Source organism: Lepisma saccharinum, chromosome 18, assembly GCF_977018435.1.
Source record: "Lepisma saccharinum chromosome 18, izLepSacc3.1, whole genome shotgun sequence".
Taxonomy (NCBI): Eukaryota; Metazoa; Arthropoda; class Insecta; order Zygentoma; family Lepismatidae; genus Lepisma; species Lepisma saccharinum.
This window is the reverse complement of record NC_139246.1, coordinates 53,615,247-53,687,335: the sequence shown is the minus strand read 5'-3', so window position 1 is coordinate 53,687,335 and position 72,089 is coordinate 53,615,247. Positions and strand designations below refer to the sequence as shown.

Below are 72,089 nucleotides of genomic sequence, written 5' to 3'. Positions count from 1 at the left end.
TAGAAAGTCAAGCGAACTTTAAGAGTATTAAGGGATATAATTATCCGAGTAGCAAGTCAAGCGAACTTTAAGAAGAAAAAGCGAAGGAAGAATCGAAGTAGCAAGTCAAGCGAACTTTATGAAGAATAACGGTTAGAAGTATCCAAGTAGCAAGTCAAGCGAACTTTAAGAAGAGAAACGGTTAGAAGTATCCAAGTAGCAAGTCAAGCGAACTTTAAGAGTATAAAGGGACATAATTATCCGAGTAGCAAGTGAAGCGAACTTTAAAAAGAAAAAGCGAATTAAGTATCCAAGTAGCAAGTCAAGCGAACTTTAAGAAGAATAACGTATGGAAGTATTCAAGTAGCAAGTCAAGCGAACTTTAAGAAGAGAAACGGTTAGAAGTATCAAAGTAGAAAGTCAAGCGAACTTTAAGAGTATTAAGGGATATAATTATCCGAGTAGCAAGTCAAGCGAACTTTAAGAAGAAAAAGCGAAGGAAGTATCGAAGTAGCAAGTCAAGCGAACTTTATGAATAATAACTATGGAAGTATTCAAGTAGCAAGTCAAGCGAACTTTAAGAAGAGAAACGGTTAGAAGTATCCAAGTAGCAAGTCAAGCGAACTTTAAGAGTATAAAGGGACATAATTATCCGAGTAGCAAGTGAAGCGAACTTTAAAAAGGAAAAGCGAATTAAGTATCCAAGTAGCAAGTCAAGCGAACTTTAAGAAGAATAACGTATGGAAGTATTCAAGTAGCACGTCAAGCGAACTTTAAGAAGAGAAACGGTTAGAAGTATCAAAGTAGAAAGTCAAGCGAACTTTAAGAGTATTAAGGGATATAATTATCCGAGTAGCAAGTCAAACGAACTTTAAGAAGAAAAAGCGAAGGAAGAATCGAAGTAGCAAGTCAAGCGAACTTTATGAAGAATAACGGTTAGAAGTATCCAAGTAGCAAGTCAAGCGAACTTTAAGAAGCGAAACGGTTAGAAGTATCCAATTAGCAAGTCAAGCGAACTTTAAGAGTATAAAGGGACATAATTATCCGAGTAGCAAGTGAAGCGAACTTTAAAAAGAAAAAGCGAATTAAGTATCCAAGTAGCAAGTGAAGCGAACTTTAAAAAGAAAAAGCGAATTAAGTATCCAAGTAGCAAGTCAAGCGAACTTTAAGAAGAATAACGTATGGAAGTATTCAAGTAGCAAGTCAAGCGAACTTTAAGAAGAGAAACGGTTAGAAGTATCAAAGTAGAAAGTCAAGCGAACTTTAAGAGTTATAAGGGATATAATTATCCGAGTAGCAAGTCAAGCGAACTTTAAGAAGAAAAAGCGAAGGAAGTATCGAAGTAGCAAGTCAAGCGAACTTTATGAAGAATAACGTATGGAAGTATTCAAGTAGCAAGTCAAGCGAACTTTAAGAAGAGAAACGGTTAGAAGTATCCAAGTAGCAAGTCAAGCGAACTTTTAGAGTATAAAGGGACATAATTATCCGAGTAGCAAGTGAAGCTAACTTTAAAAAGAAAAAGCGAATTAAGTATCCAAGTAGCAAGTCAAGCGAACTTTAAGAAGAATAACGTATGGAAGTATTCAAGTAGCAAGTCAAGCGAACTTTAAGAAGAGAAACGGTTAGAAGTATCAAAGTAGAAAGTCAAGCGAACTTTAAGAGTATTAAGGGATATAATTATCCGAGTAGCAAGTCAAGCGTACTTTAAGAAGAAAAAGCGAAGGAAGTATCGAAGTAGCAAGTCAAGCGAACTTTATGAAGAATAACTATGGAAGTATTCAAGTAGCAAGTCAAGCGAACTTTAAGAAGAGAAACGGTTAGAAGTATGCAAGTAGCAAGTCAAGCGAAGTTTAAGAGTATAAAGGGATATAATTATCCGAGTAGCAAGTCAAGCGAACTTTAAGAAGCAAAAGCGAAGGAAGTATCCAAGTAGCAAGTCAAGCGAACTTTAAGAAGAATAACGTATGGAAGTATTCAACTAACAAGTCAAGCGAACTTTAAGAAGAGAAACGGTTAGAAGTATCCAAGTAGCAAGTCAAGCGAACTTTAACCAGAGAATAGGATGGAAGAATCTAAGTAGCAAGTCAAGCAAAATTTAGGAAGAGAAAGTGCTGGAATTATCCGAGTAGCAAGACAAGCGAACTTTAAGAGTATAAAGGGAAATGCTTATCCGAGTAGCAAGTCAAGCGAACTTTAAGAAGAAAAAGCGAAGGAAGTATCCAAGTAGCAAGTCAAGCGAACTTTAAGAGTATAAAGTGATATAATTATCCGAGTAGCAAGTCAAGCGAACTTTAAGAAGAAAAAGCGAAGGAAGTATCCAAGTAGCAAGTCAAGCGAACTTTAAGAGTATAAAGTGATATAATTATCCGAGTAGCAAGTCAAGCGAACTTTAAGAAGAAAAAGCGAAGGAAGTATCCAAGTAGCAAGTCAAGCGAACTTTAAGGAGAATAACGTATGGAAGTATTCAAGTAGCAAGTCAAGCGAACTTTAAGAGTATAAAGTGATATAATTATCCGAGTAGCAAGTCAAGCGAACTTTAAGAAGAAAAAGCGAAGGAAGTATTCAAGTAGCAAGTCAAGCGAACTTTAAGAAGAGAAACGGTTAGAAGTATCCAAGTAGCAAGTCAAGCGAACTTTAAGAGTATAAAGTGATATAATTATCCGAGTAGCAAGTCAAGCGAACTTTAAGAAGAAAAAGCGAAGGAAGTATCCAAGTAGCAAGTCAAGCGAACTTTAAGAGTATAAAGTGATATAATTATCCGAGTAGCAAGTCAAGCGAACTTTAAGAAGAAAAAGCGAAGGAAGTATCCGAGCAGCAAGACAAGCGAACTTTAAGAGTATAAAGGGAAATGCTTATCCGAGTAGCAAGTCAAGCGAACTTTAAGAAGAAAAAGCGAAGGAAGTATCCAAGTAGCAAGTCAAGCGAACTTTAAGAAGAATAACGTATGGAAGTATTCAAGTAGCAAGTCAAGCGAACTTTAAGAAGAGAAACGGTTAGAAGTATCCAAGTAGCAAGTCAAGCGAACTTTTAGAGTATAAAGGGACATAATTATCGGAGTAGCAAGTCAAGCGAACTTTAAGAAGAAAAAGCGAATTAAGTATCCAAGTAGCAAGTCAAGCGAACTTTAAGAAGAATAACGTATGGAAGTATTCAAGTAGCAAGTCAAGCGAACTTTAAGAAGAGAAACGGTTAGAAGTATCCAAGTAGCAAGTCAAGCTAACTTTAAGAGTATTAAGGGATATAATTATCCGAGTAGCAAGTCAAGCGAACTTTAAGAAGAAAAAGCGAATTAAGTATCCAAGTAGCAAGTCAAGCGAACTTTAAGAAGAATAACGTATGGAAGTATTCAAGTAGCAAGTCAAGCGAACTTTAAGAAGAGAAACGGTTAGAAGTATGCAAGTAGCAAGTCAAGCGAAGTTTAAGAGTATAAAGGGATATAATTATCCGAGTAGCAAGTCAAGCGAACTTTAAGAAGCAAAAACGAAGGAAGTATCCGAGTAGCAAGTCAAGCGAACTTTAAGAAGAATAACGTATGGAAGTATTCAAATAGCAAGTCAAGCGAACTTTAAGAAGAGAAACGGTTAGAAGTATCCAAGTAGCAAGTCAAGCGAACTTTAACCAGAGAATAGGATGGAAGAATCTAAGTAGCAAGTCAAGCAAAATTTAGGAAGAGAAAGTGCTGGAAGTATCCGAGTAGCAAGACAAGCGAACTTTAAGAGTATAAAGGGAAATGCTTATCCGAGTAGCAAGTCAAGCGAACTTTAAGAAGAAAAAGCGAAGGAAGTATCCAAGTAGCAAGTCAAGCGAACTTTAAGAGTATAAAGTGATATAATTATCCGAGTAGCAAGTCAAGCGAACTTTAAGAAGAAAAAGCGAAGGAAGTATCCAAGTAGCAAGTCAAGCGAACTTTAAGAAGAATGACGTATGGAAGTATTCAAGTAGCAAGTCAAGCGAACTTTAAGAAGAGAAACGGTTAGAAGTATCCAAGTAGCACGTCAAGCGAACTTTAAGAGTATAAAGGGATATAATTATCCGAGTAGCAAGTCAAGCGAACTTTAAAAAGAAAAAGCGAAGGAAGTATCCGAGTAGCAAGACAAGCGAACTTTAAGAGTATAAAGGGAAATGCTTATCCGAGTAGCAAGTCAAGCGAACTTTAAGAAGAAAAAGCGAAGGAAGTATCCAAGTAGCAAGTCAAGCGAACTTTAAGAAGAATAACGTATGGAAGTATTCAAGTAGCAAGTCAAGCGAACTTTAAGAAGAGAAACGGTTAGAAGTATCCAAGTAGCAAGTCAAGCGAACTTTTAGAGTATAAAGGGACATAATTATCCGAGTAGCAAGTCAAGCGAACTTTAAGAAGAATAACGTATGGAAGTATTCAAGTAGCAAGTCAAGCGAACTTTAAGAAGAGAAACGGTTAGAAGTATCCAAGTAGCAAGTCAAGCGAACTTTTAGAGTATAAAGGGACATAATTATCCGAGTAGCAAGTCAAGCGAACTTTAAGAAGAAGAAGCGAATTAAGTATCCAAGTAGCAAGTCAAGCGAACTTTAAGAAGAATAACGTATGGAAGTATTCAAGTAGCAAGTCAAGCGAACTTTAAGAAGAGAAACGGTTAGAAGTATCCAAGTAGCAAGTCAAGCGAACTTTAAGAGTATTAAGGGATATAATTATCCGAGTAGCAAGTCAAGCGAACTTTAAGAAGAAAAAGCGAAGGAAGAATCGAAGTAGCAAGTCAAGCGAACTTTATGAAGAATAACTATGGAAGTATTCAAGTAGCAAGTCAAGCGAACTTTAAGAAGAGAAACGGTTAGAAGTATCCAAGTAGCAAGTCAAGCGACGTTTAAGGGTATAAAGGGATATAATTATCCGAGTAGCAAGTCAAGCGAACTTTAAGAAGAAAAAGCGAAGGAAGTATCCAAGTAGCAAGTCAAGCGAACTTTAAGGAGAATAACGTATGGAAGTATTCAAGTAGCAAGTCAAGCGAACTTTAAGAAGAGAAACGGTTAGAAGTATCCAAGTAGCAAGTCAAGCGACGTTTAAGGGTATAAAGGGATATATTTATCCGAGTAGCAAGTCAAGCGAACTCTAATAAGAAGAAGCGAAGGAAGTATCCAAGTAGCAAGTCAAGCGAACTTTAAGGAGAATAACGTATGGAAGTATTCAAGTAGCAAGTCAAGCGAACTTTAAGAAGAGAAACGGTTAGAAGTATCCAAGTAGCAAGTCAAGCGACGTTTAAGGGTATAAAGGGATATATTTATCCGAGTAGCAAGTCAAGCGAACTTTAAGAAGAAAAAGCGAAGGAAGTATCCAAGTAGCAAGTCAAGCGAACTTTAAGGAGAATAACGTATGGAAGTATTCAAGTAGCAAGTCAAGCGAACTTTAAGAAGAGAAACGGTTAGAAGTATCGAAGTAGCAAGTCAAGCGAACTTTAACCAGAGAATAGGAAGGAAGAATCTAAGTAGCAAGTCAAGCAAAATTTAGGAAGAGAAAGTTTTGGAAGTATCCGAGTAGCAAGACAAGCGAACTTTAAGAAGAGAAAGGGATGGAACTATCTAAGTAGCAGTTCAGACGAACTTAAGAAGAGAAACGGATGAAGGTATCCAAGTACTAAGTCAAGCGAACGTTAAGAAGAAAATGCACGGTTGTGTAGTTATCAAGTAGTATCGGATGCGATATATGAGGCAGGGGAATGCATGCAAGTGAATGAATAGCATTTCAAACAGTCTTGTGCCAAGAAAATGGACAATTCGAAGTTGGATAGGATGGAGGATTGCCTTTAGGCAAATTTTCATGAATTAATTCAAAACATTTGAAGACGAATGCATGACAGATCCAAATTTTCTGTTCAGGTGCGATTTTTAGGCGATATTTTTGATGCATAATGTATGAATTTTCCTAGAAGTCCTTTGTTATTTGTTAACGTTCGAATACTCCTGTTCGATATATACTGGTAAAGAGAACTTGTACATAATCATGTAGTCTTGAAATAATATACTGTTTGATATTTTTCAATAATTGTATGTTAAATATTTGTGAAATTTGCTCTTATTAATGTTTTTTGTTTATTCTTATTATCTATGTCATAATCTAATTAATTATTTTAAAAAACGGAATATTTTAGTTGCAACTTAATCGAACTTTACAATATTGGATTCAATTGCTTTTGCTGTTCACTTCCTATTTAAGATAACTTTTGATATTTCTATAAAGATAGTATTTTTACAATAGGTTTATTTCATTATCTATTTTTTTAAACTACGTTACAGCATGATTTAAGTTTCGTTTACACATTAAATTGAATTTGTTTCTTGAATATTGTGCACTTTTCTTTTACAATTTAAGAAACTATTCAACACTTACAATTTTCTTCAGTACACTGCCATCTTGTGACGAAATTGATAACCACAACCTTATTATATGCATGCGTTTATTTTTCAATAAAGTATATGTAGAGATAAATCATTAGTGAATTTTCTAATGCTAACGTATTGACTATTGAGAAGTTTTATTTTGCATCGACTGGTTCGTAAAGAGTGTCCCAAAATATTGTTTATACTCTTTGAACTTTCACAACAGGAACATTAATAACATCAAGTATGGACTCTTTTTGTGTCGTACAAACAGGGGCGGCGCCAGGGGAGCCGCGAGGGGTTGCTTGCGCACACCTTAATTTTCTTGCGCACCCCTTCAGAACCTCCTACGTTGAACTGAAAACACTAACCTTTAGAGTATCATATTATGTTATGTTGTCATATCCAGCGTCGAATGTTCGGTACTGAAATGAGATCGTTATTATTGTATGCATCAGGAAAGCGCTGAAAGAGATGACGATATACATACTTTCCTGTACTGTCGGCAGCCTCTATAAAGATCCGCCGCCGTTTTTCTAATTTCGTCAGCATTGTTCTTATGAATTTATTCTTCCTTTGTTTCTTCAAGTGGTCTGTTTGTGGTTTTCGATAATTGCCTACGGATTAATGTGAGTTATGTTCTTCTTTCTTCTTCTTTTGCATTGTTAATAAACTGTTTATTTTTTGCTAATTTGTTCTTCCTCACACTGGAGCAAAAATTTCAGATGCTTTCAAGTATCACCAAGTCAGTGACCAAGTCGTGCTCGGATGTAAAACATGGTAAGTGACATGTTGGTTATTTTTGAGTTACAAAGTAAAATGTGCCATCCTTTAATTTTCGAGCGAAATTGCCATGTTATACAATTTGCATTGGACTCGGTGACGCCTTCTGAAATAGGTAAACACAATACGAAAACAGTTTATCTATAGTATAGCTTCTAATAATCTTTTGTTCTTAATGAACTCAGAAATCAACAAAATGTCACTTACGATGTTTTACACCCGAGCACTAAATGTAACATCATGGATCCGGTAGATATTGGTAATAGCGGGGGCGGTATTCCTGTAGCCGAAACCGAGAACACACAGGAGGCAGTAGAAATTAGTAATGTGCAGATTGTCTATGTTTAGAGAGCTAACGCAGATGATAGGTGGTCTTAGTGAAGACGTGCTTCTTCTTTATATCACCAAAGTGATATCACCGGAACTACTTCGGTATAACTTCGCGGTAGTACATCAAGTGTCCAGAAACTCACTTCTCTATCTCACCGCGGTTCTAAGTCAACTGTCTCGCTCTCTCTCAATCATTGTCCTCCTACCTTTACCTTCGATTCCGGGGTTGCCACATATTTTGGCGTCATCCCCTCCTTTGGAATGACCACCGAATCTAATTGGGGACCAATAGACACCCTTGGACCCGTGGTACTGCTAAAAGCGGCCCTGGGGCTGTTGCTCGTCGGGGCCCCAAAGATCTCCTTACTGTCCGGTGCTGCCGTCTAGGGACTCCTCCACGCAAACACGCACACACCGATGAACAAAATCTTCATCTCCACTATTTCATTTTCATGTTTTGTGCAGTTATATGAATTAAATATCACCCCCAAACGCACTGTTTCATTCAACACAAATGTTCCCCCTTTATCAATAAAATAACACAGACATCCTCCATACAATATCAAATAATAAATACATTGTTTCCATTAACAAGCTGAACTACTCCTAAACACAATATTAATACTCTTATACACTGAACTTATGCCGATTGTGATTGAAGGAACGTTTTCAATACGGAATATGAAGTATAATTTAGATATGTAGATGGTAAATTTCTAAGGGGGTTTGCGATCGCTGCTGAGGGCAAGCGAAACGTGGTTGGCAACACTGGCATGGCACCTTTCGGCAAAAACAGACCCCTCCTTGGACGCAAGTGCGGAAAGCAATGAATCAAGGCTTCCCTATACATTTCTGGACAGGAGAAGCGGCAAAACGATGCCCACCGGCGCTTAGGTCAAGGAGAGATCAGGCGTCGGTCCTACGTTGCGACATGTCGTCAGTAACGAAGGATTTAGCCTCCTTTATTAATACAAAAAACAGAATTTGGTTGAAGACCGGGAGAGGCTAGCGCACGATTGGGGTGGAATAACGGTGCATGCCGATATTTAGAAAGAATTCCCCCCGTACTCGTGAAATTGGGAAAAGTGGATTTCGCAATAAAAAGCATTCCTGTAGTCGAACAAGGGTCCCGAAGAACGCGTTCCTCAACCGGCAGAGGGAGCGAGCAACGAGGCAGGCCAATGTAAAACATATCTATATATACACACGTAAAATTTATATTTATATATAGCAGAAAAAAGCTGTACATTACACATGACATGTCGAGTATTTTAAATTTTTTTAACTATGCTTGCCTAACCTAACCTAACCTAACCTAACCTTACGAAAAATGGTTTGTGGGGCTAACGTGAATGGCTTTTGGGGCTAACGTCAATGGTTTGTGGGGCTAACGTGGATGGTTTGTGAGGCTAACGTCAATGGTTTGCGAGGTATTAGCCTAATTTCAAATCCGGGCACGAAAGTAGGTATTTTCCGGTGAAGAAGGTTGAAAGACTGCACAAATCGACAAAACACACTCACAACGCGCGATGAACCAGTACGCTATCGCCATAATGTGTGTTACAGAATCGAAATAGCGAGTAACAGTAAGTACTCGTAAATGTAAGAAATATACATTATTTTCGTTAGAAATTCATTATTTCACCAAAAGAAATGTTCCGCATTCCAGAATAGTACGTTTGCAATGTAAAAAAGTGCGCAATAAATGATTTCTTGGTGTCACCCCTATAGTAAAGTAGTACCCTGTTTTTTTATATATCTAGAGTAAACCATTGCACATCTTTAGTTAACATGTTTTGTTTGATAATGAGATTGGCATTTCTGCGTACCTCTATCAATTACAGTTTGTTGGTAAACTCTAATTGAACTTTGTTGGCCTATAAACAATACATTTTCGAGATAAGATAAATTGGAAACTGTCTTGTGTAGATTTATACATGTACTGTTAGAAATATTCTTACGTAGTTGCACTCCGAATTATGTTTTTTTTTATTTAAATGTTTCAATTTTTGTGTGATTCTTTCATTCTATTATAAAATCTTCTAACAGAATTGTATGTATAGTTGCCAATCGTATACGTGTTACTTTGCAGTATGTTTTAGATGTAGGTTTAAAATCCCTATTTTTTTTCAATTTGAACTTTTGATACAGTCGTTACTTTTATAATATGGTGTTATTTTCGCGAGTTTTAAACGTATACAGAAGTCATTAACGTTACTACCACAAACAAGTATTTCTTCATATATTGGGGAAAGCGACTTTGTGCCCACCCTGTATACGAAGTAATGCTGAAGAGTTCGTAGCCCGACGTAGAAGGAATGATGAAACTTCATTGTTACTATCCATGCTCCCCTCGAAGCCTACTGCACTTTCTGGCCCGGTGCTCCTAATTTTGCAAACTAGCCTACTTTAAAAAAAAATCTCAAATTTGCTCCTCGAACGAATGCTCTGTGGCAGTAAACACCTCCTGATCTGAGGCAAAATGGCGTCCCTTCAGGTGTTTCTTGAGCTGAGGGAACAAAGTAATCCGATGGAGCCAGATCGGGGAGTATGGTGGATGATCAAGACACTGAAAGCCCAGGTCTCGCAATTTCTGCTATGTTGCTGCTGCTCGATGGGCAGGGGATTACTGCCAGAGAGCATTGGTTCGAGGAGCAAACTTCAGAATTGTTTTAAAAATGATTTGCAAAATTAAAGAACTGGCCCTGAAAGTGCATTGACCATTGAGGGGAGTATGTTCAGTAACTATGAAGTTTCATCATTCCAGTGCATTCCTTCTACGTCGGGCGACGAACTTTTCAGCATCCCCTCGTATATAGAGGCTATATTACACACAAGAGGATGGGTGCTCACATGGACATGCAATTGTAAATAAGACTTGAATTTATTTTCAAGGAAATTAAACTTCCTGTAAGAAAAATACATTACCAGTATTATTATACATTTTTTGTTTTACTGCTACTATTATTAACAGAACTAGCCATTACAAAATATTAGAATAATGATAACCGCACATTGACCAGTGTATTCCCTCACACGTATTTTAGTCAACTGTTCACTATTCTCAATTAATGTGATTATTTTTTTACGATTGATTATGCCAGGTTGAGTCAAAAGTTCGTTCGTTTTTCCACGTTGGAAACAGTGAAGCCGGATGAAAAGCCTGGAAATCCAAGTAAACACCTCGAGTTGAGCATGTGACCTGCACGCCACTTGGTACATACAGTCACACACGCACAACGCATTTCGACAAGGCACAGTGCAATTACGGCGGTCCATCATGGAGGTCCACATACTGGCCGTGCGTATCTTGTTACGACATTATTGGAAAAAAGGTGTGAAAGCTGCGAGGCAAATTTGTGTGGTGGAAGGTGAGGACACATTGAACATGAGGACAGCACAGAAATGGTTCAAGCGGTTCTCGTCTGGGGACATGGGTGTGGAAGGCAAACCCCGATGTGTGAGGCCGGGTACCATGGATTCAGATGGCCTGCTACAGCACGTGACAGCTGATGCAAGCGTCAGTACAAGGCAACTGGCACGACAGGTTGGATCGTCCCAAAGCACCGTGGTTCACTCTCTTCAACAAATGGGTTTTGTCTCACGACGGGTTGTTCCCAAACGAGTTGACACTACAACAGGTTGAACGAGGAGTCTCCATCTCTCAACAGTTGCTTAAAAATCCGCGGGACGACAGGTTTTGGCGTCGAATTGTCACAGGTGGCGAAAAGTGGATTTTTCTACGACATTCTACAGATAGTAAGCAGTGGTTGCGGCCACGGCAAGAAGCAATGCCACTTGTTCAAAAGGGACGGTTTGAAAAGAAGGTAATATTGTGCATGTGGTGGAATATCGATTGTCCAGGTTCTGAGAACTCGTACCAGACCGTCTTGGTGTCGATGAGAATCTTTACGTTGTACAACTGCAGCAGGTTCATGATGCTATGCTCTAGAAGTACCCAATATCGATGCGTCGGAAGAGAGCCTTGTTGCAGGTCGATAACGCTCCATGTCACCGGTCACGAAATGTTACCTAGAAACTGCTGGACTTTGAGGTAATTGAGGTGTACAACCCCCGTACATCCCTGATCTAGCTCCATCCGATTACCATTTGTTTCGCTTTCTCCCGCATTTCCTGCAAGGATGACAGCTATATGCTTTGGATGCTGTGGAAACAGGGATGTGAAAGTCTTTGGTCTCGAAACCAGTCGAATGGTATAATCGTGAGATCGTGGCTCTCACGGAACGTTGGCTGAAGATCATACAACAGAATGGCCTATACTTTGCCGAATAAATCTGATGTCACGCCTTGTGTCTCCAGTCTCAATGTCCATGTGCAAAAATAAACAATCCTTTGACTCACCCTGGTAATATTGAGCAACACATTTTTAAATATTTTCTTACCATTTACAATTTTAATCAATCCTTATCTATGAACTACCGATAACATCTATCTAATGAAAGGATTGATATGAGAAAAACGAAATTAGAAACCTTTCATTGCTATAAATTGTCAAATTCCTACTGAAATACATTGTATATTTCATTTATAGTGAACACAGAAACTGAAATGTTCATGAACAATTACGTTAAATCATCGTTGGCTTTATGAACACAGTATAGTACAGTCCCTACCAAAAGTTTAAGATCACCAACTTTTTCATATAAATGAATCCTGACCGAACGTTTTTGGTACAAATATGGAGTGAAATTGTATGGAAGTTATATAGTGTGTGAGGCATATATTGCCGAAAAAAATATTGGTATACGTCTTGTAGTTCTTGAGATACGAAAGTGGAAAATCAAATTTCTTAACTGAAAAATCCAGCATTTTGAAGTACAGATGAATGTGTATACACTTAACCGACGTCGTTATAACAGTACTGAATTTTTTCCAGTATTGTGGAACATGGACGAAGGTTTTGGCTAAAAAAAATCCAAGAAAATGTTCGTGTTTTATTTTTTTTATAAAATTCGCAAAATAAAAAAAAATGCAGCGAAAACTGAGAGGTCTTCAGATAACAATATCTTTCTCAGCGACTGCGCTAGAGTGAACAAATTTTAATAGTAATTAGTTGAAATGTGTGTCAATATGGAGTAAGAAAGACATATCTCGAGTAGCAGCATTGTGCAAGTCCAAACCTGTTTTCGTTACGCTTGATAATAAACAGGCTGTTTGAATCGCAATCTAAGTGATAATGGGGAAAAAATCTGTGCCCGTGGCCGTGAAATGGCAAATAATTGGTATGTACAGATGCAATAGATCTCGTAGAGAAATTGCAGTCGCATTGAATGTGAGTAAAACCTGCGTGGCGAACACAATAAACAAAATTCAAGCAGCAAGGTACAGTGGTTGATAAACCACGCTGCGGCCGCCCCAGGGTAACGTCTGTACGCGAGGAACGAATTATCACGAGAGTGGCAAAGAATAACCCTAAAGCCCCTCTTCCAGCGATAATGAGGGAATTTGAAAATTCCACTAATAAAAGGGTCTCAAAGATGATCACTTCACGTCGTCTGGTGGAATGTAGACTTGCGTCTTACGCTCCTCTGAAAAAGCCATTGCTCAACAATGTACATAACAGAAATCGTGTGAAGTGGTGCAGAAATAAAAGAAACTGGTTCATGGAACATTGGCGTAAGGTCCTTTTCAGTGATGAATCGAGATTCGTGCTGTAAAGCTCTCGAAAAGTGAGAGTTCGGAGGACAGCGACCGAGATACTTCTCCCCGAATGTCTCGTGCAAGCTGTTCAAGGTGGGGGTCAATCAGTCATGATCTGGGGATCAATGTCTGCTGTAAGGCCCGGGATTTTGAGATTCATTCCTGGCTCCATGGATTCACGAGAATACATCGAAACAATGAAAGATAACATGCTCCCGTCCGCCCAGAAGCTCCACAAAGGGAACTTCGTCTTCCAGCAGGACAACGCGACTTGCCACACACACGTCAACAATGGCTTGGATTCAAGCGAGGAAAATCCCATTGTTGCATTGGCCAGCACGAAGTCCGGACTTGAATCGTATGGAATACCATTGGTATTCGTGTATTCAGACGCCAGCCAAGGAATATCCAATAACTTCGTGAACAGATCTCCGAAGTATGGAATGAGATTACGCCCCAAGAATGCCAGAAATTGGTCCGCAGCATGAGAAAACGTGTGCAAATGTGCTTGGAACTTAAAGGTGGACCTATTGACTATTAAAATGTCACACTTCATTCATCTAATTTCAGGAGAAATGTTTGTTTCCAAGTATATTTTCAAAGTTCAGATTTAATGATTTTACAAATTGTACCTTTAGTTGCATCTATTAGTTATACTATAATAATTTAAAGATGAAGAAGAAGACAACAACTTGCACGTTGTCAGGATATATTCTGTTTTGTTGATTTGGAAATATGTCGGTATCGTGAAAGGTGAAAGTAGGGATGGTGTAAAATATTTGCAGTTATTAAAATCGGATGCATGAATAACGACGCCATTGTACACTTCCCTCTACATGGATATCATATTTTTTATCGATCATCAAAACTGTATTTTTGAAAGACAGTAAATGCGTGATATATGCATTCCGAATATAATTATCACATGTATAACTTTCATGCATAACATGTGTGTTAGACATATGCAACGTGAAGCGAAGTAAAATGAGAAAATGCAGATGCAGCATTTTAGCACTAAATTGTGTTCTTCAATTCATCCACATAATAGTAAACAACAGCAAAAGTGATATTAATTGTCTCTCAAATGTGCACGCCCCTTTTCCTTCAAACAATTGCATTTAAGACAAAATGAATTAGGAGAAGTCTTACTTCTCTTTCTGGTGATCTACAATGCATTACAGGAAAAAGGTTACAATGCGAGCGAAGCGAGCAAGATAATTTTTAGATCCAATTTTTTGCAAACTGATAACAGTATTGATATAACAGTGTTCAAATAATTGCATGGGGCTTTCTCTCTTTTACAACTTTTTTTTTCACCTTTCGGCACCCAGGGCTGACTCCCACCGACCCTACCCACTAAAAAAAGCAGGCATTGCGGGCAAAAACGAGCAACAAAATTTTACGAAATGTATTTTTATTCCCATAAAATTTGAAATCGATGGATCGAATTGCCCCTCTGCCCTTGGCTGCCAATGTTTGACCCCAACTAGAATTGACTTCCGTCCAAGATTGGAGGGGGCAATGAATGCCCCCTGTGGTTGCGCCACTGAAATCCATATGGGTTCGTTATAAGTTGACTTTACTTTATTATAAAAAGTTGGAATATTGTTCAATAGGAATATTTGCACCCCGATGATTTTGTTTTCTGTCACTCTTCCGTCCTCACTGAGGATCAGGCAAATATATGAAATATTTTACTTAACGGGCAAGATCTGACATGCCAAAAAAGCCACCAATGTATACTGTAAATTGTTGCTGTTAGATATGTAAATGAATAAACAGGACTGTAAAATTATGCTAATGTTAATTAGTAATTTACCAAAGATTTTGTTTTAAATGTTAAGTCATTCAAATACTCAGAACAAGTGAGGACTTAAATTTTAATTCATTATAGTTCATAATGAAATAAAGACAAGCTACTAGGTTATATTTTGAAGTTATATCTTACATCCTTAAATTGTATTGTGTTTATATTAATTTCATATTTCATGTAAATTATACTGCACTATATTAGTATCACTTTATATTTTGTTTTGTACGTGGTGAAACATTGAGTGTAAAGATAATATTTGCACATTGTAAATATTCGACATTTTTTATTCATATTGCATTCCTTGTAGTAACTGTGCTTTCTGTTGTGTTCATTTACAATGTACTTTAGCGTTCACATATTTCATGTTTATCAGAAAATACCTATATAGAACACTGTAATTGGATATTCGCGTGTTGTATTCAAACATATAAAGAAATTATTAAATGATAAAAATTAGAATATGCAAGACATAAAAAGTTATTGGTTAAAAAGAAAAACCTTTACATATTTTTTATGAACCTAAAATAGTTTAGAATAACATTATTCGTAGATTGTAAATAACACACCAGAGTTCAGCGAAATCTTAATTGTATTGCTAAATACATAAACTCAAATCACATGTACATAATTATAAACGAAGATCATTCAGTTTAATATGTTATAGCTAATGCATTTCTTGAATTTACTTGCATTCTACTCTTCATTATTTTGATTAGTTTAGAGTTTATTAATATGTTTAGTTCTTGTACATGGTTTGTAACTAAATTGTCTAACTAAATAGTTTTCCTATTTATAATTTCATAATTCATTGTCTTTCTTGAGATGAAACTAGTGATGTAAATATTCAAGTTGTAAGATAATTTAAACGACGAAAATCAAATTTCGAAGAGTTTAATGTTCTTGCAAAATAAACACGACGCTGGAAGAAAATAATTTTCTTAAGCATTAGAAACAACATACCTAAATCACACAATTCTCCTTCCTATCTATAAGTGCTTTGGAGAACCCATCGACCACCTTCGGTATGTCCAAGTCTTGACATTCCTCCTTCTCAATATCAAGGACAGCCAAATGGGACATAATGTTTCGAGCAAATGTTTCGAAAGATTTCAAACACGAAAAGATTCTTTCACACGCTGCACTGGAAACTAGGATTGTTACTGAGATTACAGATGTAAACCTCGTGAAATGCCGATTTACACTTTGCTGGCAAATCAACGAAATCCATTAAGTGGACTACTTTCGTTCCATCTTCGTAACGCTGAAGATTTTGGGGCAAAATCTGTATTTCGGCTTTCAGGGTAATGATATCACAGGAATACAAATTTGAAATGAGTACAGTTATCTCATATTTCAAGAGATATTCTGACCTTGGTACACCTCTCACTCTACCACTCATAACACTAGATACGTTTGTGCTAGACAAATGCACATGGAGTTCTTGAAAAGAAGTTCTCTAATACAGTAAAACCTCGTTATTCCGGACTAATGGGGGGATAAGTTGACATGTTTAACGAAAGTCCGGATTAACTGAAATAGCCTAAAAGAACAGTACAGAGTGCATTAAAACTCCGTTTATAGCAACAAAACAAGTTTATTATGGCGTATTTATAGAGCATAGGCCTAACTACACTATACAGTACACTACAAAGTCTGCGGGAAACAGAATTTCATCAGTGGTTGACTGCCTTTTTCTTGGGAAGTTCTCTTGTTGACTTCTAGTTACATTTAAAACCTTGCATTCTGCTTCATTATTTTTTTGGGCCTTTTGTCCGTCCGGATTAAGCAAAGTCTGGCATGTCAGGGTCGGGATTAACGAGGTTTTACTGTATATGCAAAGAGTGAACCTGCATCTAATGGTTATTGAGCGGTGAATCCTGAAAAGCGTTATTTTACCTGCTTGCAATACAAATATAATATCAATGAACAACGACACCTCTCGCAATGCCTTTCGTTCCATCATTGCGAATACTTTCGCCTCTTCCACTTCCTGGTTTATTTTGTTGAGAATGAGTGTGAACATTACGCATATTAATTTGTTTTGAATCGAATTGTGAGTATAATTTGTATTTGAAGGTCCAAGACCAATACATTTCAAAATAATATCGTCGCATTTAGAAATTAGCTTCAAGAGTTCCAAGAAATTTCCTCTGTTATGGCTTACCTCAGACTCATCATCGTCTCAAAAGCAAGTCCCTGAATAGTACGATAAGGCGACAACTGATATGTGGTGTCAGTTTCCTTGACACTTTTCAATGTATTTTACTAATTAAATTGCTACAGACGATACATTATTAGAATATCGTGCTTGTACTTCAGATGATGACTTGTGGTCCTCATAATTTCCATGATGACATTAACCCTATTTTCCAGTTCTTAAAACTCATTAAAATTAAGGTTAATCGCGACAATTACAGGACATACACGAATTAGAAATCACCTATGTCCAGGTCCGCGCTGGAATCTTGAGCGAAAGTCAAACACACACATATATATTAAAACAAAGTTATTTTATGTTAATCAAATTTCTAAATATGAAAAGTGGCATCATGTAGAATACTCCACTTAGAAAAGATGAAAAATGCCATACTCTTAGAATTGAAGACGCTTGTTATTCGATATTTTATTAACGTCAGTTTGGGGGCGGTAGGGGGTGCGAAGTATCTGAGTGGGGCCGCTCGCCCCCTTGAACCCCCTGTGGCGTCGTCACTGCATAAGCTTCCACTAAACATGCAAATGCATTGTTGCCGCGAAGGGGCTCAGGCCCGCTTTAGACGAGAGCATTTCCTTTAACATTTTTGCTGGCATAAATGCTATGTAAATGCTTCCAAAAATCTTGTAGCAGATGGTACTTTGCACGAAAGCATTTCATGTAAAATTTCGGCAAGCTTTGCTTTTTGTGTCTAATTTGCGAAGATGGGGATGAGTGCGGGCCATATGGCACGAATGGGAGAGGAAAGAGGAGTTTACAGGATTCTTGTTTGGAAACCTGATGGTAAGAAACCTGTAGGAAGGCCAAGACGAAGATGGAGGGACAACGTTGAGATAGACCTAAAGGAAATGGGTAGGAATGGAAAAGAGTATATAGATCTTGCTCAAGATAGGGACAGATGGAAGGCCTGTGTTGCTGCAGCCATGAACCTTCGGGTTTAAGAAGGCTAGAGAGTTAGTTAGTTAGTTAGTTAGGGAATGAGTGCGAGCTAAAGTCTCTATCACATGGAACTGGATTTCTAGTAGGAATGCCCTAGTTGACGCTGAACTGAGTTTCTAGGTAGAAATCATGGCCGCGTGGCTGACTGCTTGACTGGTTTGAAGGAATAGGACATGTTCTAATTGCTACTTGCTTTCCTCGACTGGATTCTGTGGAACAGCCAATCAGAGCGAAGTTTCGCCATGTCAAGATAATCTGTGAGTGTGCAAAGAAGCGTTTATGTATGTGGTTTTCGAGTTTTACTCCAGCAATGTATAACGTATACAGCACGAAAGGCACGTCAAGTTACACCATCTATGCTGAGTGTACGGTGTTTACATTTGAAACAACTAAAATATTCTTCCACACGTGTACAGTAAACGTTGTAAAATATGTATTTTAGCTGCGCCATTGTTTTGTACCTAATAACTTTTTATATGAAACGTTATTCCTTTCGGTTGAATAGTTATCGGCTTTTAAAAATGTGAAGTGATACATTGTTTACATCTCACGCGGCCGCCATTACAACATCACTCGTATGGGAACAAAAGTCTATCGACAAGTACGCTGATAAGTATCGTGTGAGGCGAAAACTAGCAAATGGGTAGCCAGTCCAGTGCCAACTAGGGCATACCTACTGGATATCCAGTTCCTTGTGATGAGGGCTTAATACTCAGGATTTCAGTCTGTTTTAAATTTTAAGAAGAAGGAAATTCCAGAAGCCTTGTTTCCAATGTATTTTGCATTATTTTATGTTTGTGTAAATACGTATATTAATATGAACTATTATTATACTTAATACAACGCCTTATTTCACTAGATGGTAATCTCGTCGCTGTAGTAATCAGATTCAAAAAAATAAAGACAATATCAGGTTAACGAAAGTAAAGCATTCTGTTTCGTGAAAATTTCCATATTGAACCCTGGCCTTAACATAACAGAAATAGGAATAAAAAAAAGAATTAAGGTTTAGACCATACTGATACAGACTGTTCGTTCACCCTTCCTTGTTACTTTGGGGTCCAACACAAGTTCCATATACATTTACGAGAAATGCTGTACCCTCCTGGGAAGCAGATGATGATAAGATCAAAGGCAGGACTTAAGAGAAAGTGATTCACCCAAACGTGACAATGAAGGCATGTAACTGCTTGGTGATCAACGCCATGTGGGAATAAAACAAACCGTTCATTGCCAGTTCTTGCTCGCAAGAACGTGGAGCCGGCTGCCGTGGCAGACTGGTTGGCACATCGAGCTACGACGCCAGAGATCCGGGTGCGAATCCTAACCTGGGCATGGATGTTTGTGAGTGTCCATTCATCAATTTAATCACATCACATCCCCAGTTTCGCAAATTAGCCAAAAGTGGCACAAAAAGAGAAGTAAAATAAAGAAAATCAATGAATCAATGAAAACTCACCTTCACTGTGTCTTTCTCCTTCCGAGATAGAAAGAGTGCTACATTAATACAGTTGGCAACACTTGTTACTAGCTAGTCAGTGAAAATGCACTGCGTAAAAGAAGCAACCATTACGTCATGCTATATTGCCAAATTAACGTCCCTGTCGAACCCTGTGAACCGTGAAGTGTAGCGCTATTCTATTGTTTTCAATTATCTTTGCGTGAGTTTGTCCAGGAACGGAATGACTATTGGCAACATTGGCGAAGGTGCGCGATCAGGGTAGAAGAAGAAGGGAGACGAAACAAAAATTGGGATTTGCGCCGCGTCAGAGACTGCTGTGTCGGCCTCTACAGCTATTTTTTTTTTTTTTTTACACTCCCGGCTCTTGTATTTACATTCTATTGCTTCCGTATGTTTCATTAACAACCAAGATCGACTCCAAGATCTTGCACGTTCAACCTTCGGTCATATCCTTGCAGTAGATTGATGCATAGTTCTGAGCAGCAGTGGGAAAATACTTATTGGTTAGGACTAGTATTGAGCGACATATCACAAGACCGATCATTTCAAGTTATCTGCAGCAATAACAATGTTGACAAATCAAGCAGAAGCAAATAATGTGTCTTGAAATGTATCAATTGTATAATTATTTGTAATTAATAGTGAAAAATAAGTAAATACTTCCATTACATATCTGTTATAAGATAACCAAGACTTCTACGTACTGCTGATGTTACTTTTTCGTACGTGAGGTTTGCTAAACTGCCCCGCCTTATTGTCACATGTTGCAGATTTGTACTTTGAAATTTTCGAGAGTGGGCGATTTTTTCGCTAAGGGGTGTACGTAGTACAGTAGAATCTCTACTCCTAGTTCCACACGACAGATCTTGGGAAGAAACACTTGCAGTTAGAAAGAAATTAATGTTCAGTTATTGATTTGGAGCATTAAACAGAAACTATTAACCGAAAACTTAGCTTAAAACGAACTACAAATCCTTTCACTTTACAATATTTCTGTGGTCTTTTTGTTTGCTTTGCTGTGCTCAACACATTACGAAATTTGGTTTTACATGCACATTTTTTAGTATGTAAGCGTCATGGCAAGGGTCCCTAAAGGATTTATCATCCCCCTCCCCCACGCACTGCGGGGTTTCGCTGTTTATAGATCCGGCACTGGGTATATTTAATTTAATAAGTTCACTTTACTTAGGCAAAACTATGCTTTGATCAAACAGCTTTTGATTCTTCAGAACTGGTAAAACAAATTACAAAACATTAACAATTTTTCAATAGAGATAACAAATTCAAAACGTTCATTGTTATTTAATAAATGGTTAATGGCCATTTTCACTTCAGCATACTATTAATGGACATGATTTAGAACAATGATGAGAACATCTGTATCAACTGAATGTAGTCTCATATTCAGTACTGGATCTACAAGCCGAAAAACCCCGCAGTGCGGGGGTTCCGGGTACAAGTAAGGCTTTAGGGGGCCCTCAGCCATTGACATAGTAGAGGCTTCGTATATGTGTATGTAAAAATTAACGTAATTACTCAGGGTACAGAAACGAATACATAAATATATACAGGTAAAGATAAAGTTCTCTGCGTGTATAGCATCGTGCCATTAAGGCTTATTTAGGGTTTGTACATAACCACGTGCCACGTGGGGGTGGTGCCCCGCATATTTTCGATGTAGGACATCTTGGAGGTGATGTGATCAGCACCACGCTCGCTGTCTTTACCCCCCACAGGTATGTATGTGTATACATACATACATACGTACATATATACATATATAGTATATACTATATATATATATATAATGTGTGTGTGTGTGTGTGTGTGTGTGTATGTATGTATGAAGGTAGGTAGGTAATATTTTGAAGGGGTGCGCAAGATTTGTAGATCCGGCACTGCTCATATTCAACTAGAACTGTTTAATTTTGAACTCCCTGGTTGATGTCTAACTTGAAATCAAAAATACGTTTCATTTAACATTTGATAATAACTGCAGATACCAATAATGAAAGTAATTTTAGAGAATAACAATACTTGAGTTGAACGTTCAACAATCAGAGACTGTAGCTACTCAACTACACAGAAAATTCGATTGAACGCTGAGGTGCAGAATTTCGGTTCTACTTTCACATAAGGTAACCATTTAAATTTATTTATAATTCCAGCCACTGAAGATTCTTCGATATCGGTCGGAGTACATGCGAGTGACTTCGAACGTAAAACAGTAGGCTTTTGTTCGACAGTTGATATTTGTGTCTATTCTCTATTCGTTCTTGCACTACGCCTAATTTTGTTAGTGAAGTAACTTGAGAAGGTCGGGTACCTTATTCTACACCCTCGAATTTTCAATTTTTTTCTTTCATTATGAAGATTATGTGATCCTAATTGTGAATAAAAAAAATTGGAGCGCGGAAAGAAGTATTTACGACTGTATAGCCTATTAAAGTTGAGATTTTGTCGTTTGAAATTGTTGAGTCCAATTTCCCACCGATTTCGGGCTCCGCCCCTGGGGTAATTGACTTACCGCCCCCTACCGCGGCCCCGCCTTTATCTATAAGCGTCCCTTTTAAAGGCATGTTAGAAATTGGCCGGTGTCACATGCCCCCAACACTATTCCTCACTTTTTTCCCCATTGACACATGAAGATACCAAAAATGAAGGCTAAAATTAAACCTAAGAAGGTAACTTACCTCTTTTTACCAAGAATCATTGCTACTTACCTCATATGCATACCGGAACATTTTTCAAGCTGGAGATCACTTTTTTCCCATGAAAAAAGCGTTATTTTTAACATTATAATCATTTATTGGTCGTTGCTAATTCGGCAGGCAAATCTTGACTCACGTTGTCTGTCGTCAGCTGATGTGCAGTATCGTCAGCTGATGTGCAGTGTTTCCAAACTTATGAACCGATAAATGCCGCACAAACTATTCACAAAAGGTTTTTAAGCGAAAATTGAGGCTAGACTCTACTTTACGTCCTTATCTGCCGATTGCTTCTTTGCGTTCGCATTGCGCGATCGTGGTACGGCACCCGGCATCTCTTCGTCTTCGGGTAAGTACCTTTTTCTTTTTACACTTTCTGTTCACGATAGCCCCACTATCCATTCACGGGGTCGAGGTATGCCTACGAGGTTAGGTTAGGCCTGTTAGGTTAGGTTCCATTAGCACTCATTTCACCCCTAAATATGTGCTTCATCATCTAAAAAATTCCTCAGTACGTTCAATTACGCATATCCGGACAACATCGGTTTTTCTCGATTCACTGTTTCAGGAATTTTTTTCTAGCTTTGGGATTTACGTTGTTGAATTCCTTATAAAATAAGCTTTCCAACGATATATGACACGTATTCCTTAGGAAAAGAACGTAAACTAGAGTGTTACCTTAAATTGGAAAAAAAAAACCGCTCACACGTCATCTTGTAAAACTACCGCGTGGTTGCTACACTGACAGGGGGTTACATGTTCGAACGCACAAAACATTTGATTCACGTAGTCGACGGTAATGGCGGCACGAGCTATCGTACAACGGAGATGCATGAATGACGAAAAATACCTTACTTACAGGCCAAATAAGTTGCACGATTCGAAAAAACAATTTCCCCGGCATCTGAAAGTCCACAAGAACGCAATTCCGTAAGTACTTTCTCGTCTTTTCTCCTGTAAATTTTAAGAAATCCGTCTCCGGCTTATACTATCGTTACCCAAATGTTCCCATTGCACAAGTCAATCATAAGAAGAAAAAGAAAAAAATCAGACGTGCGCCTGTGACATGAATCGATGATCCGAAATCTTCAGACTTGCGCCTGTGACATGAATCCATCATTCGCCATCATAGAAGTTCTGAAAAACATTTTTGACGTTACGCAAGAAATTTTAATTTCATAAAAAACGTAAGTTTCGTAGCACGTAGAACTAAAAAATTAACTTCCGCGCTATTTGCAAACACTGTTTGTTATGAGGAACTAAATATTTTCACGAAAATATTTGAAATGTGCCCGAAATCGAGGGTGTAGAAAGGGGTACTGGAGCCGCTTGAGAGTTTCCGGATGTTAACATTCTCCTGACTTCAAAATGTTTTACCTCAAAATGCGTTTAACGCTCTCTCTTTAGATTCAAGCTAAACACAAATATGAACAACTGTCTAACTATGAATATCTTCCAATTTAGGTGTAGTACTTGATGAACAGATCTACTAGCACAGAAGGAGCTCACATCTCTTCGAAGTTGCCAGAGATATTCGTATTGTACGGGCAGTGTGTTTACTCTTTTTGTTTAACTAGTCTACTGCATTTCACCATCCTTGCATATATGTATTTTTTTTTCTAGTTAGGGTTGTTTTAGCCCCACCAAATATTCCTTAGCAAGCCACTATATTTCACCTATCTGTAATATATAATGCATGGCCTTCAATTAATAATAATATAGGTGTATATTATAACATAAAAAATAACACTAATGTATGAAATGAACAAAACGAGACTAATATGTTAATAACGGTATATTTTCCCAACAATTATTAATTTACAAACCGACATAGGCTCTGAACTGTGCAGGCGTTACTGCAAATGCATGTTCATATGAATAAGAAAGCAATTCTTAAAGTTTTCAGAATTTCAAATTTGACTTCAATATCGGTGAATGGTCGGTATTCAAATAATATTGGTTGATTGAATCCAAATAGCACGATTGTGTATGTGATCGTGTGAAGCGAAATCCTAAGAGAAAGCATAGGCTTGGAAATACCATATTGAGTCGAAACTTTTTATGTTGATTAAGGGAAGGGGTGTTGTCTTAAAGGTTTATTATCTCCTATGTTCGGGGTAACTAAATAAAAATTAAAAGGGAGTTTTGCTTAATAGAAGTTTGACATTAAGAAGTAAGGATCGATCTTTGTTGGATAGGTTCTTGACTTACATACAGACTGAAAAACAGGTACTGAGTTCGAACATTTGAATCCTTGACTTCACGAACTCATATAAAGCCAACCCGATTTGGCGGTTTATCTTTTTTTTCTGTAGCACCACTCCCGAAAAGCACGTGTGCATAAAAGTGGACAAATGTGGTCGCACTCTTTCATTCCCCGTAGCTTCTACTCCCTCTAATGCCACTGGCCAACTAGTTCTGATCGAGTGGGGAGGAGATGCGTTTCGAGCTGTCGCTCGTTACTCATGAACCTAGCCGAAGCTCCACCCTCCCTCCCCGGTGCTATAGTAGGCTAGGATGACCGCGGAGAGTAAGAATTACTCGACTCTACAACACTTATACCCTTCGCGGATGTCCTATTGCTCGATGAGTGTTGATGTCGATATACTGTGTAGCTACAGTTTTTTTTTACTTACATAATTCAATCTAGTTCTTTGTTCGCTTTTATGCACACATATGTTAATTGGGATTGGACCTGCAGGTTATAGTGTTATCAGAAGAACAAGCGTCGATGGCAGGATTCGAACCATGGTGACCTGATTACAAGAGCTATTTACAGTAATTCAGTCTAAATTCATTTTTTGCAAATTGTATATGTACAGTCACTGACATTTCTGAGTTGTAAATATGCTATTGAAAGTCTGTCGTATCCTTACAACCCAGAAGTGTACGTGACTGTACGTACAGTTTGTGTTATCAGGGAAATAAGGAACCTAAACATTTCCTAATAATTTGTGCCTCCTGGTTCTAAATAGTTACTTGATACGTGTTCGGGAAGTTGAAAAGTCACATGCGTATACCCTCTGCTATACGTATATCCACAGTACTTTCAGTCTACCCGTGAAATTTAACAACATATTCATCTTGGTCTCCGTATGCCGACACAGTCCCTAAATGCTCATGCATTACAGATAGTACCTGCCAGCCTCCGGGGCAGAGTTAACCACACATCGCGCTCCGACGCCAGGGGTCTCAGGTTCGTATTCCGGACGGAGCATTGTGGTTTGTGAGTGTCCACTCATCAATTTAATCATATCATCACTCATCCCCATCTTCGCGATTAGCCGAAAGTGGCAGAAAAGCAAAGTAAAATAAATCAATTCCATAGTACCTGTAAGTGTATAGGTGCTGTTGCTTGCCTCTGCTTTAAATCTCAAATTTAAAAACTGTGTGTTTTCTTAATCAGTAGGATTCTCCTCGCCATTTTGATGACAAGTCCGCATTGATTGAGGGGTACCCTACTTTCTGCCATTGCATTTCATTCCTCCTTAGAGCTGCTTTTGCTCGTCTCAACATCAATTTACTTTCAATACCAAATATCAGTATTTTACCGCACATTTGGAACATAATTAGCAGGTTCTTCTTTCACGGCTAAAGGTCAACGTAGCAGTTAATGTCATTACCTTGTAAACAAGATTTCCCGAGTTCGATGCCCCCTAAATAGAGGAAGTTATCGTTGTTATGATAGCAAGTAAAACTGTAGCACCATTCCCGAAAAGCACAAGCGCATACAACTGGATGGATGTGGCCATACTCTTTCAGGCCCCGTAACTTCTATTTCCCCTAAACTAGTTCTGATCGAGTGGGGAGGAGATGCGTTTCGAGCTGTCGCTCGTTACGAATGACCCTAGCCGAAGCTCCACCCTCCCTCCCCGGTGCTATAGTAGGCTAGGATGACCGCGGAGAGTAAGAATTACTCGACTCTACAACACTTATACCCTTCGCGGATGTCCTATTGCTCGATGAGTGTTGCTGTCGCTATACTGTGTAGCTACAGTCTCTTTTTTTTATTATTATTATTTTCTTCCGTAGTTCAATGTAGTTCTTTATGCACAAATATGGTAATCAGGACTGGACCTAGAGGCTAAAGTGTTATCATTACCACAAGCTCCACCTGCAAGATTAGAAACAACAAGATCTGAAATGATAAACCATATTTGAGTTTCAGTTCTAGTCTGCAAGTAATAAAACTGAACGTTACCAACAAATTCGTATTTTTGTTTCTAAGTTATTGTTAGATATGTAATCGAAAGGTCGAAGATTATTCGAACTCCGAAGCAAGTTGTCCTTCGTAGGTCTTCTTTCTGAAGGACGTTGATATTCTTATCTTTTTACTGACAGATAATGTATATCGCCTGGTATTTTTCTTATTAAGTCGCCTTTTCGCCACTTTTGGCTAATTTCGACGATGAGAATGAGCAATGAGCACATGATATCGACAAAGGGACGCCACAGATAATACTCAGCCAGGGACTCTAACCCGAGATCTTTGTTGGCGAGATCGAAACAGATGTTGGCGACGGAGTGTATCGAACTGACTGCAAGTTCGAAAGTATTTTGTTGCAAATTAATGTTGTTTCTATTTGGAGTGTACAAGAAACCTATTGCCTCTGCATAAGTAAACAATCGTTGATGTTGGTATAACGTGACGGGTATTGCGATCTGTCACGTGGCGCGGCGCAAGAATTTTACCCGCTGGGGTGATTCGAAAAAAAATAATATTTTCCACGACGTAATTACGCTGTTACTGCACATGTTATAGTTGTTATAATTTCAGTATCCTGGTTCGATTTCTTGTTTTTTAAAAATAATAAGTACTTTACAAGGAATATACTTTTCCGCACTTAACAATTTCATACAATGTCATTGAAACACTAATTTTTCCCAAAGAAAACTTACTTACTTTTTTTTCTTTAAGAAATTGAGGTTGATGGATATATCGGGATCGAGGACTTTCCCTTATTATCCTATTATAATTTACAAGAATGTAGGCATTCTAGCTTTAACTTATTTATCCTTTCTTTACGTGCACAATGTTTTTATCTTCATTTTCGACTTCACGAATTCGTAAGTAACAATGTAACAACTTACTCTTTGCAGCAGAGAAAGTGCTATAGCCTGTAGCGCTGTATGTTGTAAAACATAAGCCTGGAAGCTACAGAAACTGAATTATTATTATTATTAATATTATTATTCTTGCGTCTTAGAAACATCTACCGTGGTCTGATATCTTTCATTTCAATAATAAAAATAATTACTTAATATCAGATAGGATATCCCGCATATTCAGCGTGTACTACGAAATGAACAGATTTCTTCCACAGGACTAAAAGTTAATGTAGCAGTTCCTGCAATAACCTTGTAAACAGGAGTTCCCGAGTTCGATGCCGCTAAATGAGGGAAATTCTCGATTTTATAATGTCAAGTAAAACTGTAGCACTACTCCCGAAAAGCACATGTGCATTAAGGTGGACAAAAGTGGCCATACACTTTCAGGGCCCGTAGCTTCTACTCCTTCTAATGTCACGAGCCAACTAATTCTGCTCGAATGGGGAGGAGATCAGTTACGCACGACCCTAGCCGAAGTTCCACCCTCCCTCCGCGGTGCGATAGTAGGCTTGGGTGACCGCGGAGAGTAAAAATTAGTCGGCTCTAAAACACTTATAACACTTCCCGGAGGTCCTATTGCTCGATGAGTGTTGCTGTCGCTTTACGATGTCACTGTGTAGCTACAGTCTTTCTTTTTTAAGTCCGTAATTTAATGAATTTCTTTGTTCTTTTTATGTGCACGTATGTTAATTTGGATTGGACCTGCAGGTTAAACTGTTATCGGAAGAACAAGCGCCGGTCACATGATTCGAACCCTGGAAACCTGATTACAAGAGCAAGAGCAAGTCTACAGCAATTCAGTAGAAATTTAATTCTTGCAAATTACATAATTTCAACTTTGCTCTTTTCCTTAATCTTTAGTGTACAATTCTTCATTTTGGGTCTGTCAAGTATTTTGTAGGTTAGATTAAGTGATGTTCAATGTGCTTTTATGTAACATGAGTTGTATTTGAAAATATTAAATCTTTGCAGACTCAAAACGAAGGTTCAAGATTCATGCTTTAAGTGTGGATCTCGTTGTACGTAGTGCAATCGACATTCGTGTCGAATGTATTCGTAATCGATATATTTAATCGATTGCAGTTGGTTCTCCGGCCCAAGGTCGTAAGGTGTAAATGACCTTGCGTCCCTCTCCAACCGAAAAAAATAGGCCCCTACAGATGGTAGAGACTTTGACGCAGTTGTGGGGCTTTAAACAGACATCTACCTGCACCAACAAGTCTAAAGCTGTCTTCTCTGGTGAGGGCGAAACTCTTTTATATGTTTTATAGGCACACATCGACGAACCGTTTTCGTGCAAGGGCAAACTTCTTGAAGCAGAGATCTACACTACAGCTACCAGAAGTTAGATAACGAGTAATAAAGACAGCTTATAGTGGTGGTGTCAGCAAAACTGAAAATGATTTCATCTGCTTGTAATGGTAAACTTGCTTTTGTTGTAAAATGTATGATTCCTTTCCTTGTAACATTCAAATCAATTCCATACTTAGTAGAGTGCTCACCAATATAGTAAAAATATTTCGTACAACTGGGAATGTTCTAATGTTTTAACTGTGAGAGAATTTGATTAGAATATTCATTTTAAACTTTTCGGCATGATGACTACTAGCAAAAATAACACAGTGTATGCATAATACAAATAGGTTCATTCTTCTTGTTATAAACATTAAATGTTAAACTGACAAAACATCAGTTTCTTTAAGTTTTGGTTTACGCCTCTGTGCACATCTATAATTTACTGCCTCTAAATTTGAGGACACATATATTTTTATAACTTTAAAGCATAACGTTTCTTCATGTAAAAAAAGAACATCAACAAGAACAAGGAGAAATAAAATTTCAAGATATAAACAAATAACAAACTTTATATTTACGAACGTCTGGTTTCATAGATTGGAAAAAAAATATCTGTGTAATGGTTTGTGCAAACATTTTGCCTTAAAAGTCCATGATTAGATATGAGCATTTCCTTATTTACGTTCAAAATATTTTAAATAAAATCCACAGAAACAGATTTACGAGTCCTTGCAATACGTATGTTACTGATGTATTATAATTCTTTATGATGGTTTCGCAGTTCATCAAAACTTTAAGATGTACATAAATGATATTTATATGGACGAGACAACATTTTTTTGTTGCGTTAAACTTATATTTACAAGATCCTTATTTTTAGTCAAGTCTAGATCTTCAAATTTACCAGTTTCTGAAAAATCAAACATTCCCTTTAGATCAATTGTTGTCTCTCAGGACCACACAGGTCGGCTTATCTGGTAGGTCTATTAGTTCATAAAAATTTATAGTTCTGGTAGTTTGTGAGATAATGATAGTTGACGCCTTTGAACACTCTATATATAACCACGTAGAACGCCCACCGTCATATTGATTGTCTTCGAAACGTGTTCCCATTTATGCGACTAGTTGTTCTATGTCACGAGGGAAGAAAACATGGCGATCTCATAAGCTAGTATCCTTTCTTTGCTATATAGAATAAAAAGAAATGTGATTCAGTCACATTCACTCATTCAGTGTTGTAATTTGATGTCTTATTAAGTGTTTCTTCTCTGCATTAGTAGCTGTCAGGTGATGTCTCGAACAATTTATCTAGTGTTGTATGTTCGCGTTCGGTGCTTGGAAGTACAAATCGAAGTCCATTTTTATCGATTAGTATCATTTTTATAATATCTATAGACTTCACTTAAATGTATTTGTACAAAATTTGATTATGGTAATTAAACGTTGTGGCAATAGTTTATGAGTTTGTTTACTCTTACAGAATTTCATACCACTGTATAACAGTATTATATGTGTATGTATGTATGTGTGTGTGTGTGTGGGGGGGGGTGATGGTGTGTGTGATGGTGTGTTGGTGGGTGTAATATCAGAAACTTCTAGACCGACAAATTAATTTATGAATTTGAACTTATACATATGTTTAAGCATTTGCAATGAAACTGTACTTATGCTGACGGACAACGGATTTGTCAGAAAAGAAATGTTTGAAATTGAATTCTTCATATCGGGCCCGTCATTGAAGCTTCCGCTTGGAGAAAAATCTTCTATTTCATTTGTTCCATCATTATGACAATCACCACCGTACTGCAAGCAGAAAATTGTTAATAAAGCAACAATACATATGTGTAATATATGTAATGCTGAAATCAGCAAAATATGACTACATAAATTGGTTTCAGACGACATCCATAATTCGATGTCAATTGAAATGATCGGTAAGTCCCCCGGTAGATACTCTATGAATATATAATTAATAAACAGGGTGATTCAAAAGTCCCCCAACACCCCTATAAAATGTAAAGAAATAAGGTTGGGTACAAATGGTCATGATAGAAACAGGTTAGACCTACGGGAAATCATATTGATGTGTGCCAAGCGGACGCCCGCCATACTGGTGGCCGCCATATTGAATCGAACTCAATTTTTTTAATGGGGAAGGGGGTGATATCATATATCAAATCAGGCTACAATTTCACGAGAAATGCAATGGTTAAGGTTTTTCCAAAATATTAATAAGGAAAAAGTTATGTCTGCAGAATTGTAACAAATGTTACATTTTCCAGGTGTGAGAAAACAGTGGCAGAATGCTCCTAATGTGTGAGAAACGCATCGAGATTGTTGTGCTGTCTGGTTAGAGAAGTTCGCATGCCATTGCAAACGATTTTAATCAACGGTATCCCCATTCCGAGAAACAGGATCAGTCAACGACAGGCGACGATCAGGTCGTCCCAGAACTTCCACCTACGAAGAAACAGCCACAGCAGACCTCGCTTCATTTGCAAAGTCCCCAAACCGTAGCTCGTCAATGTCAAGGTTTTTCGTTCCAAAAGAAGGGTCACGCTATAATTGGTCGAGACACCATTCACAATATTCAGTTCGGCGATCCGGATCTTCCTCACTGAGATGATGTTGAAGCTGATGTTATAGGGGTGCCCATTTATGCGCTTGCAAGATCCGAACGATTGATGGTAGACTACCACCACATTCCTGTGATAATCGGCGTGCTCTACGGTTTGGGGACTTTGCAAATGAAGTCAGAACTGCTGTGGCTGATCCTGCCTTCCGGAACGCTTGTAGTGCAACTGTCACATACGTCACTGGATCTCGTTTGGGGTGCCGTTAATTAAAATAATTTGTAATAGCAAGTGAACTTCTCTTCCCAGATAGCAGTACAATCTCGATGCGTTTTCTCACATCTGGAAAATGGGACATTCCTTACAATCATGCAGACATAAATTTTTCTTGATTGAAGATAGGTTGATAGATACCTTTATTATTATAAAACCTATAATTATATATAATTCCCCTGTTCTATGGAACATGCTTTGATGACACAAAGGGAGGTGCGGAGAGAGAGTCCTACAGTTCATGATCTCGGCTTTTGGTGATGTGATCGACATCAAGCTCCGGTCGACTATATCCCAATAGGTTGACTCCAGTCACTTATTTGATTACACACTGGTTAAAGTAACATATTTGCAGGGACATAAATGGAAACATTCCCACGTGAGATCAGCCATCCAGGGAATAAAACAGGTTCTTCCGTGTCAGATACGATACCAACTGAACCACGAGGGTCGACATTCAATCCCCACCCCCTTATATTAACTGCAGAATTATATATTCACTTGCACCACCACCAAAGCTCCATCACATTTATTTTACTTCTCAACTGTAGTCCGTGTTGAAATATTAATAAATTAATTTTACCTTATTTGTTCGTAACATATCTCTGACGTTGCCTACTTCATTTCTCAGCTGATTGGCCCGTCTTGACAAGGATTGCTATGTCTGACTGTAAGTCAATTAACTGCTGTTGGTGATTTAAAGATCTGAAAATTTACAAGTTAAGGCGTAATCATGTAAAATGTTTATTTTAGTGGCCTAATTGCACAGTCAGGATATTTTAAGCATTTTTGTGTTCGTAACACATAACAGCAAGAAAGTAATTATTGGTGTCACACAAAAACACACACACACACACACATATATATGTGTATATATATATATATATATATATATATATATATACACCGGGTGATCCGTTTGAGATGTTGAGATGTCAGAAAAGTAACCCTTTATACACAAGGGGTTAATGTACGTATCTCCGACTAGCTTGTTGTAATATAAGCAGAAAGGATGTAAGTTTCGACTGATTGGAGGCTTACTGACTTCAGCTGCGTGGCGGCAGTATCATGCATGTATTACTTTAAAATTCCGCATCCCATACGACATACTATGTGCGCTGTTGTTGCGAGATCATCACCTTTGTTATCATGAACATAAGCGCCGCCATGTGGCTGAAGTCTCTAAACCTCCTCTCATTGAAACTTACATCCTTTCTGCTTATATTGCAACAAGCTACTCGGCGATAAGTACATTAACCTCTTGTGTATAAAGGTTTAATTTTCTGACATTTCAAACGGATCACCCGGTATATTTATATATATAATATTCAATCATTTCTCCATGTAGTAAAAGTCCGTGACAACAATTCCAGGAGACTGTACAGGGATCAAGGTATTTCCTTTTATAATGAAATGTTCTAGGGTTTAATTGTAATGCAATTAATATAATAATAATAACAATAATAATGTAGGAGGCTAATTCTAATTTTGCAATATCATTCATTGTTTAGAAAAACTTATTGCGAATCATAAGCTACTTTCTCTTACAATTGAACTTAAACTTTCCACAATAGGTAATGATTTGTGTGTTACTTATTGTTGCCATGGAAATACTATGTAAATTAATATGAAGCAACACGGACAGAGTTTTCCAGATGTTATCATTTGTCCACTGAGGATATTCTTTATCCCAACGGTGCAAATTGCGGAAATCAAGTTCTCTCTACAAATCAATCCTCTATGAATAGGTAAATGGAGGATAATTGAGAATTCTCAACTAGAACTAATACTGTATATCGTGCAGCAGGTTGTAAGAGCTTGCAAATCAAAACTTATTCCATTACGTTTTTTTTACTTACTTTTTTCCACTAGATTATCTCAATACTTTTAATTAATATATGTTCCAGGAAATCCTTCAAATGTTGTATCTGTCTCGCCCATTTGCAGACAACGTCAACTTTTAATTTAATTTAAATATCTGATATGAAGATATGCATTATCTCCATTGCTCTTTAATTTTGCCTTAGAATATGCTGTTAGGAAGGTAAAAGAAACTAACGAAGGACTAAAATTAAATGGTGTGACTCAGTTCTTATCATATGCAGATGATGTAGACTTATTGGGGGATGATATAAATACAATTAAGAATAATGCTAGAATAGTTTTCAAAACTTCTAAAGAGATAGGTTTGGAAGTTAACAAAGATAAAACTAAATATATGCTTACAGGCCGAAACCAAGTGTTAGGTAATAATCACAATCTAATTATTGATAACAACTAGTTTGAACCAATTTCCAAATTCAAATACTTAGGAGTAATATTAACAAGTGAAAATTATATTAAAGAGGAAATAAAACGTAGGCTTAATTCAGGAAATGCATGTTACTTCTCTCTTCATAAACTTTTGTCTTCTCGTTTAATATCTAAGAAACTAAAAGTTAAAATATACAATACAGTAATTTTGCCTGTAGTATTATATGGATGTGAAACTTGGTCCCTTACATTGAAAGAGGAACATAAATTGAGAGTATTTGAAAATAAGATCCTTAGGAAAATATTTGGACCTAAAAGGGACGAGGAGACAGGTGAGTGGAGAAGGTTACATAATTTAGAACTACATAATTTGTATTCATGTCTAGATATTATTAGAATAATTAGATCAAGATGACTTAGGTGGGCAGGCTATGTGGCACGAAGGGGAGAGGAAAGAGGAGTTTACAGGATTCTTGTTGGGAAACCTGATGGTAAGAGACCTGTAGGAAGGCCAAGACGAAGATGGAGGGACAACATTGAGATAGACCTAAAGGAAATCGGTAGAGATGGAAGAGAGTATATAGATCTTGCTCAAGTTAGGGACAGATGGAAGGCCTGTGTTGCTGCAGCCATGAACCTTCGGGTTTAAGAAGGCTAGAGAGTTAGTTAGTTAGTTATCTGATATGGAAACCAATTTTCACTCTGTGCGTTTTACTGACATGGGTTAAAACGGACAGTCGTGTATGGAGTACTTTTTCCAAATAATTAAATATATTTTAAGACATGATTGGCAATATTCGAAGCCAGTAGTTAGAATTTGTTGCGCATAGACATATATTTAAAATAAGAAATTGATACAGAAGGTTTGAGGGATATTGTAAAATAATGTGTTTAGGATATCTATCTACGCTACTCTTACCCTACATTGTATTATACGTATCGTCTGGTCTTACGGCGGACGGCCTACATGCTGGCAAGGGAAGTGGGGAGCGAGGAATAAGCAGCAGGCCAACCAGACAACACATTTTAGAAGGAGAAATGTCAGCCTATTTGATTGGATACAACAGAGTTAGAAGCCAAGAGGAAAGGATAAAGGATTTAAACATTTCTGTAGGTTCTCGCATCTAGAAGTTGACCCGCATACGTGAGTATACAACGAAAGGTATGTCGTGGTATATTGGGATATTATAAACATTCGACTGTGTAATTATAATTTGTTTCTATTTCAGCAAAATATAATTCGAGACAATTGTTTGAGCCTCTTCCGACAGCCTTGTGGTTAAGGTTGTCGCCTTGTAATCAAGGATTCCCGGGTTGGATCTCGGTGGAAGCTCTGTGTTTTTTTTTATCTTAACACCTTACTGCAAAGGAAGAAAGTGCTGGTACATTGCAAATAGAAGAAAAATAGTTCCATTCATTCTTTTGACCATTTTATTAGAATTTGGTTGTGTTTTTCTTTACCCCTCTCACCATTCTCGAACTATCAGCGCCGACCTCCGCGACGGAGTGGTTAGCACATTGTGCTACGACGCCAGGGGTCCCGGATTCAAATCCCGTGCTGGGCATGGGTGCTCATTGTGAGTGTCCCTTCAGTCTCATCATGTCATAACTTATCTTCATGTTCGCGATTAGCCAAAAGTGGCAGAAGAGCAAAGTAAAATCAATCAATGAATTGAACTCTCAGCAGTGAGAACTGCCTCTTCTCCTCATAGGAAGAGACCCACTCATTTCGGATTTATTAAGAGGGAATGCATATATTTATTTCCTCTCCAGCTCTGTTACGTAGATATATCGGGACTTTTCCCCTACTGCAATAGTAGAGCAAGTTAACATCAGCACTTCTAGTTTCTTTGTGGTAAGGTGAGTGTGGCTGCCCTTTCTCACCTCTTCAAAAAGTCTCCGATTACGTAAAGAAAAGCTCATTTCATTAATTACCTTGCGTCTTTCTTAAATAGGTTCGTACAGAAACTCGTCATGAGAAGTAAGGACTTATATACTGCAAAGTAATGCTTTCACAATATTATATTAAAAGTCATATTTGTAATAAGGCCAGTAAGTATGTAGCAATGATGATCGAAACATATGATTGATTACTTTTTTAAAAATTCTGAGAGTATTGAGCATTTGAAGTAAATTTAATAATCTGCCACCTAGTGCTAACAATTGAAATAAGGCTGCAACTCTAACATCAGGTAGTTTTTTTCCATAGTAAGCAACTTATTTATATATATTAATAACTAGTGAAGTATTATAAAAACAATCGTATAATGCGAGCCTGTCAGTACTAGATATATAAAATAATGGCGAATATGATTCCCAGTTGTAAGAAGATTTACTTCAGAATTTTAAAGTCTGGATTCATGTGATGTCTTTGTCCCTCATTCGTATTGCATAAAAAAGTATTTAATCAAAGCCTCTTGAGAATTGCTTTCCAGAAATTGAACTTGCTTGTGGAAAAGCATTCTAATGAAGGAATGAAAGAAGTCTCACTAACACAAACTATGCCAAACTATTCCACCAAAGTAAAAAGAAAGAAGTACGTACTAGAAAAATAGATGAATTGACACCTTAATTTCAAGCAGTTCCATTTTTATTTGATTTTTTTTATTTAGCGTCGCTTTTCGGTCACTTTTGGCCAATCGTGATTATGAGAATGACTGATGTTATCATGCATTTGATGAAGGAACACTCATAATGAACATTAATACCCAGGCCGGGATTCGAACCCGGGACCTCTGGCGTTATAGCACGCTGTGATAACCACTTCGGCAATTCTAAAGTTATCTGAATAGACACTGCATTGAGAGTTCTGTCTAGTTTACAAGGTACAAATATTGTAATCTTTGTCGACATGTTATTGTTTGATTGTTAGTTTTAATTACATGGATTGCTAATTGTTATTTTCTAAATTTACTTCCGAAGTAACACTCGCCGAACAGAGAGAGATGGAGATAGTTGGGAAGGAGCGTAGAACCACAATCTGAGAAGACAGGAGAAGATAGGGAAGAGAGGAGAAAAGAGAAGATGTGAGAAGCTAACGAAGAGAGAAGAAAATATCACATTTAGAGTCATGTTGAGAGAGACTGGAATCAGTAAAGAAATAAAATTTTGGAATTTTGAAATTCTACTTTTATTTCCAAGTGTTTGCAGTAGCTACCTAGAAAATCATCAAAGTGAATGACGACCTTCAAATTCCTACCATCAACCTTTGTAGACTTGGCGTCTTAGTAGTTGCACAGTAGATACCACTTTTTCAAGCGATAGCGGAACTAGCTTACTATTTTAAAAAGTATTAAAATTTTCGTCTACAGCACCACAAGTATGAACTAAAATCCTGAAATGGGTGTTACAATTATTCACTGACGACTACAGAGAAATATAGATGTAGTGCAAAATAAATAGAGAGAGAGGATCATAAAATATTAGGGTGATTTATGGTAGTACGAGAAAGGGTAAGCTGAGAAACATTACACTACAGAGAAGAAAATTCACGGAGTTGGGGAGAGACGGTACAGAGAGAGAAAGAGAGAGAGGGGGGGAGGGAGAATAAAGGGAGAGACAGAAACATACAGAGAGAAAAGGTAGAGACAGAAATAGAGAGAAAGGGTAGGAAAGAGAATGAAAAAGAAGACAGAGAGAGAGAGAGAGAGAGAGAAGGGAAACACATAGAGAAGGAGAGAGAACTATATACCGGGGATAGTAAAAGAGAAGCAAAAGAGAGAGAATAGAGTGATTAGAAAGAAGGGAGTGGAGGGTGAGTGAGGGAAGGCAGAGAGAGAGAGATAAACGGCAGGAATAGAGAAAGGAAGGATATAAAAGGGATGGAGAGATAAAGAAAAGGAAGAGAGAGTGAGAAAGGAGACAGAGGGAGATTTCTTGCGGTAAGGGTTAAATGTTTCGTGCGGGGGAAAATGTTTTGACATCCGTTTCTAATTTTCGTGATACTCTTGCGTAAAATGTTACGATCTCTTCGCAGGCCATCGATTTATGCCTTCCACTTCAACTTAACCATTACTAGAGCATTACAGAATATCTTAACATTATTTCTGCTGGTGATGGCATGGATTGAAATGGATTGAAATATCAGGCGAATTTTGACGTATCCTTCTTACTGTTTTAACACATTTGAGTACGTTTTTAGTTCTCTTTTTGATTGATTGATTGATTTGGTGTTTTAAGTCCACTTTATGCTCAGTAAGGCTAATCGGGACTGGACCTACAGTTTGAAGTGGGACCCGAACCACTATGTGCCTCCACCAGGTATCGAACCCGGGATATCTTGATTAGAAAGCGACAACGGGGATGTTATTGGCATCAAACTAATAATACAGTACTAATATTTTAAAATTGCCTCCGAAATGAAATTAAGTAAATTAAGTGTAATTTGGTGCAATTAACTATCGTTCTAAGATGAGATTATCGGAAACAATCAAATAATATCACTATAGCATGCAATAACTTACATTTACAACGAACTAACGAGTTGAGTCTAGGGTTGCTATAAGTGAAAATTCGGGACGCCTCTGGCCGGAAGCCTATTGGGGAGTGGAGGAAAGGGAGCCTCAATCCGACAATGTAGTATGTATGTACACTCACCGGCAATAAAAATTGAACACCTAGACCCTGAATACTCGCTGTTATGTGTGTTGCCTAACTCTACGGCGGCGGTAGAAGTTGCCATTGAAATGTTGATATTAGAATCCACTTTTCGCCGTAGAATTAGGCAACACACATAACGCCTTGCAGGGAAAAGAGTATTTTAGGATCTAATATTATTATTGCCGCTGACTGTACATCGTAATTATTATGCACTATACACTGAAACTGCCGTAGGATTTATAAAGTATTTCAGAAACTATTTTCAAGGACACTGAAGAAAATGGAACCACTTACTTGTAGCCGAATTTTAGACGACACCAAAAGCAAAAGTAACCAAATTTCAAGACTTAAAAATAAATGTTGGTGTGAAACTCGATAACTCTTGTATTATTGAGAAGGATAGTTCAATGTACGCTTAGATTGCATTGGTAAATTAGCATTTTTAAATATAGTAATTCACAGTCACTCTTAAATCATTACTCTCAATAGACGAGTTAATGAATTGCATTTTCTTAGAAGAGAAAGAAGATAACGTTTGTTACTTGGACACAGTAACATTTCTTCCTATAGTGTATGAATTTGTTTTGTTTAATGTAATTTAGATGGCAGGGTTTTAATGTTTTGAAATATTGTCGGATACACGAGGGGACAAAAATGGAAGTTATTGGTTTCATTGTAGTAATATTACGTGTTAGTTGTTTTCATGAAAAGTGCACAAGATCCAGTGAAACAGAGAGACATCTTCGAACACTCTAACAATTCTCCAAATATCAAAACCTCAATGGTGTTCTTAACCTTGTTAAGGTGTTCGTGTCCACTTTGACCCATGTGAAATTTATTTTTGTCGGAAATCTTGTAATATATAAAAATAGATGTGTGTGTGTGTGTGTGTATATATATATATATATATATATATATATATATATATATATATATATATATATATATATATATAGGGCCATAGGGCCTACTGGGGGGTGGGGCCTCCCCGATGTCTCTCTTTTCAGCCACCATATATATATATATATATATATATATATACATACATATAATCAATTCCAAGTGGAGGCATGTGGTGGTTCGGATCCCACTTTAAACTGTAGGTCCAGTCCCGATTAATCTTACTGTGCATAAAGTAGACTTGAAACTTTTGATGTCCTCTGTACCCTTCTGTGGGCCGTGGGCGCCATTAAGATGACACTCTGTATACACACACACATGCATACACCTATACAACTATACAGTATTCAGACATTCAAGAAGAAAATCAAATTTATATGATTAGTAATTTTTGGGGGGTAGTCATGATAAATTGCAGTTGTGTGTATCATAAATACTCTGGGAACTGAATCATTACATTAATTACCTTTCCCTTAACTATGCAAGAGTTGTTAATTCTTTGAGGACGATCATGTCCATTTTCAACTATAGTTTGTTGGCAAGGAAAATTGATTTTTTGATTGCTGTTATAAGCCTTCCCAGCAACGTGTGCTGCTTCGACACCCCCCACCCCCCATCCACCCCTAAGCGCCGTCTTGCTCCAGAGAATGACGGGCAGACTGTTCGTAGATGCCTAGAAATCAGCATCTGGTTGCATTGCTTGCTTGTGGCTACGGTGAGTACAGCCTGATATTAAATAATATTTTTTTGAAACAGGAATACAGACAGGATAAATCAAGAAACAATTTATTAGTTTGCGCATGTAAACTTTTAATACATCAGCACAATGGATCACAGTACGTTCATGAAGCAAATTAGCTAAATTGTCTTCAGTGATAGGCAAATCCTCCAAGTTCTTGATGGTCGTACGTCACGTGAGCATGTGCCTTTGGGTGCAGAGTGGGTCCGTGCTTCTTCACCACTGCGTTGAAGCCGTTGTGGCCGTCAGCAGCGTACTGCACGGTCCTCACGCTACCGTCGGGCTCCACCAGGCTGTACTGGCCCTTGACGACGTCACCATGACGCACCTCGTGCTGGCTCTTGATGTCGCCCGTGTGGGGGTCATGGACGGAGTACTCGAATTCATATTTGGGTGGCGCCTGGAGGGAATTTAAGCTCAAATTAATGTGATGTTTGCAGTTGTTATGTAGCTCGATGCAAAGACTTGAGAGTCAAACCACAGACAAGTTAGCAGATTACATTAATGTAGCAGCTTTCTCTCCGCAAGAAGTTCTTACTGTCACCGCTCTGAGGCGCCACTGGCACTTCTTGGCGCCTCCTATCGGTGGCTGTCTCAACTTCTTGAGGGCATTGACTTTTGGTGAAGATGGTTTGCTACCTGGGGTAAATATCCGCATATTAACTTGTCTGTGGTCAAACTCTTTTTCAGATACTAGGAGGGTCAAATCATTCATAATTTTTCATACTTATTTGTAATATTGTAACGATATTTTTATGAACATACAAGCATATAACTATTTACAATAATTACAGAAGGAAATCATATTCTCGCGGGCTATCTACCAGGTGATTCTGTTCATCATTCGTAGCCAGGAAAGCTTCAAGTCTTACTACAAAAGGAAAACAGTCTCAATCTCAAAGATCTAGAACATGGAATATAACAAAAAAATGTCAGAACACTCACCGTAAGCAGAGTGGTAACTTCGTTGCCTTGTGGTCAAGGGGTCTCTGTTCGATACTCGATTCAAGCTCATAGTTCATGGGATCGCACTTAAAATGTAGGTCCAGTGCACTTCACACTGAGCCATGCATTACACTATCTTAACATAAAGTGAGTGAAACGTTTGACAAATATACGTATTGTAAGATAGGAGGAAACTGGGAGTAGTCAAATGTTCGTATCCCACGTCAATTTCCATAATTAGCGGTAATTGATACAGTCCCATGTTAAATCTTTGGTATAGGTACTTGCCACAGGAGACGCTACTGTACATACTGAAGCACTCACTTAAAGAATTGATATTAGTGCAGTTTCAAAGATATTGGTCAATGAACACTGGGGTTTGATAGATGTGTTCCTTGAATTTTCTGTTTTAGTTCTTGCATGAAGTGGATATTGTAAGATTAATTATTCACGGGACAGGAAAAACTTAATTTGTTTTTGTTTTTTATCTAGTAGATTTCTACACGTAGAGTTGCACAAGTTTAAAAATGACGAAAATGGTGCTGTGAGGTTCACTTGATCAGCGTCGCACCCTTGAGGTACTTTACACGTTATTTATACTATTAGAAGCTAAAGTATAATAACTCGGAAATTTTTCATTTCGTATTGTGTGTTCCATTCCCTTTTGTCTCTGAGCTTAACCAGCTCTTGGAAGTGAAAAATGTTAGCTGCATGATGTTTGGTGGAGCATTGGGGTTAGCTTGCTTTTTTTTAATACAAATGTGATGTTGAAATGTTTAGGGAAGGTAAGCGCAGAGATGTTGTCGAAATATCTAAATCCTCATCAGAACAATGCAGTTATAATCTTTGTGAACTGCTCCAGATGCATATATCGAAGTTCTTAATACGAAAGATGAAAGGAACCCTTGATTACAAGGCAGCTACGTTACCACTGCTCCATCGGTAAGGTCCAAACCAGTTATTTGAAGCAATAACTCTTATGAAACGCAAAAATCACAGAAATATTAAACTTTAATTGAAGGACTAAGGAGCATTCCAGTATTTCTCTTAATTTGTCTGAACACTCCATTTCACTTGATGAATTAAAATGCACCCTATCACAATCAACGCTAAACCAAGCATTAACCGCACGGCTATATCAATTGATGATTTAAAGTGTATAAATTAAATATGATGCATTTTCTCTTCTATTCTTTGAAATAATTACAGTATGAGCTAATATTTTGCCACCTAATATAGAAATACGAAGCTGAAGCATACTGCACATTCCACATGAAGATTTATGTTTCAAGGTTTGACTTCAATGGCTTGGGGAATGTGCTTCTAGTTAATATATTTAATTATATATTTTTTAATACAATGTTGTATTCATTGTCGGTTTTCTTTACTTACATAGTGCTCTACCTCCTTAGCGTGTATAGGTGCAGTTATGATCGGCAAGCCATAATGATGAATTGGATACGCTGATGCAAACGCTACTGCTACAATCAGAAGAGCGAATTCCTGAAAAAAAAGGAAATTCCATTATTTACATTTCGATGCTGGTAAATGCAATCGGAAGTTAAGCAGGAGAATCTCTTTTGCAAGGCCTGTTTGATTTCTACTCTCCTCGTTCACTTCGCAACCAACTGAATCGTGCACAGAAGAGTAGAGCTCTCAATATTCAGAAATAGTGTAATCTCACACTCCTCTGTTTTAAAGCCAGTATTCGAAGTAAGGGGAGATTCTGGGAGATATCTTCCCAGCCAGAAAAAAAATCGCAAAAATGTTGCCCCAGCTGTTTCATTGTCACTCTGTTAAACCATAGCAGCGTTCACCCAGCTAACCCCAATGCTCCACCAAACATCATGCAGTTAACATTTTTCACTTCCAAGAGTTGGTTAAGATAGCACTAAAGATGTACATCAGAGACAAAAGGGAGTGGAACACACACTACGAAATGAAAAATTTTCGAGTTATTATACTTTACCTTCCAATAGTACAAATAACGTGTAAAGTATCTAAGTGAAAGTGAACATACCTTCTTACTAAGAGTTACTAAGCCTAAAATTAAAGGTTGCTAAGCAAATGGGCAGAAAGGACTTTAATTCGCGATGTAAAACACCAATATTATTGACATTCAAAAACCACTACATGTGAAAAGTTTGTTTTAAATTTCACATTGTGTACAGTCAAAGACATTTCTGGGTTGTAACAATTCCATTGAAATTTAATGGGAGTGTTACAACCCAGAAGTGTTCGTGACTGTACATGTAAGGTATTAGGGCTGGAATTTCAGATTAAATTGGAATTTGCACTACGGTGTGGCTGACATAAATCAAAGCCAAAACCCCTCGTTAGAAGGTGCCAGATTGAACACTATCGTTACCACTACCCATCATTGCGAACCCCCCAAAACATAAGGTAAATTGTAAGTTGGAATGGTAGATACACCATTAGGCTATAGGCGATCCCAAGTTAAGAGTTCGGTATGGGGTCTTATTGGCATTTGCTTTTGAAGTCACTTCTCCCAAATAAGAGTGCTTTTGTCAGAAGGAAAAGTGGTTTAAGTGGTTTAAGTCTAATGTTATCATTTTCTACCTTTCTCTCAAAATGTAGATCATGCTAGAAAGACGTGCTCATTCCTGGTGTTTTTGTGTTTACTGCGATTTTGGGGGGCTGAATATAACAGCCTGCTAGCTGTTGCCACTCGCTCGCTGGGAAGGTGAAAGATTCGTGAATGTCCAGGCAAAGGTTATTCAATAGACTTCCCGTGAGTATCAGGTGCTTTATTGTACCGTGTGCGTTCTTTTTCATGACGCTGAAACGAGGCAATAGACTGTTTAGCAATATTCTAAGTACGCAAATCTTTCTGATTATTACCATTTCGTCATATAAGATTGTCACCATGAGCCACCTTAGGGAATTCCAGTAACTATTGTTTTTGCTTTGTTTTGAATTTTATTTAAAATTTCGTCACGCACTCTGGCCGTGCGGTCTAAGGCGTCAAGTTCGAGTCTACTGAAGGAAGAGTAACAACTTTTCCCCTGAGATTTCGGCCTGCGTATGCTACCGGTGGCCACCCACCATAGTGAGGAACTTGGGAAGCTACGAATGAGTAGCGTAACTTGGTCATGGAAACCTACAACAACGACTGGCGGTTCGTCGTGCTGACCACACGTCACACCGTAACTGGTTTGATGATCTCCCACCTTTGCAGGTTGAAGTGAGGCCGTCACTCGGTAGGCAGGCCCTGGCTCTCAGGGGCTGTTGCGCCACGGGTTATTTATAATTTGAATGTTATATGATCTGTTCACAACTACATCCTTCTAATGGATGATGAAAAACTATAACAGGATAAATGTAATTTCCTTCTACAGTCTAATACACACAGAAATGCATCAAGTCAGAAGTGATATTTTGGTTTCTCACAAACGATCGTGTTTGATCTGATGCATTTTAATGCATCCCACGGAATAGCAGCTGGGAAAGTGCTATTTGCTGATTTTTTGTGAGAATTTAGATGCATGAAATTGCAGTTTTCCAACTCTAATATATTACTGGAGTAAAAAAATACAGTAAAACTTCGTTAATCAGGACTAAGGGGCGGGGATAAGTTAACCGGATTAACGAAAGTCCGGATTAACTGAAATAACCTAAAAGAACAGTAGAAAGTGCATTAAAACTCTGTTTATAGCAACAAAACACGTTTATTATGGTGTTTTAAAGGTCATAGGCTTAAATACACTATACAGTACAGTACCAAGCCTGCGGGAAACAGAATTTCATCAGTGGTTGACTGCCTATTCTTTGGGAAGTTCTCTTGTTGACTTCTAGCCACATATACAACCTTTCATTCTGCTTCCTTTTTTTTTGTATTTTGCCTTTTGCCTTTTGCCTTTTGCCTTTTGCTAGTCCAGATTTAAAAACTCCCGTCTTATCGGGGTACGGATTAACGAGGTTTTACTGTATATACATTTGTGCCAAATTACACAGTTTGAGTTCATACATATTTTTCTGTTTGGAAGGAGCAAAAGTGAAACCCAAATATCGACAAGAACTGTCTGATTCAATAACACTTAATCTTCGGACGTAACACGGACCTCATTAGCTAATCCGCAACAACTCACCTCTGGAACCACTTTGGTTTTTGTAGTCATGAGTAAACGTCGGAAATGTGGGAAAGTCTTCCTGGAGCGGAAGAGAACGTGTGTGTCAGTCAAATCCTTTGAAAGTAGGCCGTCAACACAAGATGTCGCTCGTACCGTACTCAGGCACGGTGACGACCGTATGCTTTGGTTATGGTAGGTGATTCAAGAGGAAAGTAAATGAGCATCCATTGTAGAGTAGATGTGTGGCATACCATCAGGCCCGGGTCTTAGGGTGGCCCTGAGTGGGCCATCGAGAGGACTGGGCGTTGGGCCATGGCGGCCAAGATAGACCTTAAGGAGGAACAGACTTACTGACTAACTTTTAACTACAGAAATGCATGCATCACTGACAGTTATTGAAAGTATTTAAAATTAATATCCGAAGAGTGATTGTCAATTTTTGGCTAATCACGAAAGGTAAGATAAGCCCAAGCTTCGAACCCGGGACCCTTGGCATCGTAGCCCTCTGAGCTAGCCTGACGGTAACAGCTACCAAAAAATTGGCATGTTTCGTTCTAAAACGTTTACAAAAAATATTAGTAACTATGTACTTGCCTTACATATTTCAATTTACACAATGTTCGTTTGTTTTGAATTGTTGTTTTAAGTTCACTTCATGCACAGATTGGCTGATCGGGACTGAACCTACAGTTTAAAGTGGGATCTGAACCACTATGCAATGTGCCTCCACCGGGTATTGTGCCCGGTACCTCTTGATTACCTTAACACTACGCCATGGGAGAGGCCAATTTACACAATGATTTTGTAAGAAAATAATATTTATTTACAGCATGAAATTCAGTCGCAACAAAATTGAGACTAAAAAATAAAAAATTTCCTGAGGCCATCAGGCATGTGAAAATTCTCAGGTGGTAAATTCCTTTTATCTTACATGGTTTAAACAAATTCAATCAGTTGCGGTCATGATATGTTCAAATATTGAATTCTAAACAAAAGTTGTGTATTATTTTTTTGTATCTACGTGTGTAAGTGAGTATGTGTGTGGGGGGCGTGTTTATGGCGGGGTACATATGTGTGGTGGGGTTAAAAAAAAGGTAAAGCTCTCCCCTGTGCTTAGAACCACGCGAAGAAGGCGTATAGGCGGTGTGGGGGTAACACCCCACACTTTCGTGATCCGGTCGTGAGTGGGAGTGATGTGATCAGCATCACGCCCCTGACCGCCTTTACCCCCCCGGGTTTCCCCCAGGTACCCATGTTATTCGACGCTGGGTGTGTGGTGGGGTGCGTATTCAAATATACAAAAATATGGATTGTTGATTGTGACCAATGACACTCTCCAAACACCATCCCTGTCAAACGTCACCCTCTTCGTTGAAAAAATGAACATTATCATAAACGATTATAATATTCGTATCAGTGGGTTATTAAAGATCTAGTGATGAAATATATATTCTGTAGTTCCCACCTACCTTATTTAGCAATAACAAAATCCTGAAAATAATTCTACTGCTATTCATGTAAAAATAACATGATTAGTTATTTTCTCGCTGTTCCTTGGCCGAAAGGCGACTCAGCTTTAGTGGACTAAAATCATAAATACTTTACTTGCACGTTGCTAAGTTTTGTTGAAGCGCTGTAAGTTTACCACTAAGAAAAATATTAGCTGATATTTCTACCATATCTTGCTTAACCGAAACACATCAAATGAGTGGATACTCGTACGGACCACACAAGATACCCACACCTTTCCTTGTATCTAAATGGAAAACAAATTACTATGGTAATCCTGTACGTAACAATTCTAAACAATTAGTAAAAGCTTATTTTAAGACAATGTTAAATGTTCCTATGCGGATGACGCCGCCATATTCACTAAAGGTCTTTTCTACTGTTACGGCGGCCGATCCTAATGCTGGCAAGGGAAGTGGGGAGCAGGGAAGCTACCACGTAGTACTTATTCCTGCCGCGTCGTAACTCTCGGCGCCACTGCTGTTGTCTGCGGCGTAATGCCCACTCCCCACTTCTCTTGACAGAACTAGGACCGGCCGCCGTAAGAGTGGAAAAGACCTATAACAGCACAAACTTCAAAACGGCATGGTTCAAAATGCAATAATATTTAGGGGAATTTCCAACCTGTTCAGAAAAGTGAAAGATAATAGTAAATCCTACGAAAAGTGCTATGCTGTCTATACTGTTCACAAAGAAAAGAAAACGTCGTGCACTAAATTACGACTTGGAGGACATAACATCCCACAACAACAGAAGGCAACGTACTTGCGATTATTGCTGGATGAAAGTTGAACTTTTAGTGAATATGCACAATCTAGCTTACAAAGAGATTATGATTTGCTTTATTTTACTTCGCTTCTTGTACCACTTTTGGCTAATGTACGAAGATAAGGATGAGTGATGATATGATGAAATTGATGAATGGACACTCACAAACATCCATGCCCAGTCCAGGATTCGAACCCGGGGAAGGCGCTTACTAAGAGAATAAGCTTCTAGGAAAACTTTATCCACTACTTAAAAATACCGCACTGATTATGAAAAACAGTTTAACATTATTTAATGTGCATGTCTGGACATGCTCACATAGCATGCGTAGCGTGGCAACACAATGCATCATCTTAGCAGAAATCATTACACCTGAGAACAAAGCAATGAGAATAATATCTTGCGCAGACAGATATGACTCAAACATCCAAGTTAAAAAAAAAATGGATATTGAAACAATATATGACTTCATGCGAAGATAAAAACGGGATCCTAGGAGAAGGGTTTATATAAAAATATTTAAAAAACGGATGTATGCAACAAAAGCATGTACGAAGAGTCAATCAGCGTCGCAGTTGGTCATCAAATCAGAAGGCGTGAAATATAAGTGCATAATTATCAATGTATTACACTATGATCAGGTAGCCTAGTTCAGGCCTAGTCTAGTTCTAGTCAATTGCCTAGTTTGTAGGACAGTTGTGTGAAATGGAAAATCGTTATTAAACGGTTATCTGTGCTGTGACAAAACAAACAGGACGTGAGAAAAGGCTACAATAACAAAATAAGAAAGCAGGCAATCTTGTTGCGGAAACATCCAAAAATTCAAAACCGCCAAGATCGCGTATCGGATCTATATGTTAGTTCGTTCGCTACACTTTTCATTTTGCTGCACGCTTTAGTTGTTTCGGCGCTACATGTTCATGTACACGACTTGAGCCATTCAAAGTACCAAGTATCATGCTTATAAAATACCTAACAAGTAGAAAAACTAGGCAAGACAAACAAAACTGGAAACTCTCCACACACAAACTGGAGTGAGCTAGTTTTGTGATGTACTGTATGTATTTGTGTCACCAAGAAACTCTATGATAGATACATTTAGAGTTGATTTCATTTTTATTTAGCGTCACTTTTCTGTCTCTTCTGGCTAATCGCAACGATGAATGATGATATGAAGAAATTGGCGAAGGGAGACAAAGAATACCCATGCCCAGGCAACGATTCGAACCCGGAACCCCTGGCGTCGTAGCGCGGGTGTGCTAACCACTCCACCACAGATGTTCGCAGCTGATTATATATATATGTGTGTGTATATATATATATATATATATATATACACACACACCGGGTTTCCCAGAAGTCTTTTTCCGATTACAAACTTTATTCATATCCGCTATATGCAATGTCGAGATGTGAAAGTGGTGGCAATATGTTTGAAAACTAACCAAGTTTATTTGTTGCAGGTTTCAGTAATGTGTAGGGACATTGAATTTTCGCGATGCGCGAAATTGCGAAATGTAAAAAAAAAGATTCAATTTTGAACATTCTACACGTAACTACACCCCCAATGATGAAATATGCATGAGTTTTATTCGCGAAGTAATGCGAAATGTGTGCTTTTCCACGAAATGAACGCTTTTTCGCGAAATAACCGTCAAATATCATCAAATTAAGTAGAAAACACTAAAAAACCGGCAATCGAGGTTGCGCGCGCAAACTGTCGATTTGTAACGAAACTTTTGCCTCAAGTTTCCTACCACTACCAGCTGAAGAACGTTTTATCTTCGATCACATGAGGAAGACGCTGCAAATTGGGATTTCCCATGCACATAATCTCAGTTCGAAAACTTCGCTCCCTGTCAAGCTGCATTCTTTTCTTCCCCCGAATGTCTACCCAACTTCCAGTTTCATTGAACTTGGTAGCTGTAGCAGCGATAAAATTAGTCTGTTCACGCACATCAAGGGAAACAATAGTGTCATTTGTGGTCAGTCATGAATGAATTTTGTTTATCATCATGTGATTTTTAACATGTGTTTGTGTATGTGCAGAAGTGATTATTTTATTTGTTGGACAGCAAGGATATCCTTTAAATACATACAATGAATAAATCACTTGAGATATGCAATTTAGAAATGAAGTGATTTTGTGTTGATGGTTTCTTTTTGGTTGGACAACTAAGTACTTGTGCATGTGTACAGTATATAAAAATGAAGTAGTTTATAAATTTATAGGTCTTTGTATGTTGTTTCTTCTCATAATGAAAAAGTGTGTGCATTTTTTTTTCACCGCTGGTATATACCGCTTATCTAACATTTTATTTACCGCTCTCCTCAGTTTTTATTTACCATAAATTTGTGTCCCTAGTAATGTGGCTGTAGTGTAGCAGTGTCAGTGCCAAGGAATCCGAAATTAATGCTCTTGACATCGGGTGGCATCTTTCCATACAATGTTTCTTGGACTTGACAGGATTTGGGAATGAAGATAAATTCCATTTTTTAAATACCAACTTATTGATGGCAGATATTCTAGACGAAAGAATTCTGTACATTTTAAAGTTCCTCTGCACTGTTATTGGTGACCTGGTCTCGTGATACCAGAGGACATGCTGAGCTCTTTCCTGATTTGTGAATATTTCCGGTTTTCTGGGGACTGACACTGCTACACTACAGCCACGTTACTCAAACCTGCAAGAAAAAAATCTTTGTTAGTTTTCCAACATTTTGGCACCACTTTCAGATCTCTACCTTGCATATAGCGGATATGAATAAAGTTTGTAATCAGGGAAAGACTTCTGGGACACCCGGTATATATATATATATATATATATATATATATATATATATATATATATATACTGGTACCAAATATAATTCTGCAATTTACAAATTTGAAGAGAACAAATTTCTAAATTTGCACATTACGTCGTGGGTTTTAAATGACACTACACGAAACAATGGAGGTGAATTGGCGTTTTCGGAGAGTTTCGTCAGAGTGACCTCAAATAACTTCGCTCACCTTCTGAAAATCCATGTCTGTTTTCCTTCACCGTCTGCAAGAGATTGATTTCAATTCTGCAAAAGGCAGTCCTTATATAATGAGACAATTTCTATCCCGGCGTCTCCCAGGATGTCTCCGTGCAGTACGGAAGGAGGAGATGCTTCAGAGAAAGCCGACAAAGACTTTCCAGGAAGGAAGACTCCAGCATCCTCAGCTGCAACAGAGAGCAAGGAACAGGAGTTCTGGTATTGTTTACGCAAACAATGGCACAGGAGGAGACCTTTAATCTGCACATGTTGAAAAAATTCGAAGGAATGCCGGCGTTTCGTTAACTTAAGTAGAATCTTATCTTGATATGCCTATCTATGGGAAGGATACACGAGGCGTGTGCGAACTGCGGGAAGATTTTTTTACTTCACGCACCAAGTGCACCCGGGACTAAGCAGTTGTGTAATCTTACTCAATGCAACTGTGTTATGCAAATTAGCTCAGGGAGAAGGGCATTTTGATCCTCCCTTCCCCACCGCCCAAAAGGAGCAAATGTTCCCTGTATTCTGATGATATGTTTTCATTTGAAAGTACTCATGGTGATAGCAACAAAAGCTGAGCTATTTGCGTTGCTACTTATTTTGTTTTTGAAATTCAAAATAAAGTGCGATACATCAACAGCGTCACCAAGTGTACTTGATATCAAAACTTACAGAAATCTTTTTTTTAAATCAAAGCTATTATTTTACAGGGTGGCTCAATAAGTCACTTAACACCCTCAGTACAAGGCCACTGCGGCATGGAATTTGAAATTGGCGATGACCAATCGTTATCTGGCCAAGGGGGAACCACATTGACGCCACCCACACGGTCGGCGGCCATCTTGATGTCCGCCATCTTGAATTCAACTTCAGAATTTTAAATGGGAAGGGGGTCGTGCGACATATCAAAATGGGCTAGAATTTCACGAGGAATGCAATGGTGAAGGTTTTTTTTAAGTATCTTTAACCAGTAAAAGGTTATGACTGAATTCTTGTACCAAATTGCTCCTTTTCGAGGTGTTAGAAAAATGCCTTAAAATTTGTTTAGCGCTTCGGTAATGCATCGAGATCAAAGTGACGTCTATGGAGAGACGTTCGCATGCCATTGCACATTATTTTAATCGGATACATCCATGAAGAGCTGTGCATTATGAATGGTTGTCGCGAACAATTTACAGTGTGACGCTTCCATTGAATTAAAAGTCCTTCACAGTGACAAGGCTAATGTTTATGTTCATAAGGAAGTTTATAAACAGAATATGTGACCCTTGTCATCTGATAACTAACTTTGGACAAAAACTGGTTCATAACGTTCCCATAAGTGTTCTGGTGTTCTTCCCTATTGAAAAAACTCTGTAAAAAGTACCTTCTTCCATAAGCAAGGATGAAAAAAACTGTTTATTTAACAAATCCAAGTAGCCCTAAGCATTTAAGGTTCCGTTGATGGAAAATTGACTAACCAATCGTGTTCCACACAGCACGCCACACCATTAACTTACCAGCACTAACCATTCAGCTTTGATCTGTCGAAAATGGGTTATCAGATAAAAATCATCGAATATTCTGACTCGGGAGACAAGAGCTCAGGGAATTTTCCAACGAGGCTCAAATTAAAAATAAAAATCAGTTCTGTAGTGGGATTTGCCTAAGTTAAAAATCCATGACGTGAAGTCTACTGGTCACAGTGAAATTGTCTTAAGAGAAATAGAGAATAATAAATAAATGAACGATGTACAATAAGAATTTGAGTGTGAAAGAGGGACAGAAAAAGGAAAGAAAAGGAGAGATGCTCGAGAGAGACAATAAATAAAATAATCAGGAGAGAGAGAGAGAGAGAGAGAGAGAGAGAGAGATGGAGATGTTAGATGTTTCTTTTTCTTAAATTCAGTAGCTGAAACTGCACTAAATTCTCTGTCGGTTGCTGTTCAAAATGCAGATGCCAATAGCGAAAAGTTTACAGTTCGCCATAATACAAGTAAATGCGTTTATCAATTTTGTTCAATGCCAAATCTGGATGATCTCTCTTCCATATCTAGCCGCTATAAAAATTTCAAACTTAAAGTTCTAAATTTACGGTAGTTGAAATGATAATTACAATATAGATAATTTTCATCTCTTCAACACATCTCTCCAAAACCACTCACTATACTATCAAGTTATTCTACCAAATTGTACTAAATAGGTTCAAAAATTATCTGCCCCTATCTGCTTGAACTACAAAAAATATAGTCTTACATAACAATGTAGGAATAATTTTTAAACAGACAATAGTACATTCATATTGTTGTCACCATTGAAAGCACTGAAATCAACCAATAATATAGTTCGTTGTAATTTTACATATTACTCTATCCTAAAAGGGCAAAGCTAAAGACAATGGCATGGAATGAAAACCTTGGTAGTACCAACCATAAAAGAAAGTGTGTAATACCAGTTTGTGTATTGATTTTCAAGCCGTTGGCCATCACTTGGAGGAAATGCAACTGTCATTTTTTTCGACGAAAAGTTACAGTTAATTATATATTTGTGTGGAATTGCCCGTTACACAGTCCCAATCATACATCATAAACTTGTACTGACGTTCTGACACAAGGAAAGTCAAATCAAGTATGTAAGAAACGGGGCACACTGAATGTACTATAATAATATTATTAAAATTTGTAATATGTTTGCTATCACCCTTCTAAAATATTGGAAAATCCTGCGTAGAGACATATTACTTTATTTTACATTAAGCATAATAGAGAATTCAAAACCAACATAGTTTCAACAAAGGAAGATCTACAGAATCAGCAATATTCAATTATTTAAAACACATGAGATAGATGTTGGATAATCAGGAGGATTTATAAAATTTGAACCTTAAGCTATCCTTTGTATTGGGCTCTACCGACATTATTATTATTATTATTATTATTATTATTATTATTATTATTATTATTATTACTAACAGTTTTGTTATCGTCGAACTTCGCTTCCACTAATTGCATGCTGTGTACTAATAGTTTTTGGTTTATAAATTCTCCATTTTTAAATATATTTATGCTACCATTTTTGTCGTATTTGTTGCATTTTCAACTTTTCTCTCTACACGTATTACATTTCGTATAAATTAATTGCTTTTATTATTTGTTTTCCTACCGTCTCTCGGCCTTATTTGCAGTTATTTTACGTATTCATATAGTTATCGCATGAAGGAGGAAAGCACTAACAGCCTGTGTGTATGTGTTCCCCAAGGTATGGGGAGAGTCATTAAGCGTAGGTAAATTCTGTTGAGTATAAAGCAAATGGACACTCACAAAGAAAACCCATAATGGAAAATTTTTAAAACCATAAAGCTGGTTATTTCCGATAAGAATGTGTTAAAAAATTACAAAGTACTTCTGCAGTCTCCTGCAATCAATGACAGCATCTGGTTGAGAGGGGTTGGCGTTTGTAGAGGTGGGGCTGGCCTCAACACTATAAGATATAATGGGCGTAGACAAATAAACTTTTGGGAGGTCCGCTGTAATTGATCCTATACTTACCAGAATCAAACACATAGGCAGATTTCTGGGAGAGTAAATAGACGGGAGTAGTAGAGGGGTTCACCTTTGTTTTATACCACAATCATTAAGGAACCATCGTTCCATAACGTAAAGAGGATCAAAATATTCCTCTATAAAACTAACATGGAAATTAATAACAAAACATTAATGCTATTGTAACTAAATAATAATAATAATAAAAATAATAAAATAGATGCCCATTACTTTTGGTATGGTCCTCGTATAATGCCGGTCTGTAACTCTGCTATCTTCTTGTAGACAGTGCTATGTTTCATTTGTTTCATTTGTTTCCGACTTATATAGTACCTACACACAGAATATCACTCAACAATTTTCACTAACAGAAGACATGTCTATATTATCGGCGGAATGTTACGCTATCTTTAAAGCGTTACAACTTGCCCTGCAGTTACGTCTCGATCACTCTTTAATTCTCACGGACGCATTGAGTGTACCCCGATGGCGCAGTGGTAGCGTCCTCGCCTTGTAATCAAGGGGTCCCGCGTTCGATACCCGCTGGAGGCACATAGTGGTTCGGATCTCACATTAAACTGTAGGTCCAATCCCGATTAGCCTTACTGTGCATAAAGTGGACTTAAAACACCAACTCAATCAATCAAAGCATTGAGAGTACTTCAAGCGCTATCACGAGCAGGCAGCATACAAGTTAACGGTATTTCGCTATGTTATTCTTCGTATCATGCTACAACTTCAACAACAAGGTCTGTCCGCAACCTTCACATATATCTGAGCACACAGTGATCTAAATAAATATCACGATCGAGTGGACGCAATGGTTAAACAGGCGAGAAAGAGAGAACACGTAACTCATTGCGCCTTCCGTACACTGACCTACTCCCACGGGTCAAAATCAAATTAGAAGAACAATGGGACGATTAAAGCACCCTACAAATCCAACATATCAAACCTATAAGCACAGACAAAGGTAATAGCCTATTACCTTTGTCTGTGCTATAAGTGGCATGCACAAGTCGGATACAAACGTCCTTGGTTTCAAAACACGTTACCCCGATGTAACTGCTAAAGAGATAGGTTTGGAAGTTAAGAAAGAGAAAAATAAATATATGCTTACAGGCCGAAACCAAGTGTTAGGTAATAATCAAAATCTAATTATTGATAACAACTCGTTTGAACCACTTTCCAAATCCAAATACTTAGGAGTATTAACAAGTGAAAAGTATATTAAAGAGAAAATAAAAAGTAGGCTTAATTCAGGAAATGCATGTTACTTCTCTCTTCATAAACTTTTATCTTCTCGTTTAATATCTAATAAACTAAAAGTTAAAATATACAAAACAGTAATTTTGCCTGTAGCATTATATGGATGTGAAACTTGGTCCCTTACATTGAAAGGGGAACATAAATTGATAGTATTTGAAAATAAGATCCTGAGAAAAATATTTGGACCTAAAAGGGATGAGGAGACAGGTGAGTGGAGAAGGTTACATAATTTAGAACTACATAATTTGTATTCATGTCTAGATTTTATTAAAATAATTAAATGAAGAAGACTTAGGTGGGCAGGCCATGTGGCACGAATGGGAGAGGAAAGAGGAGTTTACAGGATTCTTGTTGGGAAACCTGATGGTAAGAGACCTGTAGGAAGACCAAGACGAAGATGAAGGGACAACGTTGAGATAGACTTAAAGGAAATCGATAGGGATGGAAAAGAGTAATCAGATCTTGCTCAGGGTAGGGACAGATGGAAGGCCATAGCATTAATATAAAATATATAATATTACTTCATTGCAGTGAAATGATATGTCTCTATGTAAAAGTTTACGATTACGTAACTGGACCGTATGTCTCACTTCCATCTTGAATCGTGTTTAGCAGGCCAAGATCATTCAGAAAATGTTAAAACATTAACATAAACAAAATATTGTTACGTAGTGTAATTTTTGCAAACATGTGCCTTTCAAATAAGAGCTACGATATTTTTACCTAGCATCTACATGCTTTGGCGTAGCTACATATCGCTAGGTACTGGGCAAGATTAGAATGTGAGGCCCCAATCAGTTCTTTAAATTTGAAATCTCAATGTGAAATGATACAAGGTCTTCAGGGATATGTCAGAAAGTATTATCAAATTTAAATATTAATAGCAACTCTTAACTAGAATTTATAACCAGATGAAAACAGAACGTTGTAATATTATTGCCCACAAAAAATAGCCTTTTCCATCTATTTTTCTCTCTTCTGTTTATTACATTTCTTGTATAAGCCCCGTGGGAAGCGAGGCCCCGGGCGGTCGCCCACTTCCCCCACCCCTTGCTACGCCTATGCATGAGTACTTAATCCAATGTCAGTAGTATTGACGATGGAAATATTTAAGCATTTGGCCATTTCAAATATCAAGTTTTGTATCATTCGAAATGTTATCTCTTCCATTAATTTCAAAGAAATGTTAAACTATATGAACTACATAAACGCAAAACAATAACACGAAATCTGAAGTACGTCACATTTGAGAACGAATTCAAAGCAGACATGGTGTTTGAAACTATTTTTACAGTTGCTAAACAAAAATCTGTTTTTAAAATCCCAACCTTTACGCTCATTTTAATTCACCCACCTGCCGACAGATGGTGTAACTTACAGTTTACTTGAATCAGAGACGTGCAGTACTCTGCCACCTGTCGCAGCTTTAGAAGACCAGCTAATGATGTTAAAAGGAATGTCCGTAATACAGAATTGTTGATTCAAGTATACTTTGTGCACAAATTTGCTAATCGGGACTGGACCTACAGCTTAAAGTGGGATCCGAACCACTGTGCCTCCACCGGGTATCTCGGTACCCCTTGATCACAAGTCGATGACGTTACCACTAAGCCATCGGGGAGGCCTAGGAAGATCTGTAATGTATACTATACTGTCCAAAAGCCTCCATCTTATTTCAACTTCATTTACAAGCTATTTTATGATAGAGATGAATGAGTTAAAAAATATTTTGTAACATTTGCATGAATAGCAGGGCACGTTTTTTTGTGTGAGTGTACGTTAAGATGTTTCAAGAGATATTTTTTCGCATTTTAAAATAAAGTTAACGAGTTGCAGATTAACGAGGCTCTGGCGTCTGGTCTCATAGCCTATGTAACCTTCTGTGGTGCAGTGGCGGCGCCAGAATTAATCATCTAGGAATGCTGACGGGGTGTGGAATGAAATTTTAGGGTGTGCCATGTTGAAAACAAAGTAAAAGTTAAGAACACATGTAAGCTTTAGCCACTGCACCAAATACCAATCGCTTTTTAGTAGTATTGTTGCCTTGGCGACAACAACGACATGTACAGGGAAGTAAATGCGGCTTAGAAAAAGGGCTTAGAGAAAATGGCTTAGAAAAAACTGATTTGTTTTAATTTACAAAGCACGTTTGGTTAAACTCGTTTGGTAACTGTAAACAAAACAGTAGCATTTATAACATTTGGTAATTTTTGAACAAATTATTTATTAAATAACTATAAGCAAAATGCGGGCGATTACGAAGAGGCATTTTTTAAATAATACTGGTGAATAACGTAACCCTGCATTTTGGGGAAAAAGTTCGGATGATTTCAAACCAATAGGTTATTCTGAAAGTATTTTGAGAGCTCATCACGGAAATGACATCCACTTTTTCCCATCACGTCAGCATTTTTCAGAATTTCGCAATCACAAATTCTCATATTCGCCATTCCATTACACTTATTACAGAACACAACCAAGGGAAATTTCGGCTGTTGACAAGCCAATAGGTGACTCTGGAAGTATCTTGAATGGCGATCAGGCACATGACATCCATTTTCCCCCATCGCGTCAGGATTTTTCACAATCAAAATTCTCATATTCACCATTCCATTACACCTATCACAAAACGCAACAAGATAAATTTAAGCAAGGGAAATTTCGGCTGTTGACAAACCAATAGATGACTCTGGAAGTATCTTGAATGCCGATCACGCACATGACATCCATTTTCCCCATCACGTGAGGATTTTTCACAATCAAAAGTCTCGTATTCGCCATTCCATTACACCTATTACAGAACACAACAAGATACATTTAAGCAAGGGAAATATCGGCTGTTGACAAGCCAATAGGTGACTCTGGAAGTATTTTGAATGCTGATCACGCACATGACATCCATTTTCCCCCATCACGTGAGGATTTTTCACAATCAAAATTCTCATATTCACCATTCCATTACACCTATTACAGAACGCAACAAGATAAATTTAAGCAAGGGAAATTTCGGCTGTTTACAAACCAATAAGTGACTCTGGAAGTATCTTGAATGCTGATCACGCACATGGCATCCATTTTCCCCCCATCACGTCAGGATTTTTCACAATTTTACAATCAAAATTCTCATATTCGCCATTCCATTACACCTATTACAGAACACAACAAAATTACTTTAATCAAGTGTAATTTCGGCTGTTTACAAACCAATAGATGATTCTTGAAGTATTTTGAATGCTGATGACGTATATGAAAAACTTCTTCCCATCACGTCAAGATTTTTCCCTAGATCAATTTTTTCTCCACGTCATATTAAACCTACTACATTATATTAAATTTTATACGTTCTGTGGAAAAAAAATATTATGAGGGATTTCGAAAATAAAACTTACGTAATCAAAGTTTGCAATTTTTGTGTCAGTGTTTCTTGTGAAGATAGAAGGTAGATTAAATGCTTACTATTCTATGTGCATTTATAGTTCAACATTTGAGGATTTGTATTGGAGGAAACCAATATTTTATCAGCATCAAAACAGAGCCATCTATTGAGGAAATGATGGAACTACACATTTTATTGTGTAATTAAGGCAGTTAATATATTGCTCTTTTCCGAAAAAAAAAACTAAATGTGGTGGGTAAAAATTCATTTCATTTGTGGAATCAACTTACTGAAATTATTCAAAAACAACAATCATCTGCGAGTCATACAAACCCATGCAAGTCGGTGTAATTATTTGTTTGTAACCCATTTAAAGAAATGTTTGGTTGTCAGAAACATTTTTTTTATATTTCAAACTTTTTTCTCTCTGAAGAGTTAACAGTATTTTCGGCCGAAAATAGGTTTTGAAAGAGGGGTGTTCAAGGGAGAGTGAAAAAAAATAAGGGGTGTTCAAGCTCCTGTGTGTGGGGCTCGAGTTGTGTCCTGTCCATGCGCGTTTGTGATTGAATTTGTTTCATTCTCATCGTCGTGATTAACCAAAGTTGCAGAAAAGCATTGTAAAATAACCGAGTCAATATATCAAGCTAATAAGTTGCGTTATGCGATATTGGCATAAGTAAATTAAGAACTCGAAATTATTTTTTTCACCTGGCGAAAACCTATAATATCACCTTGCCTAGTCTTTGAATCATAACGAAGGTTGGCTGTATGTGATACAGTCCGGCTGCCTTAGTCGAAACCATGGACAGATGTGCGCATGCGTCAACTGGACTGGTTCAGTGTCAAAATAGGGATGACGGCAGAAATTACAGACTAAAAACGATGAACTTTTGTTTGAAGCCGTGCATAGTCCTGGGGATAGAAAAATGACCGAGATACACATTACAGCTTGTTAAGTTTTCATTTTTGTGAAGAAATTACTTGTTCTCACTTGTGGAGTGTAATATGTAGAGTTATATACTTCTTAGTAAATTTAAAAATTGCAATCTTGTGTGGTGCAATGGCTCACAATATTCAAAATAGTTGTTACAAGTAGAAATATGAAGGTATGCTCGCCATGATAGTATCCCCCTCTCTACGAAATGTTTGGCTTAAAGTTGACCCATATAAAAAGGCTTACGTTTCCGATCTGGTATCTGGAGGTCTGTGGCAGCAATTACATTTTTGGAAGGTAAGTGTTCCCAGGGGGTGCTCGTTGCTATGTGAAGTACGTATGCATTACGTCATCTGGGAGGATCGGGTTTGACGGTGCTCGTTGCTATGTGCAGTAAGTTTGGTGCGGGGTACATTTAGCTACTAGCACGTCGCAAAAATCGGAACAAGCAGGTTATTGATTTTGTCGCATTAGATATATTTTTATTGTATTATTTCTCTTGAAATGAGATTGTTTTGTTCATTCCACCTATAATCATGCCTAATTGTGCAGTAGCAAGCTGTGAGAATTATAACCATAAAACTAAAGGAAGTGATATAAAATATAGATTTCCAGCTGATAATCGTGTAAGTAAACAGTGGATTCGTGCTTGTGATCGAGAACATAATATTAATATTAAAAATGCGAGAGTGTGCAGTGCCCATTTTTGTAAAGAAGACTATGTGCGAGATCTAAGAGCAGAACTTCTGTGTTTGCCAACAAAGAAAGTACTGAAGCCAACTGCAGTGCCATCACTAAAATTACACCATATTACTTCAGTGCAAAATAATAGAGAATGTGGTGTAGCAAATTCTCCTGAACCTTCCTCTTCAAAACATGAATCATTTTTAGGATGTGCTGATAAAGACTGTGGAGATGTACGCTACGAAAGGTGTGAAATAAGGAAACGTTCCTTAAATAAGCTAAATACTATGTCGCCAAAGAAAAATAGACTTAGGTACAGAAACTGCTATCAATGTTTCGTTGTTGGAAAACACTATTCATCGCTTACAGAAGAACAACACACGCTTACATAAAGAAATTAATAAGTTAAAGATTAAGAACAAGCTCTTGCAACTTGCTTTAACCAAAAAAACGAAACAAGTTCAAAATCTTCAACATAACCTAACCAACAATGTAACAAGAAAACTCACGAATATCTTGGGGAAAGTGTTCAGTGACACTCAAAAACAATACTTAGTACACGGTAAAACGAAATCTCTATGGACTAAAGATGATATAAGCAAAGCGTTGACTCTTCGAGCCGTTTCAAAAAAATGTTACGTTTATTTGAGAAATACAGTTGGTATACCTTTACCTGGACTTTCTACGTTAAGAAGATGGGTGTCGAATTCATTTCGTTGCCGGCCAGGTATATTAGGTGATGTTTTGCAATTGATGAAATATGTGTGAACTCTCTCTAATTGTAAAACACATTACACTAATAATTTGTTTAAAAGTTTGTTTTATTTAAGTGCGTATTAATTATGTTCGGGTCTCTGAGTTCCATATTTTCGGAAATTTTACGTACAGGAGGATGAGGAAGTAGAGTGTAAGATTGGCATTTCGTGCTACAAAGTTTGTGTTGTAAATAAAACCCCAAACCTTGAAAACGCAAGTCCAGTTTGTAATTTCCATAAAATGTTAATTTTCGATATCAAAGTGAGGTTGTACAAGTTACCGTGCTGATAAGTTACAGTTGTGTGAAATCGTTTTGCGTATTAAAAGCTATAATACGTGTACGTGCAAGCGAAGAGCGAAAGTGTACAAATACGAATGCAACACCCTTAATTAGCCGAACCTACTCGAAACTGGATGCTAAGAACACCAACCTAATTTACCTAACCTACTAATTCAAGCGTACAGGAAGGGATTTACGAACACACAGAAAATTTAGCTCATTGATAATATTAAGCAAAGCCATAGCGAGATGCAAAGGACAACACGGTAAGCTCACGTATAGTCAGGAGAATGTTGCCACTATTACTGCATTTTTTGTTTTCAATTCCATATAATTTATATTCCTTTGCGGTGGACAAGCCAGGTAATGGTAAAAATCAAACAGTAATAATGCCTTTGAGGATAGGGCGTGAGATGTAGAAATTTCATGAAGTCCCTAACATGACAACGGCAATCTACTTCTGGCATACATACAGTCATATAGTACACATGTACCGAAATCTTGTCATGCGATTTTGTGTGTAATGAAGAGATTATCACCCTACAATCTAAACTTGGGCCAAATTACGAATTCAAAGGAAATAATTAATTCTTCAGAGAATAGTTTTTCTATTAACTCTGTCCATTTAATTGATAATCTTTAATTAGATTTAACTTGATGTTCACTGACATTAGGTTAATAATGTTGATAATTATATTTCTCCCTTGTACATGTGACATTTAGAACAGGTTAAGATAATATATCTGAAGCATAAATGAAAATATAGCAAATAAGTTACAATAAATCACAATGAAGGACTGTACAAAGGTTTGAATCGTTAAATAGTAAAATTTCATTTTTGGACTTTGTCTTGGATTTTCCTATTACATTTCCAAATACATTTTAGTCGTCTATAACCAGGAAAAACTATTCTATATGCCGAGCTCGTGGCACAAGTATATAGTTCGTCAACTACACCACAAAGAGCTTACTGTTTCAAAGAAAATTTTCCACGAAAGGAGAGTATGACATCCATTGTTTACACTGAGTAAAAAGGTACAAAATCATCCACATTATATTTGTGAAATATTAAATTGAACGAAGTCGTAAAACTTTATTAATGGGCATTATATGTATTTCATACAATGCTCAATATCGTGTACATAATGTTATAAAACCGGAATATACATTTTATTCAAGAAGTGTAATTTCCTTTACTGTCGTTAGAAGGCAATTACGTGACATTTTACTATCTTGTCTTCGCGATTAGCCCAAAGTGGCAGAAAAGCGGAGTGAAACAAATAAACAAAATAAATCTATGAAACGATCATTTCCTTTTTAACTCTTTCATTCATGCAATTCTTCTTTAGCATGTTAAAATTATAGTATACTATGATTATAGAATGAAGACATGGTAAAGGAGAACATGCGCAACTATCTTTGTAACACATCGATCAGAAAGTTTGAAAAGTATGGATTTTCACAATACGTTTGCGAGTTTTCAATTATGTTCAATTATGTGCCTCCCCGATGGCGCAATGGTAACGTCGTTGCCTTGTAATCAAGGAATCCCGGGTTCCGTACCCGGTGGAGGGACATAGTAGTTCGGATCCCACTTTAAACTGTAGATCCAGTCCCGATTAGCCTTTCTGTGCATAAAGTGGACTTGTTGAAACACCTACTCAATCAATCAGTCATGTTACTAATCATGAAAGGAATGCCTCAATACCATCCCGAAGTTTCGGTTATTAATAATTCCCCCTCCTCAAAGTAATAAAACACCTTCCCTCACTGAACCTCGCATAGAAATTATAGCGGCCGTTTGCTTCGACCAAGCCCCAAACGAACATAACCGAAGGGGCACCGAGCATAACCGATCCTCCCATAAGACGTCACGCGCTCGTGATTGATCGGCAATTTTCGGATGGCGCTACCTTATATATTAAGTTACCTTGAATTGTTCCGTGAAAATCGTTTGTTGTGGAAACATCAATGAAGTAAGTAGAGATATGTTTCAAATTATGGAAGGGTTCAGAATGAAAATAAAAGTAAGCAAATCTATATAAACGAAATATCACAGCGTAGTTTGGTGGGAGCTAGTTTTGTCTTCCCTGGTTGGACTGTATTTTTGTGTTTACTGAGAAATGTATGAAAACTGCGAGAATAACAGAATTGGTAAGTAAACCTGTAAAGAAAATAAAAGTGGTAAATTTAAGCTGCACTCACGCGAATGGAAATCAATTCCAAGACAAATTGATGTATTCATTTAAATGGAGAACTTATAGGTGAATATTACAAGATTAGGGCTGTAGTCGAGGATATTTGGTGGTATACGCCGACACCATGTGGTTAACCACGCTCGTTAGAGTATATCATATACTTTCGCTTCTTTTATACAAGTACCTACGTACACCCCCCACGCACACACATACATACACACACACACACACACAGACACACACACACACACACCTCCACACACACACACACACACACACACATATATATATATATATACACACATATAAATACCGAGCATAAATTATATTATCCTACACCTTTATTTAAAGATGGTGTGGATGATTAATGGTTAACGAAGCGAATTTGAGAACAATCAACAATGTTGTTCGAAAATGGAGTATGCTTTATCCTCCAGTACATTGTAAGAATTTTAGACATGATGCACTATTGCAATGATTCATAGATGGCGAGAATATTTATTGTCATTCATATTATATCTATTTTGGCAGAGGTTGTGGAGAGACAATTTTCAGAAGGGAATATTGCATTGCATTAAAAGTTTCAATAGTACTGTCAGCAGGAAAATAGGTTCCAATTCAAAGTCATTAAATTGATCTTCCTCATATTTTTCATGCATGCAATGAATTATGTAATGTTGACTTACTTGTTTCGATGGATTCGATCCTCTACATTCGGTTCTATAGTGAAAACTTTGTGTGTCCATTAGTGTGCTAAATATAATTGAAAGAGTGAACAAATTTAGTAGTAAAACAGAATATACATGGATTTTAATAAATCAAAATAAAACTTTCTAAATTCAATCCCCTGAGGATTTTAGAATTCCATAGTTGTCAGGATTCGAACTTAAGAAGTATTTCTAGCAATCATCTAGTATAAAATGCTCAAAATGAATAGTCGCTCTCAGGAAACATTAGTAGTTCTTCTCCAAATACCAGGTGGCTATAATTAAAGTGACGGTGTTCAGAGTGGTACAGCACGGGCTGTAATGAGAGTAGCAGTCTGAAACTTCGTAGATATGCTAATGAAGCAATGCGCTTGCGAATTATGAAAAGGAAATATAATAGTTCCAATTCTCGCCACCAGGGTAAAAAATGGCGCTGTACTTGTCTTCATATACTGACATAGTCCGCAATGTGTACACTCACCGGCAATAAAAAAGCAAAACCTAGATCCTGAAACACTCGTTTCCTTGCAAGGCGTTATGTGTGTTGCTTAACTCTACGGCGGTGGCAGAAGTTGCCATTGACAATTTGTTATTGAAAACAGCTTATCGCGGTAGAGTTAGGCAACACACATAAATATAATGTTTATGGAGACTTTTTTTCTTATATTATCGTGTACTTTCAACTGTCTCAGTTTGCGCTATTACTTATGATAAACCCTGTATATCATACTTATAGTGTTTCAGTTCAGTTCCGTTCAATTTTGTTTACATCCCCATAGGTATATAAAAAGTGTCCTTACGCAATTTATGTCGGCTGTGTTGTGTACTGCCATGTATTAGGCGTTTTCTCAGACTTAAGGCGTTTCACAAGTACTTTTCTATTTGATCCTAAAATTATGCAGGGTTTTTGATATATATAGGTCGCTTCGTCGTTTAATCCTGTTCGAGTGCTTGTTGAGATCTATATCGTTTTGTTCTATTTATAGACTCTTGAAAGGTCTAAGTTTGAATGATTCGTAAATGAATTTACAAAGTAGTAATTTACAGTTATTTAGAGATGTTATGCTTTACGACACTCTACAAGTACTGAAGTACTATAATTGTATGTGCAAAACCGAAATCCTTCAGGTCTTAGCAAAGTAAGAAAGTGACATGACTACTCCTGAAACATTGAAAACGATTGATTCACAGTATAGGATGTTAAGTCAGGCAAAAAGCATACGTTCCAAAGATTTTCTTCAATCTTCGTTGGACAATGCGAAGACATAGGTTTCAATTTTTCTTCGCATATAGTCCTATTAAATACACATACATAGCATTTAGATGATTGTGAACGTGTGATATACGGTGATATGTCAGGTGAACTTTAATGTAAGCGAAAGCATGTGTGCGCCACTAGTTAAAGATTTTCACATGTAGCTACAAAGAAAATCCAAAACATATTTTTCCACCTCAATGAAATATTATGTGAATTCAATAGAAATTGTACGAATATTCACAGCTGATTGTGAACGCGGGTACAGTGCCCTGAATCTAACCTTTACTAGTCAGAGAAATCATTTGGAAGTTGCAACAGTTTTAAGCCCGCTTGCAACGAAAGCATTTTCTTTAGCATTTTTCTTAACATTTATGCCATGACCAAAACGATTTTTGGAAGCATTTACATAGCATTTATGCTAGCAAATATGCTAAACAAAATGCTTTCGTCTTAAGCCGGCCTTAGAATGCACTGGACAAGTTAGGTCACAACTCACAATGTGCGCTACACTCAAGTTACCTCCTTCATTTCCCATACGCTATGCAATGAAGTAACAAACTTCAGTATTTGTTATTTCCATCCCAAGAGAAAAAGTACGTTGTAAGTATTTCAAGGTGGGTTGGCTCTTATCACTTTGGGTTTTCACGACTTCCTTACTGTTTTCATTTGCGTTTTTATTTTCTAAAAAAATCATGGGGCGTAGCTCCTTCAGTCCCTTCTGCGTACGCCAGTGCATGAAATGGCTCATATTCATTGTCAGTAAGTCCGACTTTTTCAATAAACGAAAATATATTTCGAGATGCGTTTTATATTTCGATCAGGACAGCACCAATGTGCTAAGAAAGTAAAGATCTCGCTATAAAAACGCAATCTGATACTTCTAGCCTCTTACACGCATGATACATAATGCATGAACATATTCGTACCAAGATAAGCCCACGGTTCGTATTTCAAACACTCCTAAACGCTCCCTCAAGCGAAAGTAAAATACACATCACCCGTCATGCAGAACAGGATGCATAGGGGGAGTGGTAGCTGCAAGAAGGGTTTGGAACCTGTTCATCGTGAACATTAAGTCGCTCAGGGAACCGTTGATAATGCAGAACCACCCATCGGATGGAAAGGAATAACTGATAGGTGACGTCTGCAGCAAAAGAAGAGCAAAAAAGTATTAGTAGATCGAGTTTAGAGATCAAGCTGTGCAAAGGAGAAGGCACGTAATCTGTTCCTTCCTTTCCAGTTTCTTCCTGACATTTGGAATGTCCTTGTCGGCAGAGGAGGTGTTGCAGATGTGCCCTGCTCTGACCTTGAAGGTCGGCCAGTCTCCACCTCTTCGTCGTCAGTCATCAGACTGGTACGCAAATTGTCGGAACGGTTTCCGTATTGCGAATAGTTGATGAAATAACGGGTGTCGTGAAGAGTTTGTGTAGGACGGAATGAGTCAAAGGTGGTTGGAAAAAAAAGAAGTGTTCATGAAAACTGCTTCTAATAAATATTGTAGGAGCCATTGAAGAGCTAACTATGGATTCGGGGCAAAATTATGATTGATGTTTTTCCATTGGAGTACCATGGTCAGTACAATTCCATGGCAAAATTCTTAATCTTCATTTTATTATAGTAAAATGTTGCTCTTTTATCTTCGCCCTTAAAATCAATATTTCAAAATCCATCAAGTGTTTCAGATGGCGCAAACAATAGGTTCATATGGCATCAGTCAAAGGGACTCATAATTATTATCCTTCAAAAAATGTACACTGCTCGCAATTAAAATTGCAACACCCAGAAGGAAATGAGATAGAAACACGAAACTTGGCAAATATGTAGTTCATAATAAGATAAGAAAATGATTACAGTTGGAGCACGGTGGTGTGACATGTGACACGTAGAACATGGTTGCATAACCCCAAGGAGCTAGTAGCGTGTACAGCCTCCACGGGCGGCAATAACTGCTGCAACATTGCGAGGCATGGACAGAATGAGTCTATCGATGTCTGCTTGCGGTATGGCGTCCCAAACGGCTTCCACACGGTGCCAGAGGTCTTCAACATTACGTGCCGGAAACCTGAGTTGGGCCAGCCGGCGACCCACCATGGACCAGACATGTTCAATTGGCGACATATCCGGCGAACGTGCTGGCCAGGGAAGCAGGGGCACGTGGTTAGCTTCCATAAATGCGAGGACATTCCTTGCAACATGGGGGGGGGGGGCGTTATCCTGTTGAAAAGTGGCATTATGCAGTGCATCGATTAATGGGACAGCAACAGGGGTGAGAACCTGCGTGATGTACCGTTGGCTGTTCAATGTCCCTTGAATGCGTACGAGACGCGTACGAACACCTATGGCGATGGCACCCCATACCATGATACCCAATGAAGGCCCTGTGTGATGATGCATGATGCAGGCGTCATGAAGCCTAGTGCCACGGTGCCGCCACACGCGTGTACGTCCATCATGATGTTGTATACAGAAGCGGGATTCATCAGAGAACACTACAGCATTCCACTCCGCCATCCATGCACGACGGTCTTGGCACCATCTCAGACGAAAACGCCTATGCTCTAGCGTCAGAGGAATCCGCAACAGTGGGCGCCGGGAAAAAAATTCCCCGGTTCGCCAAACGACGAAGCACGGTTCGTGGGGACACTGGACGTTGTAAAACATCCCGTACTTCGTGCGCAATCCTCGTTGACGTGGCCGTTCTGTCTGTAAGGGCCATGCGTATCAGACGTCTGTCCTCTCGTTCCGTCGTCCGACGTTGTGAACCTCTACGTCGCTATACAGTGCCTTCCTGGACCCACTGGTTCCATACACGGATCACTGTGGATGCATTCCGTCCTACACGGGCACCGATCTCACGGTAGGATAATCCGCATTCACGGTATGAAACAATTCGGCCGCGATCGAACTGGGAAACCGGCTGGAATCGCTGCCGAATTCGACGACGTGGCATTGCTGACCGATTTTAACACACTACACTCACGACCATGCACTTTCACTGCTCTTCTGCACTTATCTGACCTGCTACAGGTACCACTTACCAGATGGCGTGGCAGGCGCACATGACGCATGACGGCCTTGAACACCAAATAATTTCCTTCTGCACCTCTCCTCTACACACTGTGCACATTTCGTCCGATTCCGATTACTCCTTCTGGGTGTTGCATTTTTAATGGCGAGCAGTTTATTTCCCCTTTTACTATCTCCAGAAGGGGTGTAAGGGGTCACCCTTCCACGTAGTACACTCAATTGTCAACCTCACATCCACATAGTACACCCTGGACTAGTGTTGCCACAATATAAGGGCACAATTTCCCTTTCCAAGGGGCAAAATTTCCCTTTTTGGACCAATTTTCCCTTCACCTAGGCAAATCATACAATAATAATAATAATAAGTATTGGTAGTGGTAGTAGCAGAAGCTGTAATTATTATTATTATTAGTGGTGGTGGAAGCAGCAGTAGTAGTATTTCCGTTGGTCCATGTCCGTGTGAATAAAAAATGTTACATTTTTCACATACATGTCACTTTCATCGCTTCCTGACCAGATGTCCCGCGTTTCGATCCTGGTCAGGAATCCATTTAATCGTTAATCCTCATCGTCACTATTATCCGAAGGTGCAGAAAAGCGATGTACTTAACATATATATTAATAGATACAGGCTATATTCAAGGGAGCATAAAAAGGACAGAAAAAATGAAAATGTAAATTTGAAACTGGAACTTAACACAAACTCTAATAAAGTAGTCAGATGTCTTAAAATTTCCCTGAAATTGTGGTATTTTTCATCCAAATTCCCTTTTCCCTATTGGCTAAAATTTCGTTCCGAATTTCCCTGCAAAAGGGAAATTTCCCTTAATGTGGCAACACTGCCCTGGACTGCTTTTCCAGACTAACGAGGTTCTGATCAGTGTGTTTGCTGTGTTGTGTTCTGCCCTTATGTGTGCTGAGTGCCCCTTTACAGCCTCAGCTTTTAAGCCAAGTAAGGATATTTTTAGTATCTTGGCATTACTGTTATATTTTAGTTATGGTAAAGGGCTGGACGCAATATAATGTAACGGTCTCAAATTGCCTAAGTGATGACACACTCTAAATTTTAAATTCAATCAATGGATACTCTCTCCAGAAATTGGAACCCTGGGAAAAATCACTTTCTGGCGTGAGTCAATATTAAAATTCTAGAAATTTCTGTATGGAGACTGGTAATCATGAGTATGATAATCTATGTCAATAGACAATACTTCTGATGCTGCAAAGTGGTGTAAAGATCGTTTACAGTTTCCATGCTGTGGGCTGTACTTCAGTACATGCGTAGATCTACCATTTTTTGTACAGGTGACTCTCTACACAACGGATTGGGGAAAAAACAAACTATTTCAAAAACTAGATATTTGCTCCGTCGGGTGTAAATGTGTGTGTGTGTGCGCGCGCATTTGTGTGTCGACCTCCGTGGCGGGGTGGTTAGCAAATCACTCAATGAAGGTAGGGATCAGGGTTCGAATCCCGTCCTGGGCATAGGTGGATGTGAATATCCATTTATCAATTTCATCTTATCCTCTTTAGAAACCCATCTTTGCGATTAGCCAAAACTGGTAGAAATGCGACATAAAATACACCGAATCAATCATATAAATGTATATGCTTGTGTTGAGTAAATAATGATGACATCAACAATTGCATGTACCAATTTCTCTCTTGTTGCTATGGTTTCGTATGTGTTTTATTGACATTTAAATTACGAGTGAGTTTATAGAATAATCTTATTATTATACGCGGATCAAAATTATTGCAAAGTATCCGAAATGGAAAACAACCGAGACAGGACTTAACACCGTTGGGGCCGGAGAGACTGTCGAAATTTTGAAGGTAGGTGAAAAGAGTACATTCCATTGCATTTTCACACAAGATAAATTTTTGACCGTTCAAGAAACCATGAAAGTGTATGAAGGGCCTAGCGACAGCAAAGTGACACGATTACTCGCTATTTGGCCTCTTTACTAATTCTGGAAATACACACAATTGCAATTGTATCTCGCACTTTATACTCCAACAGGAGTGGAATGAAATTGCCCCACCATCCTGTGGACCCTTATTCTCTGCGTGACACAGCGGTGTTTCGCCTATTTAGCCACGTTGCACTTCAGTGACGTGAATTTGTTTAATATGGAATAAAGAAGAAATTCCTCAACAGTGGAAAGAATCCATAATTGTTCCTGTGTTTAAAAAAGGTGATAAAATGAACTGCAATAATTACCGTGGAATTTCTCTACTCTCAACAACATATAAAATATTATCTAACATTCTTTTAACAATACTAACCACATATGCTAATGAAATTATAGGTGATTATCAATGTGGATTTAAACGTAACAGATCAACTACAGATCAAATTTTTCACATCAGACAGACACTTGAAAAAAAGTGGGAATATAATCAAAATGTCCATCAGCTATTCATTGATTTCAAAAAAGCATATGATTCTGTCAAAAGAGATAAATTATATAATATATTAGTAGAGTTTGGAATACCTAAGAAGCTTGTTAGTATGATAAAAATATGCACCAGTGAAACAGAAAGTAAAATTCGTGTGGGAATTAATATGTCTGACAAATTTATAATTCATGATGGGTTAAAACAAGGAGATGCATTATCTCCATTGCTCTTTAATTTTGCCTTAGAAAATGCTGTAAGGAAGGTAAAAGAAACTAAAGAAGGACTAAAATTAAATGGTGTGACTCAGTTGTTAGCATATGCAGATGATGTAGACTTACTGGGGGATGATGTGAATACAATTAAGAATAATGCTAAAATATTTTTCAAAACTGCTAAAGATATAGGTTTGGAAGTTAACAAAGATAAAACTAAATATATGCTTACAGGCCGAAACCAAGTGTTAGGTAATAATCAAAATCTAATTATTGATAACAACTCGTTTGAACCAGTTTCCAAATTCAAATACTTAGGAGTAATATTAACAAATGAAAATGATATTAAAGAGGAAATAAAAAGTAGGCTTAATTCAGGAAATGCATGTTACTTCTCTCTTCATAAACTTTTGTCTTCTCGTTTAATATCTAAGAAACTAAAAGTTAAAATATACAAAACAGTAATTTTGCCTGTAGTATTATATGGATGTGAAACTTGGTCCCTTACATTGAAAGAGGAACATAAATTGAGAGTATTTGAAAATAAGATCCTTAGGAAAATCTTTGGACCTAAAAGGGATGAGGAGACAGGTGAGTGGAGAAGGTTACATAATTTAGAACTACATAATTTGTATTCATGTCCAGATATTATCAGAATAATTAAATCAAGAAGACTTAGGTGGGCAGGCCATGTGGCACGAATGGGAGAAGAAAGAGGAGTTTACAGGATTCTTGTTGGGAAACCTGATGGTAAGAGACCTGTAGGAAGGCCAAGACGAAGATGGAGGGACAACGTTGAGATGGACCTAAGGGAAATCGGCAGGGATGGAAAAGAGTATATTGAACTTGCTCAAGATAGGGAAAGATGGAAGGCCTGTGTTGCTGCAGCCACGAACCTTCTGGTTTAAGAAGGCTAGAGAGTTAGTTAGTTAATTAGTTAGCACTTCAGTGACAGAAAATTAGCAATTCCCGTCAAAATGATGGGAATGAACACCAAATTGTGTCAAAACTTCTCAGAGAGTGCTACCCGTTAACACCAAAATTGGTTAGGAATCTCAAATAAAGAGATACCTTTAGGAATATGTGATTTTCTACATTTAATACTCTGTAAGTCGGAAGCAGTCTGAGCGAATGATTGCAGTAAAGT

The 72,089-nt window shown here is 37.8% G+C and overlaps 3 protein-coding genes across 3 annotated transcripts; 2 read left to right on the top strand and 1 right to left on the bottom strand.

Annotated features, from left to right (window-relative positions):
• Nucleotides 1-10,720: 10,720 nt before the first annotated feature.
• On the top strand, nucleotides 10,721-11,086 carry LOC146002258 (histone-lysine N-methyltransferase SETMAR-like). Its single transcript, XM_083139973.1, has one exon. The coding sequence runs from the start codon at nucleotides 10,721-10,723 to the stop codon at nucleotides 11,084-11,086; it is 366 nt and encodes a 121-aa protein (XP_082996099.1).
• Nucleotides 11,087-40,022: 28,936 nt separating this feature from the next.
• On the bottom strand, nucleotides 40,023-50,364 carry LOC146002574 (cuticle protein 19-like). Its single transcript, XM_083140514.1, has 3 exons — nucleotides 50,307-50,364; nucleotides 42,315-42,425; nucleotides 40,023-40,377 (listed from the first exon to the last, which is right to left on the bottom strand). Exons 1-3 carry the CDS (start codon nucleotides 50,319-50,321, stop codon nucleotides 40,108-40,110), a joined length of 396 nt encoding a protein of 131 aa, XP_082996640.1. The 5' UTR covers nucleotides 50,322-50,364; the 3' UTR covers nucleotides 40,023-40,107.
• A 9,589-nt stretch (nucleotides 50,365-59,953) lies between these two features.
• On the top strand, nucleotides 59,954-66,697 carry LOC146002257 (uncharacterized). Its single transcript, XM_083139972.1, has 3 exons — nucleotides 59,954-60,350; nucleotides 60,691-60,787; nucleotides 66,541-66,697. The coding sequence occupies exons 1-3, from the start codon at nucleotides 59,954-59,956 to the stop codon at nucleotides 66,695-66,697; spliced, it is 651 nt and encodes a 216-aa protein (XP_082996098.1).
• The last annotated feature ends 5,392 nt before the right edge of the window (nucleotides 66,698-72,089 follow it).

Excerpts from the sequence above, each read along its gene's own strand:
- LOC146002258 (XM_083139973.1), top strand. The coding sequence starts at position 10,721 with ATGGAGGTCCACATACTGGCCGTGCGTATCTTGTTACGACATTATTGG.
- LOC146002574 (XM_083140514.1), bottom strand. Across the intron at positions 40,378-42,314 it reads CTAAGGAGGTAGAGCACTAT|GCGCCACCCAAATATGAATT; the intron begins GTAAGTAAAGAA and ends AATTCCCTCCAG.
- LOC146002257 (XM_083139972.1), top strand. The coding sequence starts at position 59,954 with ATGCCTAATTGTGCAGTAGCAAGCTGTGAGAATTATAACCATAAAACT. Across the intron at positions 60,351-60,690 it reads AGATGTACGCTACGAAAGGT|ATGATATAAGCAAAGCGTTG; the intron begins GTGAAATAAGGA and ends TATGGACTAAAG. Across the intron at positions 60,788-66,540 it reads CCTTTACCTGGACTTTCTAC|TTTCTTCCTGACATTTGGAA; the intron begins GTTAAGAAGATG and ends CTTCCTTTCCAG.